This window comes from Salvia miltiorrhiza, chromosome 2 (assembly GCF_028751815.1).
Source record: "Salvia miltiorrhiza cultivar Shanhuang (shh) chromosome 2, IMPLAD_Smil_shh, whole genome shotgun sequence".
NCBI lineage: Eukaryota > Viridiplantae > Streptophyta > Magnoliopsida > Lamiales > Lamiaceae > Salvia > Salvia miltiorrhiza.
The window spans coordinates 6,042,935-6,105,018 of NC_080388.1; the positions used below are offsets into that span (position 1 = coordinate 6,042,935).

General features: G+C 38.1%; 2 protein-coding genes and 1 long non-coding RNA gene across 7 annotated transcripts; 1 reads left to right on the top strand and 2 right to left on the bottom strand.

Moving 5' to 3' along the window:
* Positions 1-43,700: 43,700 nt before the first annotated feature.
* Positions 43,701-50,504, bottom strand: LOC131012830 (uncharacterized). 5 transcript variants are annotated; one of them, XM_057940820.1, is made up of 7 exons: positions 50,378-50,504; positions 49,465-50,288; positions 49,071-49,202; positions 48,728-48,854; positions 48,240-48,312; positions 47,589-47,656; positions 43,701-44,394 (listed from the first exon to the last, which is right to left on the bottom strand). In XM_057940820.1, exons 1-7 carry the CDS (start codon positions 50,402-50,404, stop codon positions 43,951-43,953), a joined length of 1,695 nt encoding a protein of 564 aa, XP_057796803.1. In that variant the 5' UTR covers positions 50,405-50,504; the 3' UTR covers positions 43,701-43,950. The 5 variants fall into 5 exon arrangements, with proteins under 5 accessions (XP_057796803.1, XP_057796802.1, XP_057796804.1 ...); XM_057940819.1 differs by having other exon boundaries at positions 48,234-48,312; XM_057940821.1 differs by lacking the exon at positions 48,240-48,312.
* A 275-nt stretch (positions 50,505-50,779) lies between these two features.
* LOC131007899 (uncharacterized) lies at positions 50,780-55,080 on the bottom strand. The gene is made up of 4 exons (XM_057934812.1): positions 54,985-55,080; positions 53,906-54,834; positions 52,578-53,798; positions 50,780-52,479 (listed from the first exon to the last, which is right to left on the bottom strand). The coding sequence occupies exons 1-4, from the start codon at positions 54,996-54,998 to the stop codon at positions 50,780-50,782; spliced, it is 3,864 nt and encodes a 1,287-aa protein (XP_057790795.1). The 5' UTR covers positions 54,999-55,080.
* Positions 55,081-58,344: 3,264 nt separating this feature from the next.
* LOC131012832 (uncharacterized) lies at positions 58,345-59,877 on the top strand. The gene is made up of 2 exons (XR_009097481.1): positions 58,345-58,421; positions 58,517-59,877. It is a non-coding gene; the product is annotated as an uncharacterized LOC131012832 (long non-coding RNA).
* Positions 59,878-62,084: the final 2,207 nt, after the last annotated feature.

Here is a 62,084-nt window from a genome sequence, read left to right on the forward strand (position 1 = left end):
ATTTCCAACTCATTATTCCTATTTTCTTAATAGGACAGTCAGTCTCTGATAATTCGGTATCCGGTAATTCTATTCCCGGTAGTTGGAAATAAAATAAAATCTCAGCTCAATTCAATCAGCATCTCTATCTCAACTCATTTCTCAAATCTCATCACTCCAACTCTATCATCGGTTTAGTCACTCGTATCTCTATTTAAAAGACAAACTGTCTTATCTGGTCATTAAAAAAAAATTAGTCTCGTATTTCGACATCTCAGTACTCTTATTAGTGTTAAGACACTATTTCTCAATAAGGAAAAGTACGGGGTGTTACACCTGATGCTATGCTGGATTGGAAGATCCAACAATTGAGGAACAAGTCGATTCCTTTGGTGAAAATCCAATGGAGACATCACAGTCAAGAAGAATCAACATGGGAACTGGAAGAGAAGATGAAAGAGAAGTACCCAGAGCTTTTTCCTGAAGAGGAATAACTCAAATTTCGGGACGAAATTTTTTTTAAGGGGGGTGGGATGTAGCACCCCGTACTTTTCCTTATTGAGAAATAGTGTCTTAACACTAATAAGAGTATTGAGATGTCGAAATACGAGACTAATTTTTTTTAATGACCAGATAAGACAGTTTGTCTTTTAAATAGAGATACGAGTGACTAAACCGATGATAGAGTTGGAATGATGAGATTTGAGAAATGAGTTGAGATAGAGATGCTGATTGAATTGAGCTGAGATTTTATTTTATTTCCAACTACCGGGAATAGAATTTCCGGATACCGAATTATCAGAGACTGACTGTCCTATTAAGAAAATAGGAATAATGAGTTGGAAATAGAGTCGAGGAAGAAAGAGTGAGAAACTTTGATAAATAGAGTCGGTCTGAGAGACGTCTAGCTTATTTGAGTCTGCCGACTGCTTTGATGTGATGTTATGTGAATTTACGTGACTGAGTGATTATGTGATTTTTTGTGACGTGTGTCATTGTGACCAAGTTGTTATGATTTTTATTTGAGACCTTAGCATTTGGAATTTTTATTAAGTTTCCAAAGACAATGCAGTTTATTTTTACCGAGAAATTGAATGATGACGGTTTATGGAAATTTTCCGAGCATAATATTTTTATATTATTATTCCTACGAAGAGGAATATTATAATTGAATGAGTGCACTAATATTGGTGCTAGAATTATTATTTTTGGGTCACATGAACAATTATACTATGGTACTTTATTAATGAGTAATATTTCCATAGTTTTTGTGATTATTATTTAATCACCCTTCTCACACTTTATTTTAATTTCTCTACCATATGATTAATTCCCACATTTTGCCAAGTGTAGAGATTAATTGAGAGAGTAGAGATTTAGAGAGTAGAGATTCGAGAGAGTGTAGAGATTAGAGATTAGAGAGAGAGAGATCAAGGCATTAATTGCCAATATTCTTTAAGATTGCAAAATCTCTATAAGATCATCTAAGATCAATTCCAATCTAGCTAATATTTTTCTCTCTCACTCACTCACTCCATTCGACCAACACCCTCTCTCCCCTTCATCTCTCTACTTTCCACCATTGTCAACCATAGATGAGACCTCCGAAGCTTCACCAAAATATGTCAAACACATAAATCACCAACAAAATTCCACCTAAACACCTCCTATCAACTTGAATTCAAGGAAATCATTGAAGGTTGCTTCCAAGGCTAGTGAGAGAAAGTTTGATTGTTGGTGAAAAACTTGAGTAAGTGATCTCCATATTCATAGATATAACTTGTATGATGATATATATGAGTATATTTGAAGGATTGAAGCAAGAAATCACCCCCTCTCTTATTCTTCATAATTTTCGAAAAAATGGATGTTCTACCCTTCAAAAAATTTTCTTTTTCTTTCCTTGATTTGAGGTGAGAAAAGTGATTTATATGGTGCTTGGTGAAGATTGATGTGTGTTGTGAAAGTGTATGCTTTGAGATGTAAAAATTTGATGAGATTAGTTTACCCCAAATTGGGAACTTTTGTGTTGATGGTTTAAATGATGAATTGATGATGTATATGAGTCCATGAGATGTATATGATGATGATTGATGGAGTAAATTGAGCATATGAAGTGAATTGATGATTTTGATATGAGTTAGTTTACTAAAATTAGGGCTATGTGTATCTATGCTCTAATTTGTAAATTGATGGAATATATGTGAGTCTAAATGACTAAAATTGATAGATATATGATGAGATTAAAGATCCATGTGTGTTTATAAAATTTCAAAGAGTTTAGTTTGATAAAAATTGGGACTTTCTTGTCTATGTGTCTAATAAGTGTTTTGGCTTAAGATATGTGTAATTGAGCATGATATTTGTGTTTTAATATGTTTGATTAAGTCTATTGTAAGCTAAGTAAAATTTTGACTTAAGTTAGTTTATGAGAGTTTTTGAGTTCTCATAATTTGAGAGGCCATTGATTGATAACATGAGGTCTAATTTGCTTTATGACCATTATGTGAAAGTTGTCATGTTTTTGTTGAGAGTTTATGTGGATATATGAGTTTTTATTAGAGTTTAGTTGGCATGATTATAGGGGATCTATATGTGTAAAATGAGTTACATGATGTATGAAGTCATTAATGAATGATTGAATGATATTGAGCATGAAATTGAAAAGAGGATTGAATTGATACGTTTGTAGAAACGTTTTCCTTGAGATTTGAGTTTATGATGTAAGAGGAGATTTGAGATTGAGTATGATGAGTTTTATAATGTGCTTGAATGTTTATGAGTGTCATAAGTGCATACAAATGAGCTTTGATTGGTTTTCTTTGAAGGAATGTTGAGTTGAGCATTTAAGAGTTTGAGATGAGTTTTTGGTGATTTTTCGTAGGCTACTGACCTACTGTGATCGACGGTTTGTCGATGTCTAATGGCTTCGCAAATTTTACAGCATGTCCCTACATGAGTCTTGAGCATACCGGTAAAATTTCAAGTCATTTGGACTTGATTTACTATTTGTATAAAATGCGAAACCAAATCTGCACATTTCTACCAGGAATTGCAGAGAACAGGGGACAAAATCAGTCATTTCAGTAGCTTCCTGTGTGATCTAGATTTACAAATTTTTATGGTATCAACCTTACTGTATGGTATAGATATCCACCAAATTTGAGCTCAGTTGGACAACATTTACTATTTTTCAAAAATCAAAGTTTTCGATTGCTCAAAACTGCCGAATATGGTAGATCGTGGTAAAACCGTCATATCTCTCAAACCACTTGGAGTTTTTGACTCTACTTTTTTTTAAATGAAACTAGACTCGAATATCTTTCTTTTGGCATGAGTCTGGAGTCCAGGGGATGTAGGAGTCAGAACGTGTTAAATTTTAAAGTTGAGTCAGGGTGAAAACAGAGCATGTTTTGTTGATGTTTGATTGTATTTTCTTATGTGCCTTATGTGATTGTGTTGCCTAAGTGTTTGAATGAGATTAGACGAGTCTTATATGAGAGATAAATCGAGACTTAGAACCATGATTTTCTTGAAACCTATCCTTAGACTAAAGGATTTGAAATGAGTGAAGAGTTTATGTAGAGTTGATTAAGAGATAGAATATAAGATAGAGCATGAATTAAGACATGAGTTTTTGTCGTTGAGTTCTAATCGAGATTCATTTTATGTCATGAACCTTCGATGATGACGATGATCCCTGAAGACACGAGCAGAGCAAGGATGTAAGTAACTCCGCTTTGACGGGAGTTTTTGAGTAAGGTCTTCAGGTGGGCAATATTTTGAGTATAAATATATTATCCGAGCTTTCTAAAATGATTTGATGATATAATGATGTTATGAGCTTATCAAATAATTTGAGTTAAATGATATTCGAGAACTGTTTGACTTGCCAATTTTTGATGTTGAGCTTGTGTGTTACCCTCTACTGATGAGTTGAGATGAGACGATCGGGTCCTAGGCGGTGGATAGCTATCCTGCCAGGGCTAGTGTACACTGAGGTGACTGTGAGCCGTTGAGCGAATCGGCCGGTCACGGTACTTGAGAGGGAGGCCTACTTCTCAGTACCTTTGATGATGATGAGTTGTAGATGTGGTACATACATGTTGAGATCTTTGACTGCAGTCGTTTACTTATGATGTCATGATTATGAAAACTGCATGCACAGATTCATTTAATACTAACTTATTTCTGTGTATTGCTGAGATGTGGCAAGCTTCAAACTTATAGCTCTAAGAGCACCTTTCTTGAATTTCGGCGTTTGCCCACTGAGTATTATGTACTCACGCCCTGCATGTATTTCTAAATGTGCAGGCTAAGCGAGGAGTGAGATTGGTCTGGTGCTGGTGGGGGATCGTTAGATGCCGTATTTACTTTATCGTATTTCCTTTTATCGATAAAGTCTCGATGTGAAGTTACTTTGAATATGAATCAAGTAATATACTCACGGTTATGTGTCTTCATACACATAATCGGTTCGCCTTTTGCTGCGATACTCTGCATATTATGATTCCTTACGAAAAATGAGTGATACCCGTTTTGTTTTTGTTCGTGAAATTCCTGATAATTAAAAAGTTATAACGACGTTGACGATTTTACCCTTGGGTTCATTTATGATGATTTTTCCTTAGCATTCTTTGATGCGAGCTTCCGCTTGATGTTCGACCTATTCTTCTTATCTTTATTCTTTTAAAAATAGTCGTATCGATACTCGTACCCCACTATCACTAGTGTCGGGAATCGGGCTGCGACACCCAGCCACCAGAAACCCCAATTCTGCCACATCTCCTTCATCTCCGGTGGCCCATTCCTCATCGCCGGAAGCTTCAGCCCCCTCATCCACCTACATGATTCCAATTCAGGGAAGTTTCTTTCTTTTTGCTTTTCATTTTTGAAGCTTCTATTTTCTTTTAGTTTTCTGTTGGTATTTCCTTTTGGTCTGTCATACTCTCACACAATGAGGACATTGTGTTGTCCAAGTGTGGGGGGTGTCTTTGTTCTTTGTTTTGTTTGTTTTTGCCTTGTTGCTCTGTTGGTTTTCGAGTCAAGTTCGAGTTCTTTGGCAATATTATGATGGATGATGTGAAGAGTTGAGATTAGGATATTGGATTTGGTATGATAGGCTGTTGCTCTTGTGATGGAATTGTGCATATGTTCGTAGGTGTTCTTGTATGAGAAAAACGTGCAAAATTTGATCAAAATTACTTGAAGCCTACTAAATTGTAAGGATTGAGCCTTAATGAGCACACATGAACAGCTCTTATTGTTTCTTTGATGAGTGATTGATTCGAACTCTTATGCTGAATTTCTGGTTTGCCCTGTTGCCATAGTCAAGACTGAGTTTGAGAACTTAATGCATGAAAATGATTAAGGCATTTAGGAATAACCATTGTTTGGCCTGACTATATTATCCGAACCTTCACTATTCCCTTAGTGAGCCCGTTTGTGCCTAAATTGCTCCTGTTTTGTTTGATTAAAAGCCACATATATTGAGCCTTAGCCTATTTTAGCCTGCTTTTGTCCCTTGAAAACATGTGAATGCACTAGATTATGACGAGATGAGAAATGAGTGCTCCTATCATGTTAGTGTGTTGATTGATGATTCATTGATTCTATGGGCATTTTGTTGAAAAAAAAAACTAAAAAAAAAAGAAAAGAGAAAAGAGAAAAGAAAAAGAACAGAAAAGAGAAAGGAAAAAAGTGTGCAAAAGTGCAAAGGAAATAAAGGGCTTATGGTGTATACATTCATTCATTTTTATGCCCTATATGTTATATGTTGGAGTTGAGCACACCTTTTTGAGGATTTTGGATATCGTTGGGAGCTACTTTAGAACTTCATTGCTGGTGTGTTTGCATGTTTTCAGTCACATTTTGAGCCCCTTTGATCCCTTTTTCTTGTTTATCCCACCTATACATACCCAAGCCCCATTACAACCAAAATGCAAGACCTTTTGATTTGTGCATTGGTTCCATATTTTGGTGGACATAGTGACATAAGGGCAAGCTGTGTTTGAAGGCATGAAGTTGTGAATTGTGTGAATCTATTATGTCCATATTTGTCTTTTGAGATAAATTGAGTGAACTTGGTGAGGCAGGATTGAATTTGCTAGGGCTGGGAATCGGGTCGGGATCGGGTACCCGACCCCGATTAAGCCAGAAAACCGCTACCCGATCCCGACCCCAAAAATTAATCGGGTACCCTAATACCCGACTCGGGTACCCGAGTCGGGTATTCGGGTACCCTAAATTACCCGGTCAAAATTATAGTTTTCAGGTCAAATTGTGAAATCAGGTATTTTCGGGTATTAGGGTACCCGAATACCCGAAAATACCCGATTTTATTAAATAAAAAAAACGAAAATGTAACTTGCGTACGAACTACGAAAGTGTAACTGAGCACAAAAAAAATGAAGAAGAAGAAGAAGAAGAAGAAACGGCGTCTGCTGGGAGCTCGGAGGCGGCGCGGCTGCTGGTCGACGACTCGCGACGCGACAGCGGCAGGCTGCAGCTGCGTGGCTGGCAAGCGGGTGGGACTCGGACCCTGCTGGGGACGACTCGCGAGAGGCCGCCGCTGGGTCGTGGCAGCCGACAGGTGGCGGGTGGGACGACAGAGGCCGGCACCGGCGCGCCGCGCGAGGAGGCTGGAGGATTAGGGCGGCCGGGAGTTCAGCAGCTGCAGGCCGTTCGGAACTTGGAAGTTTCAAGTTTGGAACAGAGGGAGGCGGGCAGCACGCAGCAGGGAACAAACTAGGGCTAGAGAAGTGTTTTGAAATTGAGTAAATTAATTAAATAATTTAATATATATTTAATAAAAAAATCGGGTAATTCGGGTATACCCGATGGTGATGCACAGAATCACCAACACCTAAACTAGAAACTAGAAAGCAATAAACGGCACACGGATTTACGTGGTTCGGCCATCAAAGACCTACATCCACGGGAGGTTCTTCGTTGGTTTTCACTATATCTCCAGAAAGTTACATTTTACAAGTGAAGTGCTAGGATGAATTGATCCCCCCTGTTTTCCAATAGATGTGCTATTTATAGTTTGTGAGCAAACCCTAATTCTAAAATCCCACTCATCTAGTCAATTGGGCCCAAAACTCAGTACAACGGTCTTATTCCCGAAGTTCAACTATCATACGTAGCTGCGCGGGAAGGCATCCTGGCTGCGTGGCTACGCGGGCAAGCTTCTTGGCTGCGCGGGAAGGTTTCGTGGCTGCGTGGCTGCGCGGGAAGGTTTCGTGGCTGCGTGGCTGCGCGGGAAGGCTCCTTGGCTGCGCAGGAAGGCACCGTGGCTGCGCGGGCAAGCTTCTTGGCTGCGCAGGAGGGCACCTTAGCTGCGTGGGACAGTTCCTTGGCCGCGCGGCTGCACGGGAAAGCTACTTGGCTGCGCGGGAAGGTTTCTTTGTGCAATCATTTTTCACTCCATCTACTTAGGTGGATTTCTTACTCTTTTATCTAAGATATTCGATCGTACCTGCGTTGTTAGTTTCTGTAATAATAATAACAATAATCATAACAAGGTAAAATAAGCTTGGATTACTAAGCACAGCGCTGATGAGTATTCCAGTCCTCATCAGCTACTCCCCCCTGGTCTAGTTGAACAGCGTTCTTTTTGTTCAACTAGTGGTGTGTGGTGTGAAGCCAACTCTGTGTTGCTTTCCCGTGTCAATTAGGCATATATAATTCCCTGCAACTTATTAGATAAAAATTGTCAATCTTTACAAAACAATGGTGACAAAGTATTTCAGCGCTGTAAATGAACTAAGATAAAAAAGATAGTAATGTTTCCTTTTGATTCGTCGAGCATCATTAAAGATGATAAAGGGCTTAGATAACCTGTGCTGAGAAGACTCAAGTGATCTGCGCTGAGATAACAGAGGTAGCTGCACTGAGAAGACCGTGCTGACTGCGCTGCACTGACTGCGCTAACAACCCCGCGCTGACTGCACTGAGATAGCAACAGGGGAGCGAGGCGGCGCTAGCTGCACTGCCGAGCAGAGAGGTGGCGCTGACTGCGCTGCCGAGCAGAGAGGCGGCGCTGCGTCGAGACACATGGCTGTACTAAGATAGCAACAAGGGAGCGAGGCGGCGCTAGTTGCGCTGCCGAGCAGAGAGGTGGCGCTGACTGCACTACCGAGCGGAGAGGCGGCGCTGCGTCGAGGCACATGGCTGCGCTGCCGAGCAGAGAGGCGGCACTGGCTGTGCTGCCGAGCAGAGAGGCGGCGCTGCGTCGAGGCATATGGTGTGGATAGACTTCTATAGTAAAAATGTAAAATGCATGTAAAATGTAAAATGGATTATACTCAAGATGGTACACCCCCGCCGAAGCGGCCCTCAAGATGGTACACCCCCGCCGAAGCGGCCCTCAAGATGGTACGCCCCCGCCGAAGCGGCCCTCAAGATGGTACGCCCCCGCCGAAGCGGCCCTCAAGATGGTACGCCCCCGCCGAAGCGGCCCTCAAGATGGTAAAGATGGTACACCCCTGTCTAACTTTCGCGGCTTACGATATTCCTGCGCGGAGCATAGACAATCAAAGAACCCTGTCTAACTTTCGCGGCTTACGATATTCCTGCGCGGATCATAGACATTCTGAACTGACAACGGCCCGGACATTCTGCGCTGAATACTACTGAGATAGCTGAGATAGCTGCTCTGAGATAACTGCACTGAGGTGGCTGCCTTGAGGTAGCTGAGATAACTAGATAGCTGCTCTGAGATAGCTGCGCAGAGGTAGCTGAGATAAATGTCCTGAGTGCACTGAGAAGATCCAGATTCCACTTAAGGCTTTCCCCTCCGTAGCATGGCTGAATTGCCACTAACGCTCATTTTTTGTAGGTCTTCCAATCATATCGGGTGTTCAAAGGAATGGTGTTTATTTCTCTAGTCACTCCCCAATACCTTCATGTTCCCTGCAGAAGTATGTCTCGCAACTGCACTGCAGTCGGCTTCCATGTTGACCCTGAAGATGGGAATCAATTTTAGTTTCTCCCCGAAGACCACCGCCTCTTTGCCTTCAAAGGCCCTCGCCTGCGCTGCCCTCTGAGATTACCACCTTGTGCTGCCCTCAAAGGCCCTCGCCTGCGCTGCCCTCCGAGATTACCACCTTGTGCTGCCCTCAAAGGCCCCCACCTGCGCTGCACTCTTCAACGCTGTCATCTTTGTCAATCCGCATCAAGGGCTATATCAAGAGAGTCCGAACTGCGCTATATCCCATCTCACGTCGAAGAAGCTTCACGTGATTCAAAACGCGATGCACATGTCGCATGATCCTCGCATTCATCAACGAACAATCACAATTAGTTCTCCCACTTCATAACATATTCTCATATGAATAAGAAATAAATTTTAAATCATCATTTATTTGGTCCTGTCCAGATTTAAGAGTTGAATTCTACCACAACAAGATATCAGCAATAATACTAATTACATTTCTTTTACCCCATCCATAAGCCACTTTCACAAAAATGTGCTGCAAATTTAATTGAATCCCAAGTTAAGAAATTACAATTCCATCGACTTACTAAGTACCCAAAATAAAGTGAGAGATAGTCGCACAATCCCAAATTCAGTTATTGAAATTTAAATGCAATATCCAATGAATAATCCCAATAAAATTGAACACAACATCAACCCCAAAATAAAAATAACAGATTACTCGTCACTATGATAGATTGATAGAGTCACTCTGAACATGCCAATTGGTTTGACCCACGCTGCCCTGCATTCAAAACGACTGCGCTGCCCTTCTGTGTATCTTCGAACTTGCGCTTCCCTTCACTCAAAACAGCTGCACTGCCCTTCTAATCTCACTTTCTTCGTGAGGATTTTGTCTGCGCTGAAGTTGTGTTTTTTACCCAGAGAAACATCTGCTGCCAGAGCACTTGCATCGACTACCTGCGCTGTCTCTGTATCTTCGCCGAGAACTTGGTCAGGGCGGCTACGCCAATCATTTGAACTTGATCGGGGTGCCAAAGGAGAGGGGAGAACCCGAGCTGATTGCGCAGCTTAATAACAAAGGAGAGGGAGACCCGGAGCTGGCTGCGCAGCTTAAAGACGGAGGAGAGGGAGACCCGGAGCTGGCTGCGCAGCTTAATGACAGAGGAGATGTCTTCGTGCCGAACCCTGCTTTGTTCCCGAGCTGTGAATCAGCGCAGTTGTGAACCCCTAACCACGAACTTGATGGACATTGAGCAAATCGTCGACGACTTGGATGACCGGTTGGCGTTTCCAGTTGATAATTCCCTTAAGCAATCAAGCTGTACTCGATAGAGTGGTATTAACATGCCCTTACAAAAAATCAAACAAAAGCACAGGAAGTCATAAGCAAAGTAAGCGAATGAAATTCGGGGACTGCTCTGGTCATGGCATGAATCAAGAAAATCTCAAATGAAAGTGAAAATCTTCCCTGTCAAATTTTAACAGAAATAAGTCGGGAACGATGCGGATAAAAGAAATCTCAACAGATCATGCATAAAAGACATCCCAATGTTCTTGTGCGATGCTACATCAGCGCAGTAGCGAACTGACGAAGTGCCCACTTGTGTTCTTCGAACCTGCGCTGCCCTCTTGATACTCCAATTTCTCTTGGAGACCACCGCCTGTGCTGCCTTTGAAGAACTCCGCCTTGCGCTGCCTTTGAAGATTACCACCCTGCCTGTTAATTCCCCGATTCCCTTGTCTTGGCCTGTGGGCTGCGCAGCTCCAGTTGGTCTCGCCTGCGAAGGCAAAAGACACACATTTGCAGGAATTTCGTGAAAAATGATCCTGCGCTGGAAATACATAGAGAGATATAGCAGCGCTGCCCTAAGACATCTTATATTTAGTTCATTCTTTCAACCTGTGAGGATCACACATTGATCTTATTAATCCCATTAATCATACATATCACATGGTTTAGAGTTGAAATTTAATCCAAGAATATTGAATATAAAATATATGAAGCTTGAGACATCAAGCTCTTCTCTTGTCGAATCTCCTTGGCTATTAAGACAGCGCTAAGCGGGCCTGCATATGCTTGTTGAACGACATCTCTGCTCCAAAATTAGAAACAACGGTGACAGCGCTGCCCTTCGAGCTGCTTTACTTGAGTGGCCGTGACTCTTTCAATTATGACTTTCGACATCCATGCTGGAAAGTTTTCTTCAGTACCGACCATGTCCGCGCCGAATCAATGCTGAAAAACTTAGCTCGAAGTCAAAATAACAGACAACATGTTCACAGAAAAATGGATCGACTGAAAACACCCATTCTAATCTAATAATCCTAGCAAATTGAAAGCAAGAAAGCAGCAAAATTAGTCCCAATATTAATCCCCAAAATTAGAGTAGAATCATAGTACTATCTGATAATGCTGTAAGACTCTCAATCAAAGTTAATCCAATTTTGTAATATTCGAGTTAGAGTAAAGGAATCAAAGACTTAGCTTCATTCTTTTTTCCCGCAATTCGGAATTGATAACAAGTAGTGATTAATATAAACTTTTCGAGCAAGCCTCTCTGGAAGCAAAGTGTCATTCTCAATCCTTGAGTAACATTTCAGTGCTGAATGGTTAGCTGCGCTGCCTCGGTATCTTCACCAGGAGCTTGGTCAGGACGATAGAGCTGGTTGCGCAGCTGCGCTCCCTCGGTATCTTTGCCGGGAATTCGATTAGGATGGCCGAGCTGGCAGCGCAGGATCTCCACGAGCAGCAGAGGGTGTCCACCGAGGCAGCACATAGGGCTGTAATCTTTGAGAAGTTTTTGCAACCATCTTGATACTCATTCGTTGTTGGCTCTGTTTTACCCATCTATGAGTCCATAATGGGGCTTTGAGACTCATTCCCCAACAGCGCAGCTCCGGTGAAAATCGGCGTTGTTGAACCTTGATACCCTGCATTTGAGCGGGGATATTCTCCCTCCCTTGGATGCCACTACATCCCTTCGTCCCTCGTCTAGACAGTTGGCGTGCATTTAGCAGCAACCGTTGGTACGAATACTCCATCAGTGACTTAATGAAAAACACAGCAGAGAATAAGAGAAACATAAGTAATTGTCAAGATTTGCTGGAACTTGTTCAAAATCTCTAGGAAATTCACGAATAAGAGAATTGGGGGTTTTGGTGATTTCAGACGAGACTTAGCTTTTATTTTTGTTTCTTCGATAAGGCCCTCTTCTCCCCCAAATTGAGAGATCGAGCTGGAAAATGTGGCTGAAGGCGGCCGGAGGCCGGTGATACGCGCGGCGGCGTGCTGCCCAAAATTTGACCGGAAGATTGAGACAGGTGTTTCCCTTTTCCTCCGATAATTAACTTGGGAGCGGCCCCCTTTCTGTTTTTGGAGGAGAGCATAATAGAGATAGATTCAGGAGAGATGGAGAGATATTGGGAATTTGGGGGTGACCCAAATCCAGATCGAAGCTCAAGCGCTTGATTCGATGATTGTTGCTTCATGAATGTGACTGGTTTTTGCTGCGATTGGGGTCTTCGATCGGAGGTTAAAGTCATGGAAGAAGGGCGGCGGCTTCAATCGAAACCTGCGCTGACTTGGTCTGGTTTCTTCCCGGCGATGAAAGCTTCGGTGCAGGGTTCTGGTAGTGCATCTGTTTGGCGAAGCCGGAGACAAGCGGGATTTGAAGCCAGGGCCATAAATCCCCCGGCCGGCGATACGGTGGTATGCGCAGCTCCTGCGCGGCGGTGGTGGGCGGTCAGTGTTGAAGCTTCGATTTCAGCCATGCCTGTCCCCGTCGGAAGTTGGGGCTGCGGCGGTGGAGAAACTTTGAAGAAAGAGGCGCGACTCCAAGAATTGGGGATCTTTCCTGATTTTTTTTTTTCGATGGATATTTTTTTCTCATTTTTGCTCCCCAATCAAAATTTAGCTATGAACAGTAACCCCGATCTGGCCCTTCGTGGCCGGCCTTGTGATTTCCTCGATCCACCAGATTGGATTTAGAAGAAGAAAAATCTGCCTTCCCTGATCTGGATACAAGAAATTGGCAGAACAGATCGTCAGCCAAAATAAATCCCAATTTTCCCCTTCTTCGGTCTTAGTATTTTTTGATTGGAGATGATTTGTTGCGGTTGTTGCCAATTTGCTGTGGTGATGAATCTTTTTAGGTTGTTGCCGATTTGCTCCCCTTCTTCTCTTTTTGAATTTTTTTTTTTTTTTTTTTGACAGATTGGATCGGATCCGACTTCGATGAACAGTATCTTCTCCGATGAACAGTACTTCTTCCGGTGAACAGTATCCTCGAATTCCCATTTTTAGAGGCTCGTCGGAACTCACGACGTAGCCCCCATTTCCCACATACGGCGCCAGTTGGTGATGCACAGAATCACCAACACCTAAACTAGAAACTAGAAAGCAATAAACGGCACACGGATTTACGTGGTTCGGCCATCAAAGACCAACATCCACGGGAGGTTCTTCGTTGGTTTTCACTATATCTCCAGAAAGTTACATTTTACAAGTGAAGTGCTAGGATGAATTGATCCTCCTGTTTTCCAATAGATGTGCTATTTATAGTTTGTGAGCAAACCCTAATTCTAAAAGCCCACTCATCTAGTCAATTGGGCCCAAAACTCAGTACAACGGTCTTATTCTCGAATTTCAACTATCATACGTAGCTGCGCGGGAAGGCATCCTGGCTGCGTGGCTACGCGGGCAAGCTTCTTGGCTGCGCGGGAAGGTTTCGTGGCTGCGTGGCTGCGCGGGAAGGTTTCGTGGATGCGTGGCTGCGCGGGAAGGCTCCTTGGCTGCGCAGGAAGGCACCGTGGCTGCGCGGGCAAGCTTCTTGGCTGCGCAGGAAGGCACCTTAGCTGCGTAGGACAGTTCCTTGGCCGCGCGGCTGCACGGGAAAGCTACTTGGCTGCGCGGGAAGGTTTCTTTGTGCAATCATTTTTCACTCCATCTACTTAGGTGGATTTCTTACTCTTTTATCTAAGATATTCGATCGTACCTGCGTTGTTAGTTTCTGTAATAATAATAACAATAATCATAACAAGGTAAAATAAGCTTGGATTACTAAGCACAGCGCTGATGAGTATTCCAGTCCTCATCACCCGATACCCGATTTTTTAACACCCTAAATACCCGAACCCGAACCCGACCCCTAATTTTTCGGGTATAGGGTACCCGATACCCGATTTTTTCGGGTCGGGTATCGGGTACCCGATTACCCGATCCCGAAATTCCCACCCCTAGAATTTGCACAATTTTGACTTGAATGAAGAACATGGCATAATTTTCTGAGCAAGAGCATGGTTAGTGGTTTGTGGATGATTGTATCTTGATCAAGACTTTGAGTATTATTTATCATAGTGTTGCCAAAGCTTTGTTTTTACTGTTTTGAGTCTTCTTTTGTTCCTTCCCTGTCGTTTTGTTCTTTTTGGTGCTCGAGGGCGAGCTTTGTTTAAGTGTGGGGGGATTTGATTGGGCGTATTTATACGCATTTATTTGGGGGGATTTTTCTATGTTTTCTGTGTTTAATTTGTATTAGATATCATCTTTAGGATATGATTCTGGTCTTATATGAATTTTGATGGTATTTGATAGGTTTTGGAGAAAAAGATTGATTGCATGGATTGAAGGTCAAATGGGCGAGAGTGGATGAGATGTGATTTAGTGAGCTGCCAGCTTGATTTATTTCTCATGGGCTGCTGATTGCTAAATGGGCCATGCGCGTTTTATTTCTTTAGTTAGTTAGGTTTTGGTTTAATTAGCTATGGCCTTATTCACGCCACTTTAATTTGATTAGAATTAGGTTTAGTCTTTTTTAACTTATATATATTAGTATTAGTTAAGTTTTATTTGGAACATCAACAAGTCAGCCATAACTTTTCGGGAAGAACAGTAGAGTGTGGACGCATACTTTGGAGTTTAATTCAAGTTTCTTTTATTTCTTTCATTATTCTTTGCAATTTATTTATTTATTTCTTGTGTTAGTTAATTATGTTTTCTAGCTAAATTCGTTTATTTCGGCAACGATTAGGGAAGCACTAGCGAAATTATTCTGTGAGATCTAATTGTTCTTATACTTTATTTTATGCTTGCATATGCGATTCTCCATGTTTAATGATATTAATTATTTTAATCCATTAGATAGTTGCAAATATTTATTGGGTTAGAACTAATTATATAGCCAATTGAATCGGCCATCCGTAATTGTGGTTTAGGTTTGATTAGTGGTAAATTGACACATCAGGGTCAAGGGAAAAGCAGTCTTAATTCAATAATCCTGCGTCAGAGTTTATTGGTTTTGAATCGGGTTTCTCTAGATATTAATGATGTCAGATCATTAAACCTATAGAGCGTCTCTTACGGTTGTCAGTCGATTAGGGTAGTAATTAGTGAAGCGTCTTCCTGGTTACCGAATAATTAAGGAGAAATAAGATCACGTCAGAAGCATCTTCGGTGGTTATAACTGGTTTGTTTGCATGATTTAAAGTTATTTTTGCATCGATGATCGGAATAATTGAGCTAGGGTGGACTTAATTGATTGCTGGAATTCTTTTATTAATTGTTGGAATTTTTATTCATCTTTTGGTTAATTGGAAAAATTAGTTTATTTGGATTTTATTTATTTAATTTTAAGTTTAGTATTTTCTATATTTTCTTCTCAAAATTTCGTGGTTACTTTGCAGGCTTTAATTGGAGAAATTCTCGCCAGTCCTTTGGGAGACGATCTTGCTTACTGCTGTCTGCGCAGTGTGGGCATACCGGCTGACTGTCGGATATTTTTGGTGTAAAACGACGCACCACTCTCAACGGCTCTTTTCGAATATTGGAAAATAGTCCATGAGCTGCTAAAACTGTTCAAATAGAGCTTCCACTTGAAATCTTCGAAGTCACACTATACTTCACATTATACATGAGAGAACATCTCTCATTTTTCAATGTGGGACAATAACCTTATACCAAGTGTTATTTACTAACTCAACATCCAAACTTTGATATATAATATCTCACTCACCGGAAATTGGTTTTGAAACTTCAAGTAAACCACATTCATCTACTCGAGATGCAGATTAACATCCAATAATTATTTCAATTAAATAATAAATATTTAATTAACTAATTAATTTCAGATATGGTCAAGACCATATTTCCAACATGAATGGAACCTTACTGGCCAACTTTTCGTGTTCTTGAGCCGTGAGATAGGCTACAAACCCGTTGAAACTTCTTGTGTAACTTCTAACTAAGGATTCACCTGAAAACCTATCAGCAGAAAACATACATCATTGATAGATATCTGTTGGGTCCCGGAGGGAGGGGGGAATACACATGTTGGCTATTTTTGCGGAAACAAACAAACCATCTTCAGTTGTAAAGTGGTTGTAGACTGATACTGAAGTGACTTCAGTATTTTGATTTCAGTCAAACACAGAGCTTTAACTAATATCCACGTAAGGCTTCAGTCTAGAGTTTGTAAAATAGAGTAGAGTTACAAATATTACTGACTATCAGTTGATTGATCAGTTAGACTAATAAGTTAGACTAATAACTCGGCAGCGGAATTTTAAACTTAGTTCAAATAACCTTTAGAAAGTTTGTCACTTAATAAAATCCTTAGTTTCTCTTTTCAGTTAGGCAAGTTCAATTGTAAAACAGATTTGGCGAAGATAAAGAATAACTTAAAGCAAATAAAGAACACAAGGATTTTTACGTGGTTCGGAAACCAAAAGTTCTTACGTCCACGGCTAGTCGATCAAACTGACAAACACTCTGGGCTTATGCTTACGGGTGCACAGCAAACCTTAGACTGAAAATATAATTTCCAGTATCAACATGCTGGGTTGGATTTCTCGCTCTCTCTTAGCACGCTAAGACACAAATGCCTTTTTCCAGCGGGTGGCTAAGATCTCTGGAATCAAAACACTGGTCTGAACTCCTCTCAACTCAAACTCTCTTTTCTCTCGGTTGAAAAAGGGTTCGAAGTACCAACTAGATTACAAAGAACAGACTCTCTGTAATCGGGAACTTATCTTCTTCAATTCAAACTTTTGAAGGCAGTGAAAGGTTGAGTTGCAATTTTGGCAGAGTTCAGCTTGTGCATTTGAATCGGTGAAGATTGTGGTGTTCCTCGAGCTCTATTTATAGGCGAAGTCTTGAATAGATCCGTTGGCAAGATTGTCACAACCCGACCTAATCTAGTGAATAGTTAAGTCGGGAAAAAGTGTGACTGAAAACAAAGTAAGAAAATGACAAAGAAAATAGATCTCAATAAAAATCACTAACCTGCTTAAACAATAATTTACCAATATGTTTGGTAATCATAAACAATCACTTTTAAAACTCACGAGTAGACAACTTACAATAACATAACGACAAGTTTTATGGGTGACATAATTTTCGAAGCTATTGGTTTAAAATCTGTACAACACATCAATAAAGTAAAGTACATTAAGTGTTGCAGCGGAAATAACTCAAGTGGATTACATGTATGAGGACATGAAATCCTGAGCCTAATTTAGTACTTATGTTTCAAAGCTTCGCTCTGCCGACATCCATCTGCATCACAACTTAACCTGCACATTTAGAAAACATATGCAGGGCTGAGTACTCAAAAGCACTCAATGGTCACATGCCGAAATAACTTTAAAGCTTGCTCTTAGAGCTATATATTGAACTTGTCATCTCAAGCATCACACAGAAGTTTTATTTAAATAACCTGTGCACGCCAAAACTGTAAAACTTCTATATATATATATATATATATATCATCATAACATCATATACGTCTGCAGACAATTAACATGTATGTACCATAACTACGCATCATGTAATCTTGTGTTGAGAAGTAGGCCTCCTTCTCAAACACAGTGATCGGCCCGAAGGCTCCCGATCACAGTGACCGGCCAACCCGCTCGATGACTCACGGTCACAACTATGTGCACAAACCCTTACTGACATCTCGCTTCAGCATAGGGCCGATATCAAACCCTTACTGACATCTCGCTTCAGCATAGGGCTGATATCGTCTATCTCTCGTAGATGGTAACATACAAGCTCATAAAATAATTCTGGCAAGTCAATAACTTTAATATAACATCATTCATATAATAACATAATTAAATAGTGTGCACTTCACATTTTGAGTTTAGAAAGCCCACCTGATACGCTTAACGATGTACAAACTCTTGCTCACTTATCTAGCATTGCTACTGTCACCTTCATAATAGCAAGATTCTAAAATAAGATTGAATAACTAGATAAGAAGAAATAACTATAAATAGCATCCCAATGATCTGCTAGGGTTGCATCAACTAAACTAACCAATATACTAACTCTATGAACTTTAAGAAAGTATAAACTAATATTCTTATCTTATGGGAATTCCTCTACTTGAGAAAGTTTAGAAGTAAACAAATCCATTCCATAGAGATCAGTTTACAACTAACCATACATGTAAAACACAAAATCCCTAAGTAATTAATCATATAAGTATAATTATGTCCATCACTATCATATCAACAAGCTTTAGTAATCAATAATCCTCAATTAGAGTTTAGTAGTTTAGGATCTCAATTAACTACTAATCACAAGTTTAAGAAACATACACATTTGAATCCTAACTTTGAAAAATCATATAAAATCAAGCACTTCAAAGAAAAATATAAACTTCACTTTTTTTAGAAAGCTATTAACGTCTATATTTCTCAGAAATTTACAAAAACACAATATCTCAAGTGTATAAGAAGTTATATCATCAAAGACAGAATCTGCCACTGAACTCTGCTGCTCCGCGCAATACATTTCAGAAAATAGTTTGACATATCTATTGGTCTCGGATTTAGCTGAAGTTTTGCAGAGATCTAATACTCATAATGAAGTTATCACTGTAAAAATTTCAAGTTATTTGGACTATGAGATCATCATCAAAATCATTCCGCAAGACACTATTCTGTTAAGTCAAAAACTGACAGCAATGTATTTAAATAAATCTCATAGTTGAAATTTGAACTTTGAAAGATTAACTGTGAGAATTTCAAAGTTAATATCATAGCCGCGACGCACCTAGTCAGTCCAATTCAAATAATATAAAGGCCTAAATGTATTTGAAAATAATTTATTGCTTAGAGACTCATTAAAATCAAAAGCCCCAACATGAGTTTAAATTAAATAAATCATAGTCCAACTAAACAAAATTCAGCCCATTACTGAATTAAAGGCTTAGCCCATAACTGGAACCCAATTCCTTTCTCCCTAAAATTCACGTTCCATCACTCTTTTCTTTTCACATTCTCTTTCTCAAATTCACGCTTCATCGCTCTGTTCTCTCTTTCTCTCCCTGAATCTGCAGTCGCAGCTGCCGCCTTCTTGTCCGGCGAATTCGCTGTCGGCCGCCGCCGACTCCTATCGGCGTCTCCCTCTCTGTCTTTCTCCTCTCTCTCTATTCTCACCCAATTTTAGAAAAGCATTTTCTTTCCCAAATCAAAATACAAAAATCTAAAACATCTCCCTCCCTCTCAACTCCGGCGAGCAGCCGCCATGACCACCGCCGGCGTTGTCGCGCCTCCTCCCTCATCTATTTTCCTCCTACCCTTCCCCTGTCCTCGCCGCACCAGCCACAGCCGTGCCTTCTCCGGCGACCCTTCGTCGCCTGCCAGTACCACCGCCCCGTCCCTTCCTCCTTCTCGCCGACAACAGTAGCAGCTGCCATCGCCGTCCAGCCACCTCCCTCCTCTGTCCTGACCGAAGGCCGCCATCGAACAGCCGACACAACCCCCTTCTTTCTATTGGGAAAAGTGGTGAATAAATATTCAAGAGTGTCAAAATAAATGACACTTGCACAGCGGAACCAGGATAATTCTTTTCCCTCTTGCTGGATTACAAAATGGGATCCAAACCAAGAAAAATATTTGGTGCAAAATATAAGAAAATATGAGACAAGAATTTTTACGTGAAAAACCCAAATTGGGAAAAACCACGAGACCGTAGTCTAGAAATCTTCCACTATGTATATAGTAGGCTTACAAAATTCTCCCTACACAAAATAGGGGAAACACAAATCTCAAGTTTAATAACTTGGAAAACACAAGAGGACTGAGCTACTATTTTAAGAAAGATGAAAAATCCTATGATTTTTCCTCACAATTTTCTTCTCTCAAAATGCACTCACCAAACTCTCTCTTATTTTGCCTCACACCTCTCGCACTTCTGCACTTTGCACACTTTCATTCTTCTGCAGAATGAGCTCAATTTATAGAGGAATTGAGCTGCAAATGTCTTCCCCTATAGCCGCAATTGTAGAATGCTGTAATAGGAGGAGGCTGGTAAATCTTGCAATTTGCTGCATTGCCGAGGATTAAGGTGGGCTGCAGCTATTTTTTTCTTGCTGTCAATTTTCTTCAAATCAACTATTGGGAACTATTACAATAAATGCAATATTTCATCTCCACAGCCATTGTCAAATTTTGTTGGCTTGTGGGACCATTCCACATGAAGTGGAAATAGTTCAACAATTCTCCCCCTCCACGTCATGTGGATATTCAACCAGACCTGCTTCACGTTTGCAGATTTCAAACTTATCTCGAGGTAAGGACTTGGTAAACATATCAGCACCATTCTCATCGGTGTGGACTTTCTCGAGCTGCATTAGTTTTCTTTCAAGTGCATCTCGAATCCAGTGATATCTCACATCAATATGTTTCGATCTCGAGTGAAAACTCGAATTCTTACTCAAGTGAATTGCGCTTTGACTATCGCAGTAAAGCACATACTTCTCTTGCTTCAAGCCCAACTCTTGTAGAAACTTCTTCAACCACAACACCTCTTTGCAAGCTTCTGTCACAGCAATGTACTCAGCTTCCGTTGTGGATAATGCCACACATTTTTGAAGTTTCGATTGCCACGAGATAGCTCCCCCTGCAAGTCTCATCAGGTATCCAGATGTGGATTTCCTGGAATCTATGTCACCAGCCATGTCTGCATCCACATATCCTTCAAGTAGAATATGGTTATCACCAAACTTCAGACAAAGTTTAGAAGTACCTCTCAGGTACCGAAATATCCATTTCACTGCTGTCCAGTGCTCTTTTCCTGGGTTTGAGAGAAATCGACTAACCACACCAACTGCGTGAGCGACGTCAGGTCTAGTGCATATCATAGCATACATTAGACTCCCCACCGCAGAAGCATATGGAATCTTTTGCAGTTCTTCCTTTTCTGTCTCACTTGTCGGGCATTGTGCTGAGCTTAGCTTCATATGACCCGCAAGTGGAGTGGCGACTGGCTTCGACTTGCTCATTCTAAATCTTTCAAGAACTTTCTCAATATATTGTTCTTGAGATAACCAGAGCTCCTTGCTCTTCCTGTCCCTGAAGATCTTCATTCCAAGGATCTGCTTAGGCGCGCCTAAGTCTTTCATCGCAAAAGACTTGCTTAGCTCTTTCTTCAGCTTATCAATCTTGCTGGCATCATGGCCTACAATTAACATATCGTTAATGTAGACTGACAATATGATAAAATCACCTCCTGTGAACTTCTTGAAGAAAACACAGTGATCTGAGGTGGTCCTGTTGTAGCCATGGGTTGACATGAAGGACTCAAACTTCATGTACCATAGTCTGGGAGCTTGTTTCAGGCCGTACAAGCTCTTCTTCAACCTGCATACAAGGTTCTCTTTTCCTTTAACTTTGAAACCTTCAGGTTGGTCCATGTAGATTTCTTTGTCTAAATCTCCATGTAGAAATACAGTCTTCACATCAAGTTGCTCGATCTCCAGGTCCAAACTGGTAGCTATCGCGAGCACCACTCTGATTGAAGACATCTTCACCACTGGTGAGAAAATCTCTTCAAAATCAACACCCTTTTCTGACTGAGACCCTTCACAACCACTCTCGCCTTGTACCTTGGTTGTGAGCTATTTTCCTCAGCCTTTAATCTGTAGACCCACTTGTTTTTCAGCGATCTCTTACCGGCTGGCAACTTCACTAAGTCATAGGTGTGATTTTCAACTAAGGAATTCATCTCCTCCTTCATGGCTTCTAACCTCTTCTCTTTTTGGTCATGCGCCATGGCTTCTACAAAACTCTGTGGCTCTCCTCCATCAGTGAGCATTACATACTCATGTGGGCTATATCTGGTAGAAGGTTGTCTTTCTCTGGTAGACCTTCTGACTGGAGGGACATCATCTTGTACAGGTGGAGTCTGATCGTCACCTGCTTCGTCATCAACCGGATCACTATGCTCCGATTGGGTATCTCCCCTGTAATTTTGGAGTGTCGGTGAAGGAACTGGATCTAAGTTGACAGGAACTTTTGAATTAGATTCAGGTTTTTCCTTCGCATCATCAGGAACTTGATCTTCAAGGAATACAACATCCCTGCTTCTGATGACTTTCCTGTTAACTGGGTCCCATAATCTATAACCAAACTCTTCATGAGCGTATCCCAAGAAGATACCTGGTTTGGTTTTATCATCAAGCTTGGATCTCTCATCTTTTGGAATGTGAACAAAAGCCCTGCAGCTAAACACTCTCAAGTGTTTGTAAGACATGTCTTTCCCTGACCAAACTCTATCTGGAATGTCACCACCCAGAGGAGTTGATGGAGAAAGGTTGATCAAGTCAACTGTGGTCCTCATAGCTTTACCCCAAAAGGATTTTGGCAGTTTGGAGTGCGACAGCATGCATTTGATTCTCTCACAAATTGTTCTGATCATCCTTTCTGCCACGCCATTGTGTTGAGGGGTCTTTGGGACACTTTTCTCAAGCTTGATACCATGGTTGCTGCAGTGTTGCTCAAACGGGCCTTGGTACTCACCGCCGTTGTCTGCACGAACACACTTCAGTTTCCTTCCCGTTTGTCTCTCGACTTTTGCTTAAAATTCTTAAAGACCTCCAACGTTTGGTTTTTGGTTTTCAAGGCAAAACACCAGACCTTCCTCGAAAAATCGTCAATGAAAGTGATGAAATATAGTGCGCCACCAAGAGTTCTGTCTTTCATGTAGCACAAATCTGTGTGCACCAAATCAAGAGGTTGAGCTCTTCTTGAGGGAGAGAAGCTCTTGAATGCAACTCTGTGTTGTTTTTTGGCCAAACAATCAACACAGGTTTCCAAGTGCATTCCTTTAACCTCAGGGATGAGGCTTCTTCTAGCCAAGATCTCCAGACCTTTCTGGCTCAGATGCCCAAGCCTCTTATGCCATATCTCAATGGAGGAATTTTTGACGACTGCATTCACCTCTCCATTGGACAACGTTGCATGCATCATGTAGAGAGAATTTTGCTTTCTACCCTTTGCTGCAATTAGAGAGCCTTTGATTAGCTTCCATTTTCCTTCGCCGAAATGGTTGATGTAGCCATCATCGTCGAGCTTGCCAGTGGAAATAATATTGAGTCTGATATCAGGAACATGTCGGACATCTTTTAAGATAAGCTTACATCCAGTGTCAGTAAGCAGGACAATGTCTCCTATACCAGCAACTTCTGTCACACCATGATTGGCCATTCAGACTTTGTCAAAGCTGCCACAGGTGTAGGATGCAAACATATCACGATGTGGTGTAATGTGATATGATGCACCCGAATTAATGATCCAGTCTGTTTGTTGGCGTGACGAACTCACAAGAGCATCATCGCAAACTACGACAACATCGCCATCAGTTGCAACTGCTGTTGTGTCTTTCTCAGTTTTTTCATTATTTCTACGCGCTTGATCTCTTTTCTTCTTTCTGCAGTCTCTCTCATAGTGGTTTGGACCACCGCAATAATGGCATTTGAAGTCTTTTCTGGGTTTAGACTTCCCTCTGGATTTATCTCTCGAGTATTGAGAGCCTTTACTTTTACTTCTCCCTCGATCTCTGTTTTCAGCAATCATCGCCTTTGTCTCATAAGAACGTTCTTGATCTTTTCTTCTGGATTCTTCATTAAGAAGACAATCTTTGACCATCTGCAAGGTCAGTGCTCCACCTGGAGCCGAGTTGCTGATTGACACTACAAGAGTGTCCCAACTGTCCGGCAACAAACTGAGTAGCAATAAAGCTACGACTTCATCATCAAGAGAAATCTTCATGTTGGTGGATTGGTTGATAAGACCCTGGTATGCATTGAGGTGCTCCGTCATGTTGGCACCCTCCGCATATCGCAAGCGAACGATTTTTCTGATGATGGAAGCTTTGTTTAAAGCATTTTTCCTTTCAAACATAGCTTCCATTTTCTTCCAAAGAACGTCAGCTTTTTCCTCATTACCAAAATGATGAAAAATACTGTGTTCAATGAAGAGCCGGACGTAACCAACTTTTTTTCTATGCATGATGAGCCATTCATCATCACTCATATCCTTTGGTTTGTCATCATCTCCATGTAAGGGCAAATAGAGATCCTTACAATAGAGAAGATCTAACATGCTTGGCTTCCAAATTGAGTAATTTGATCCGCTCAATTTGAACATACCACCAAGCGACGACGATTCCTCCATTTTTAATCCGCCTCAGAACCAAGGTGGCTCTGATACCACTTGTTGGGAAAAGTGGTGAATAAATATTCAAGAGTGTCAAAATAAATGACACTTGCACAGCGGAACCAGGATAATTCTTTTCCCTCTTGCTGGATTACAAAATGGGATCCAAACCAAGAAAAATATTTGGTGCAAAATATAAGAAAATATGAGACAAGAATTTTTACGTGGAAAACCCAAATTGGGAAAAACCACGAGACCGTAGTCTAGAAATCTTCCACTATGTATATAGTAGGCTTACAAAATTCTCCCTACACAAAATAGGGGAAACACAAATCTCAAGTTTAATAACTTGGAAAACACAAGAGGACTGAGCTACTATTTTAAGAAAGATGAAAAATCCTATGATTTTTCCTCACAATTTTCTTCTCTCAAAATGCACTCACCAAACTCTCTCTTGTTTTGCCTCACACCTCTCGCACTTCTGCACTTTGCACACTTTCATTCTTCTGCAGAATGAGCTCAATTTATAGAGGAATTGAGCTGCAAATGTCTTCCCCTATAGCCGCAATTGTAGAATGCTGTAATAGGAGGAGGCTGGTAAATCTTGCAATTTGCTGCATTGCCGAGGATTAAGGTGGGCTGCAGCTATTTTTTTCTTGCTGTCAATTTTCTTCAAATCAACTATTGGGAACTATTACAATAAATGCAATATTTCATCTCCACAGCCATTGTCAAATTTTGTTGGCTTGTGGGACCATTCCACATGAAGTGGAAATAGTTCAACGATTCTCCCCCTCCACGTCATGTGGATATTCAACCAGACCTGCTTCACGTTTGCAGATTTCAAACTTATCTCGAGGTAAGGACTTGGTAAACATATCAGCACCATTCTCATCGGTGTGGACTTTCTCGAGCTGCATTAGTTTTCTTTCAAGTGCATCTCGAATCCAGTGATATCTCACATCAATATGTTTCGATCTCGAGTGAAAACTCGAATTCTTACTCAAGTGAATTGCGCTTTGACTATCGCAGTAAAGCACATACTTCTCTTGCTTCAAGCCCAACTCTTGTAGAAACTTCTTCAACCACAACACCTCTTTGCAAGCTTCTGTCACAGCAATGTACTCAGCTTCCGTTGTGGATAATGCCACACATTTTTGAAGTTTCGATTGCCACGAGATAGCTCCCCCTGCAAGTCTCATCAGGTATCCAGATGTGGATTTCCTGGAATCTATGTCACCAGCCATGTCTGCATCCACATATCCTTCAAGTAGAATATGGTTATCACCAAACTTCAGACAAAGTTTAGAAGTACCTCTCAGGTACCGAAATATCCATTTCACTGCTGTCCAGTGCTCTTTTCCTGGGTTTGAGAGAAATCGACTAACCACACCAACTGCGTGAGCGACGTCAGGTCTAGTGCATATCATAGCATACATTAGACTCCCCACCGCAGAAGCATATGGAATCTTTTGCAGTTCTTCCTTTTCTGTCTCACTTGTCGGGCATTGTGCTGAGCTTAGCTTCATATGACCCGCAAGTGGAGTGGCGACTGGCTTCGACTTGCTCATTCTAAATCTTTCAAGAACTTTTTCAATATATTGTTCTTGAGATAACCAGAGCTCCTTGCTCTTCCTGTCCCTGAAGATCTTCATTCCAAGGATCTGCTTAGCCGCGCCTAAGTCTTTCATCGCAAAAGACTTGCTTAGCTCTTTCTTCAGCTTATCAATCTTGCTGGCATCATGGCCTACAATTAACATATCGTCAACGTAGACTGACAATATGATAAATTCACCTCCTGTGAACTTCTTGAAGAAAACACAGTGATCTGAGGTGGTCCTGTTGTAGCCATGGGTTGACATGAAGGACTCAAACTTTATGTACCATAGTCTGGGAGCTTGTTTCAGGCCGTACAAGCTCTTCTTCAACCTGCATACAAGGTTCTCTTTTCCTTTGACTTTGAAACCTTCAGGTTGGTCCATGTAGATTTCTCACTACTACAGAAAAGCTAATAGACAATGGGCATTGCCTATTGTCTTTTAGAGAAAATGTCTGTTGTTGTAGGTGGTAGTGTTGTAGGTGCCTGGAAAAAGGTGCTCATAGACCACAGGCATTGCCTGTTGTCATAGATGTTTATGACAACAGACATTGTCTATGGTCTTTGAGAGCATAGAGTCTGTTGTTATATCATTAGTATCACAATAGTTTTTTAGTAGTGTCGTAGGTGCCGATTGTCTATGGTATTTTGTGTATACCACACTAGCTTTTGTCTGTTGTCGTAGTGAAAAAACATCAATTTTGTTTCTCACATACCACTTCAATTTTTGAGCAGTGTCGTAGGTCCAGAAGAAATCATGCCCTTTTGTAATCTATTAAATCTTGTATTTGTAAGATTTTTTTTTCTAAAAGTTCATTATTAATTTATTTAAAAGAACAAGAAAATCATTTTTCATTTATAACATAATCATGACAAAATTTCAATATACAACTTAAGATTCAACTAAATCAATTCTAGCATATCCATTACAAAATACGTTAAATCCTAATAATAATTATAACTAAAACGAGTTAATATTTGTAAATCTACTACCAAATAAGTTCAATCCTAACATTCAAATGAGTTAACATTTATTGCTCATTCGTTCCTTCAAAATGTGATGCATCAACCAATATGTCCAATGTTGTCTTCTTTGTCTTCACCATATACCCTTCACACAATCATAATCACAATCAAAATCATCATAAACAAATTAACCATATATTGTCATTTCATCAAAACACAAATAATTACATTACAATAATACATGTGTCCCTACTCATCAACAACAATTAACAAAATATAATTATCGTACGTTGAGTCCAAAAAAGATTTTCCTCTACCACACAAACTGTAACTTGTTGAACTAAGAGCTTTTAATACTTAATCACCTAAATCATCAATATGAAAATCAACATAAGCAACATATTTATCAATTGTTACAAAATTCTTAAAAAACATTAAAACCTCAAGCTTGTCCTCCTTAGCCCTATGATCCAAAGGTAGCTAAAACAAATTCAGGAAATAAAAGAAAATTCAAACCTCAAGCTTGTCTTCCTTAGCCCGATCCAAGGGTAGCAGACGAAACTCTTCGGTCAGTTGGAAGCACGGACAAATATTTTCAGGCAAAATCAAGTGCAACTTTAGTGCAAGACTGCAGAAAATAAAACATGAAACAGACACCATGTCAGGAAGTTCCAGTATAGGAACATTTCACCAAACATCTAAGAATTACACTTCTGCACATGCACACACTATAAGAATTACAACATAAAATCCTATGTACAGACTGCATATCTACATAAAAAACTAAGAAAGCGTCACATAAACTAAATTTTGTAAGATTAAGAGATGCAATCATGCAATGAGTGTTTCAACTTTGAACCCAAGTAGGAAACTAAAGTTTTATGAGCACCACACTAAAGATGTGCCATAATATAGACAATCTCCAACCTAAACAGCTCATCAATGAAAGGAAAGATATGGGAGCTACAATAATAACAAGAAACTATAGTAAAAATCATTGGCCAAATTCTTTTGCCTCCTTTCATATTTTCCCAACTCATCCTTCTTTTTTCTCTATCAATATCCCTTACTCCCCAATTATTTGCTCTATTGGCATTCCTCTTTCTTCATAATATTGTGCAATAATATGAAATTTTACGAGTTCACTATTCAAGAATTGCCACGGATTCAATGAACGAGAGGGTAAAAAAGATTAAAAAAGTAAAAAGATTTACTAGGCATAGAGAATGGAAAATCAGAATACTAAAAAAGATTTTGATTCTAGAATGCTAAACCAATAATACATTCATTTAAACAATATATAAAAGCATAATAAGTATGATCAATTGTAAAATTTGAAATGTAATTTGACCAACTATTAATTTCTAAAATCAATAGTAATCACCAAAGAAATACTTACATAGATCGTGAACTCAAATTTTTTAAATTAAAAATACACCTTTTAATTATTTTTTAAATAAAGTAAATTTTTCTCTAAAGCTAGTCAATCAATTATAAAGCCAATACAATATCACTAAATCATCTCATCCTTAAACTGATGAACTACTGTACCAAGTACAAGTCCAACTTCAAACAATAGCATTTAATATAAACCGACACAAACAAGCAATTGCATCTATCTGTGAAATTATCACATCTGAAGAGTGTATTAAGGTGGGATATACTCTATGCTACAAAATGCAACTTCTAAGGTATACCATCTATTTAGCATCATATCCAAAGAAACAGAGCAGTATATAAACACAAAAGTTAAATACGCCTAATTCAGAAAACCAACTTTTTTAAATTTCCTTTTGAAATCTCAAGATCAAACTGATTCCAACTATTCAGCATGAGTTAACACAGAACAAACTTGGAGGCCCTCCTTGTCAATTCCAGCTAAAGTCAAACTATGGGATCTATGATAATCATCAATCGATTCATAGCCAAGCCAATGCACAACACCATTCAATAAAACTTGACACCACATGAATTCGAGAATACTAAGCTTGATATCGAATCCCCATACCTTTCTCCACCTCCCCGTCCTGAGCGAGAATATCTCGGCTTGCGCCAGGACGCCGAAGCCGCAGTCGTCGGGCTTCCGGCAGTAGACGAGGCACACGACCTTGTACACCCGTTCGCGACTCTGAACCCTAGCACGATGATGTAGGGCCCCCTTCGGATTGGTGATGGCCTGCGGCAAGGTCACGCAATTTCTAACGTAAGGGTTCCATAGAATGACGGGCCGCGAAGGATATAGGAAGAAATCGTCAGTTAAGCAGACGAGGCCGTCGCATGAGCGATGAGCCCATGATCCTGAAATACCCAATTTGGTATTTCAACGGAAATTCGAGCTCTGAGCAGGAATTGATGTCGAAGGCTCCATTTTTAGCGGCGAATTCAAGCAGATGACAGTGCTCGTGCTTATCGTAGTGGCGGAGGGAGCGGTTTTTTGCATTGGAGAGGTGTACGAAACTGAAATTGGGGCTTGTGATGAGGGATTTGATCAAAAATTTGATGAGGATTTCGATCCAGAGATCCACCAGAAAATAGTCTGTTCATTTGCTGATGGAGGTAAAAATCCTACCACACAAAATCTGTCATGACATAGCTTGCGAGAGAGATTTCAGAATTTTGAGCGAGGGATATTTTGGTGTTGGGAAAAAAACTAATTTAATTAAGTATAAGATTTTCTAATGGTGTCGAGTTATTGGAAGCAATTATTATTTTTATTTTTTAATTAATTTATTATTTTTTAAAAAACATCATACCTATAACCATGAACTATTAGAATCAGTGTTATAGATCATTTTTAACCTCTCATCTATAACAACAGTCACATAAGTCTAGTGTCTATTAGCATATTTTTATGCTAAAAGACCACAGACAAACATAAGACCACAGACAAAATATATAAGACCAGAGACTTTGACAAAATACAGTGTCGTATGTGTGATGTCGTATCCAATTTTTGTTGTAGTGTCTTTGTCTAAATCTTCATGTAGAAATACAGTCTTCACATCAAGTTGCTCGATCTCCAAGTCCGAACTGGTAGCAATCGCGAGCACCACTCTGATTGAAGACATCTTCACCACTGGTGAGAAAATCTCTTCAAAATCAACACCCTTTTTCTGACTGAGACCCTTCACAACCACTCTCGCCTTGTACCTTGGTTGTGAGCTATTTTCCTCAGCCTTTAATCTGTAGACCCACTTGTTTTTCAGCGATCTCTTACCGGCTGGCAACTTCACTAAGTCATAGGTGTGATTTTCAACTAAGGAATTCATCACCTCCTTCATGGCTTCTAACCCCTTCTCCTTTTGGTCATGCGCCATGGCTTCTACAAAACTCTGTGGCTCTCCTCCATCAGTGAGCATTACATACTCATGTGGGCTATATCTGGTAGAAGGTTGTCTTTCTCTGGTAGACCTTCTGACTGGAGGGACATCATCTTGTACAGGTGGAGTCTGATCGTCACCTGCTTCGTCATCAACCGGATCACTATGCTCCGATTGGGTATCTCCCCCGTAATTCTGGAGTGTCGGTGAAGGAACTGGATCTAAGTTGACAGGAACTTCTGAATTAGATTCAGGCTTTTCCTTCGCATCATCAGGAACTTGATCTTCAAGGAATACAACATCCCTCTTTCTGATGACTTTCCTGTTAACTGGGTCCCATAATCTATAACCAAACTCTTCATGAGCGTATCCCAAGAAGATACCTGGTTTGGTTTTATCATCAAGCTTGGATCTCTCATCTTTTGGAATGTGAACAAAAGCCCTGCAGCCAAACACTCTCAAGTGTTTGTAAGACATGTCTTTCCCTGACCAAACTCTATCTGGAATGTCACCACCCAGAGGAGTTGATGGAGAAAGGTTGATCAAGTCAATTGTGGTCCTCATAGCTTTACCCCAAAAGGATTTTGGCAGTTTGGAGTGCGACAGCATGCATTTGATTCTCTCACAAATTGTTCTGTTCATCCTTTCTGCCACGCCATTGTGTTGAGGGGTCTTTGGGACACTTTTCTCAAGCTTGATACCATGGTTGCTGCAGTGTTGCTCAAACGGGCCTTGGTACTCACCGCCGTTGTCTGCACGAACACACTTCAGTTTCCTTCCTGTTTGTCTCTCAACTTTTGCTTAAAATTCTTAAAGACCTCCAACGTTTGGTTTTTGGTTTTCAAGGCAAAACACCAGACTTTCCTCGAAAAATCGTCAATGAAAGTGATGAAATATAGTGCGCCACCAAGAGTTATGTCTTTCATGTAGCACAAATCTGTGTGCACCAAATCAAGAGGTTGAGCTCTTCTTGAGGGAGAGAAGCTCTTGAATGCAACTCTGTGTTGTTTTTCGGCCAAACAATCAACACAGGTTTCCAAGTGCATTCCTTTAACCTCAGGGATGAGGCTTCTTCTAGCCAAGATCTCCAGACCTTTCTGGCTCAGATGCCCAAGCCTCTTATGCCATATCTCAATGGAGGAATTTTTGACGACTGCATTCACCTCTCCATTGGACAACGTTGCATGCATCATGTAGAGAGAATTTTGCTTTCTACCCTTTGCTGCAATTAGAGAGCCTTTGATTAGCTTCCATTTTCCTTCGCCGAAATGGTTGATGTAGCCATCATCGTCGAGCTTGCCAGTGGAAATAATATTGAGTCTGATATCAGGAACATGTCGGACATCTTTTAAGATAAGCTTACATCCAGTGTCAGTAAGCAGGACAATGTCTCCTATACCAGCAACTTCTGTCACACCATGATTGGCCATTCTGACTTTGTCAAAGCTGCCACAGGTGTAGGATGCAAACATATCACGATGTGGTGTAATGTGATATGATGCACCCGAATTAATGATCCAGTCTGTTTGTTGGCGTGACGAACTCACAAGAGCATCATCGCAAACTACGACAACATCGCCATCAGTTGCAACTGCTGTTGTGTCTTTCTCAGTTTTTTCATTATTTCTACGCGCTTGATCTCTTTTCTTATTTCTGCAGTCTCTCTCATAGTGGTTTGGACCACCGCAATAATGGCATTTGAAGTCTTTTCTGGGTTTAGACTTCCCCCTGGATTTATCTCTCGAGTATTGAGAGCCTTTACTTTTACTTCTCCCTCGATCTCCGTTTTCAACAATCATCGCCTTTGTCTCATAAGAACGTTCTTGATCTTTTCTTCTAGATTCTTCATTAAGAAGACAATCTTTGACCATCTGCAAGGTCAGTGCTCCACCTGGAGCCGAGTTGCTGATTGACACTACAAGAGTGTCCCAACTGTCCGGCAACGAACTGAGTAGCAATAAAGCAACGACTTCATCATCAAGAGAAATCTTCATGTAGGTGGATTGGTTGATAAGACCCTGGTATGCATTGAGGTGCTCCGTCATGTTGGCACCCTCCGCATATCGCAAGCGAACGATTTTTCTGATGATGGAAGCTTTGTTTAAAGCATTTTTCCTTTCAAACATAGCTTCCATTTTCTTCCAAAGAACGTCAGCTTTTTCCTCATTACCAAAATGATGAAAAATACTGTGTTCAATGAAGCGCCGGACGTAACCAACTGTTTTTCTGTGCATGAGGAGCCATTCATCATCACTCATATCCTTTGGTTTGTCATCATCTCCATGTAAGGGCAAATAGAGATCCTTACAATAGAGAAGATCTAACATGCTTGGCTTCCAAATTGAGTAATTTGATCCGCTCAATTTGAACATACCACCAAGCGACGACGATTCCTCCATTTTTAATCCGCCTCAGAACCAAGGTGGCTCTGATACCACTTGTTGGGAAAAGTGGTGAATAAATATTCAAGAGTGTCAAAATAAATGACACTTGCACAGCGGAACCAGGATAATTCTTTTCCCTCTTGCTGGATTACAAAATGGGATCCAAACCAAGAAAAATATTTGGTGCAAAATATAAGAAAATATGAGACAAGAATTTTTACGTGGAAAACCCAAATTGGGAAAAACCACGAAACCGTAGTCTAGAAATCTTCCACTATGTATATAGTAGGCTTACAAAATTCTCCCTACACAAAATAGGGGAAACACAAATCTCAAGTTTAATAACTTGGAAAACACAAGAGGACTGAGCTACTATTTTAAGAAAGATGAAAAATCCTATGATTTTTCCTCACAATTTTCTTCTCTCAAAATGCACTCACCAAACTCTCTCTTGTTTTGCCTCACACCTCTCGCACTTCTGCACTTTGCACACTTTCATTCTTCTGCAGAATGAGCTCAATTTATAGAGGAATTGAGCTGCAAATGTCTTCCCCTATAGCCGCAATTGTAGAATGCTGTAATAGGAGGAGGCTGGTAAATCTTGCAATTTGCTGCATTGCCGAGGATTAAGGTGGGCTGCAGCTATTTTTTTCTTGCTGTCAATTTTCTTCAAATCAACTATTGGGAACTATTACAATAAATGCAATATTTCATCTCCACAGCCATTGTCAAATTTTGTTGGCTTGTGGGACCATTCCACATGAAGTGGAAATAGTTCAACAATTCTCCCCCTCCACGTCATGTGGATATTCAACCAGACCTGCTTCACGTTTGCAGATTTCAAACTTATCTCGAGGTAAGGACTTGGTAAACATATCAGCACCATTCTCATCGGTGTGGACTTTCTCGAGCTGCATTAGTTTTCTTTCAAGTGCATCTCGAATCCAGTGATATCTCACATCAATATGTTTCGATCTCGAGTGAAAACTCGAATTCTTACTCAAGTGAATTGCGCTTTGACTATCGCAGTAAAGCACATACTTCTCTTGCTTCAAGCCCAACTCTTGTAGAAACTTCTTCAACCACAACACCTCTTTGCAAGCTTCTGTCACAGCAATGTACTCAGCTTCCGTTGTGGATAATGCCACACATTTTTGAAGTTTCGATTGCCACGAGATAGCTCCCCCTGCAAGTCTCATCAGGTATCCAGATGTGGATTTCCTGGAATCTATGTCACCAGCCATGTCTGCATCCACATATCCTTCAAGTAGAATATGGTTATCACCAAACTTCAGACAAAGTTTAGAAGTACCTCTCAGGTACCGAAATATCCATTTCACTGCTGTCCAGTGCTCTTTTCCTGGGTTTGAGAGAAATCGACTAACCACACCAACTGCGTGAGCGACGTCAGGTCTAGTGCATATCATAGCATACATTAGACTCCCCACCGCAGAAGCATATGGAATCTTTTGCAGTTCTTCCTTTTCTGTCTCACTTGTCGGGCATTGTGCTGAGCTTAGCTTCATATGACCCGCAAGTGGAGTGGCGACTGGCTTCGACTTGCTCATTCTAAATCTTTCAAGAACTTTCTCAATATATTGTTCTTGAGATAACCAGAGCTCCTTGCTCTTCCTGTCCCTGAAGATCTTCATTCCAAGGATCTGCTTAGGCGCGCCTAAGTCTTTCATCGCAAAAGACTTGCTTAGCTCTTTCTTCAGCTTATCAATCTTGCTGGCATCATGGCCTACAGTTAACATATCGTCAACGTAGACTGACAATATGATAAAATCACCTCCTGTGAACTTCTTGAAGAAAACACAGTGATCTGAGGTGGTCCTGTTGTAGCCATGGGTTGACATGAAGGACTCAAACTTCATGTACCATAGTCTGGGAGCTTGTTTCAGGCCGTACAAGCTCTTCTTCAACCTGCATACAAGGTTCTCTTTTCCTTTGACTTTGAAACCTTCAGGTTGGTCCATGTAGATTTCTTTGTCTAAATCTTCATGTAGAAATACAGTCTTCACATCAAGTTGCTCGATCTCCAGGTCCGAACTGGTAGCAATCGCGAGCACCACTCTGATTGAAGACATCTTCACCACTGGTGAGAAAATCTCTTCAAAATCAACACCCTTTTTCTGACTGAGACCCTTCACAACCACTCTCGCCTTGTACCTTGGTTGTGAGCTATTTTCCTCAGCCTTTAATCTGTAGACCCACTTGTTTTTCAGCGATCTCTTACCGGCTGGCAACTTCACTAAGTCATAGGTGTGATTTTCAACTAAGGAATTCATCTCCTCCTTCATGGCTTCTAACCTCTTCTCTTTTTGGTCATGCGCCATGGCTTCTACAAAACTCTGTGGCTCTCCTCCATCAGTGAGCATTACATACTCATGTGGGCTATATCTGGTAGAAGGTTGTCTTTCTCTGGTAGACCTTCTGACTGGAGGGACATCATCTTGTACAGGTGGAGTCTGATCGTCACCTGCTTCGTCATCAACCGGATCACTATGCTCCGATTGGGTATCTCCCCCGTAATTCTGGAGTGTCGATGAAGGAACTGGATCTAAGTTGACAGGAAATTCTGAATTAGATTCAGGCTTTTCCTTCGCATCATCAGGAACTTGATCTTCATGGAATACAACATCCCTGCTTCTGATGACTTTCCTGTTAACTGGGTCCCATAATCTATAACCAAACTCTTCATGAGCGTATCCCAAGAAGATACATGGTTTGGTTTTATCATCAAGCTTGGATCTCTCATCTTTTGGAATGTGAACAAAAGCCCTGCAGCCAAACACTCTCAAGTGTTTGTAAGACACGTCTTTCCCTGACCAAACTCTATCTGGAATGTCACCACCCAGAGGAGTTGATGGAGAAAGGTTGATCAAGTCAACTGCGGTCCTCATAGCTTTACCCCAAAAGGATTTTGGCAGTTTGGAGTGCGACAGCATGCATTTGATTCTCTCACAAATTGTTATGTTCATCCTTTCTGCCACGCCATTGTGTTGAGGGGTCTTTGGGACACTTTTCTCAAGCTTGATACCACGGTTCCTGCAGTGTTGCTCAAACGGGCCTTGGTACTCACCGCCGTTGTCTGCACGAACACACTTCAGTTTCCTTCCCGTTTGTCTCTCGACTTTTGCTTCAAAATTCTTAAAGACCTCCAACGTTTGGTTTTTGGTTTTCAAGGCAAAACACCAGACTTTCCTCGAAAAATCGTCAATGAAAGTGATGAAATATAGTGCACCACCAAGAGTTCTGTCTTTCATGTAGCACAAATCTGTGTGCACCAAATCAAGAGGTTGAGCTCTTCTTGAGGGAGAGAAGCTCTTGAATGCAACTCTGTGTTGTTTTTCGGCCAAACAATCAACACAGGTTTCCAAGTGCATTCCTTTAACCTCAGGGATGAGGCTTCTTCTAGCCAAGATCTCCAGAACTTTTTGGCTCAGATGCCCAAGCCTCTTATGCCATATCTCAATGGAGGAATTTTTGACGACTGCATTCACCTCTCCATTGGGCAACGTTGCATGCATCATGTAGAGAGAATTTTGCTTTCTACCCTTTGCTGCAATTAGAGAGCCTTTGATTAGCTTCCATTTTCCTTCGCCGAAATGGTTGATGTAGCCATCATCGTCGAGCTTGCCAGTGGAAATAATATTGAGTCTGATATCAGGAACATGTCGGACATCTTTTAAGATAAGCTTACATCCAGTGTCAGTAAGCAGGACAATGTCTCCTATACCAGCAACTTCTGTCACACCATGATTGGCCATTCTGACTTTGCCAAAGCTGCCACCGGTGTAGGATGCAAACATATCACGATGTGGTGTAATGTGATATGATGCACCCGAATCAATGATCCAGTCTGTTTGTTGGCATGACGAACTCACAAGAGCATCATCGCAAACTACGACAACATCGCCATCAGTTGCAACTGCTGTTGTGTCTTTCTCTGTTTTTTCATTATATCCACGCGCTTGATCTCTTTTCTTCTTTCTGCAGTCTCTCTCATAGTGGTTTGGACCACCGCAATAATGGCATTTGAAGTCTTTTCTGGGTTTAGACTTTCCCCTGGATTTATCTCTCGAGTATTGAGAGCCTTTACTTTTACTTCTCCCTCGATCTCCGTTTTCAGCAATCATCGCCTTTGTCTTAGAAGAACGTTCTTGATCTTTTCTTCTGGATTCTTCATTAAGAAGACAATCTTTGACCATCTGCAAGGTCAGTGCTCCACCTGGAGCCGAGTTGCTGATTGACACTACAAGAGTGTCCCAACTGTCCGGCAACGAACTGAGTAGCAATAAAGCTACGACTTCATCATCAAGAGAAATCTTCATGTTGGTGGATTGGTTGATAAGACCCTGGTATGCATTGAGGTGCTCCGTCATGTTGGCACCCTCCGCATATCGCAAGCGAACGATTTTTCTGATGATGGAAGCTTTGTTTAAAGCATTTTTCCTTTCAAACATAGCTTCCATTTTCTTCCAAAGAACGTCAGCTTTTTCCTCATTACCAAAATGATGAAAAATACTGTGTTCAATGAAGCGCCGGACGAAACCAACTATTTTTCTGTGCATGATGAGCCATTCATCATCACTCATATCCTTTGGTTTGTCATCATCTCCATGTAAGGGCAAATAGAGATCCTTACAATAGAGAAGATCTAACATGCTTGGCTTCCAAATTGAGTAATTTGATCCCTCAATTTGAACATACCACCTAGCGACGACGATTCCTCCATTTTTAATCCGCCTCAGAACCAAGGTGGCTCTGATACCACTTGTTGGGAAAAGTGGTGAATAAATATTCAAGAGTGTCATAATAAATGACGCTTGCACAGCGGAACCAGGATAATTCTTTTCCCTCTTGCTGGATTACAAAATGGGATCCAAACCAAGAAAAATATTTGGTGCAAAATATAAGAAAATATGAGACAAGAATTTTTACGTGGAAAACCCAAATTGGGAAAAACCACGAGACCGTAGTCTAGAAATCTTCCACTATGTATATAGTAGGCTTACAAAATTCTCCCTACACAAAATAGGGGAAACACAAATCTCAAGTTTAATAACTTGGAAAACACAAGAGGACTGAGCTACTATTTTAAGAAAGATGAAAAATCCTATGATTTTTCCTCACAATTTTCTTCTCTCAAAATGCACTCACCAAACTCTCTCTTGTTTTGCCTCACACCTCTCGCACTTCTGCACTTTGCACACTTTCATTCTTCTGCAGAATGAGCTCAATTTATAGAGGAATTGAGCTGCAAATGTCTTCCCCTATAGCCGCAATTGTAGAATGCTGTAATAGGAGGAGGCTGGTAAATCTTGCAATTTGCTGCATTGCCGAGGATTAAGGTGGGCTGCAGCTATTTTTTTCTTGCTGCCAATTTTCTTCAAATCAACTATTGGGAACTATTACAATAAATGCAATATTTCATCTCCACAGCCATTGTCAAATTTTGTTGGCTTGTGGGACCATTCCACATGAAGTGGAAATAGTTCAACACTTTCTTTCTTAATCTCTAAGCCACAATTTCTTTCAGTTTCTATTTCTATTTCCTTTTCTGTGTGATCTGTGATATGAAGTTTCATATGATTTCTTATGAAAAATTTCAGATAATTGATTCCTTATGAAAGTTTTGTTACAAAAATGCTTCTGGGTTGAAATAAAACTATGGAAATTTGCAGAAATAATAAAATTACCAGTGTGAGCTTTGCATATGAAAATAAAGTTGGGCAAGGAATGGAGGGCAGACTGAGAAGTTTTGCTTGCCGTTTGGGTCAAAAATTTTTAGAAGAATGAAACGGCAAAATGAAATGACAGAACTATGAGGTGACTACTTATTATAAATTGATTGAATTTCGTGCTGTGCAAGAGTACGTATTGCACAAGCACAATTAAAATACTAACACGTGGCTGGAAGCTAAAAAATTACAGAGCTACGTGGTTGGCTGAAAACATTTAAATCATCTCTTGAAGAATAAAATTCAATTGGCAATTATTCACTACATGGGCTTGTGTTATTAGTGATAAATGGGCTTAAAACAATATATATAAAATCTTAGCCCAACCCATAAGAATTACAGAACTGCTTTACTCATAGCTCGAAATTAAAATAAGGTCTAATGCAAAAAGTCTATATAAATATTTATTCCATGGCCCAATATAGATAGGCTGCAAATGATTTATTCAGGCCCAAATTCATCTTAAAAGAATATTTCTCAATAACTTTATAATTTAAAATTTAAATGCTGAAATTTTAGAGAATTAAAAATAAATAATTTGGATTCAAAATTCTATTTCCATAAAATAAACTCTAGTTCTAAAATAAATCGCTAACTATCTTAACTTTCTTATTTAACTTAATGATGCAACCCTTATAATAAAGAATACTAGAGAAAATAGCGGGGTATTACAAAGATGGTCTTCAAGAATTCGTCCATTGTGAGAGTAATTTAAATATGTCTGAAGCTTCAATCTTCGAGGTTCCTTATTTGGTGAGAAACGACGTCTCGGGTACAGGAGGTCAGGCGCCTCTGAAAAGTTTGCACCAAAAAGGAATGCTCTGCAGATAAAGGACGATCTTCAATATCTCTGCATTTAATACGGCTGTACTTGAAAGTACGTGGCTTCCTTTTAACTTAGGAGTTTCAGTCCGATGAAGAATATAAACTGATACTTGACTTGAGTATTAGTCCGCTAAATCCACGTGGCCAACATTAATAGATCGGTCATAACTAATTCTTTAGTGAGAACCTCGTTCAGTCAAAACATCAGTATTTGACTTGACATTTTCACAACTATCTTCAGTTGAGGTCTTCAGTCTTCAGTCATCTGGTCTTCAGTCTTCAGAACACTACTTAAACTAGAGAACATGAACTCACACTTGAGTTCGAAAAATTCTAGTCTATAGAAAGAAAACCTAAAGGTTTTGGTATCATTAAAACTAGGGCTAGGATATTTCATTAAGTTCCCAACAATTTCTCCTTTTTGATGATGCCAAAACCATACAATCAGTTCTAAGACAAGAAGCGATTGAAAACAAAAAGGCAAGATACAAAATAGGGTGAATACTATTCCCCCTTAACAAATTATCCTAAAATCTTGCACACAGAAGGAAAACATAACAGTTAAAGAACAAGAAGAAGACATAACTGAAATAAGTAATCAGAGCCTGGACAAAAAGACATTGTCTTCAGGTTGAGATCAAGAGAAGGAACATTCTCATTTCAAAATAACTGATGAGATGTCAGTTTTTGGTACATACAGAGTAAGCTTCGGTGCTTTCTTGGCTCTTGGCTCTTGCTCTCGAGGCTTGTCCTCTGCTCTGGGTCTCTTCCTGTATGAGTTCGAGGATTTTTAAGGACAGTAACTTAGATTGATTTGGAAATTATGACAATAACTTTCGAACTTGTAAAAATATGACACTAATTTTTTTTTAGAGTAAAATAGGACACTAATTAATAAGTGTTGCATCCGCAGGACATTTTTCGGCCAATTATCGGCCGAGAAATGTCCTATTTTTACGACGCTTATTAATTAGTGTCCTATTTTACTCTAAAAAAAATTAGTGTCCTATTTTTACAAGTCCGAAAAATTTTGTCCTAATTTCCAAATCAGCATAAGTTATTGTTCTAAAAAATCCCCTGACTCCTTCCTGTATTCCCTTGACTGAGACGGAGCAAGAAGCTTTTCTTTGGCAGCTTCAAATGATCCAACAGAAGGTTCAGAACCCCAATACTCTTCCCCCTTTTTGGCATCATCACCGGGGAGAGAGCCAGGTTTTTCCTGAAGGTACTTCAGCAGTGACGAAGGTGAGCCACTGGTACCTCGCCAAAATTTCATCGGCTTCCATGTACCCTGTTTTTTATTGGAAGGAGGGTACATCTAAAGATTGTTTATAGCGAACTTCTTTGCCGCTGCAATCCACTGATGCCATTGTATCTATGATTCTGAAAGAAAAGATCAAACAAGATTTCTCACAGATGATTGTTGTGGAGATTAGGGTTAGATAGCAGGTGAGAGAAAAGAAAATGGCTAAGTGTGGAAGAAAATAAATCTTATAGTGATGTGAGCGGTCGTGGGAGATGAACAGTGACTTTTAGGGATTTGAAAAGACACCGGCGGATGAAATCCGTGCGCCAAGGTGTATTTAATGATATTTAAAATCCGCATTAAATGTCCGTCAGTTGAATTCCTTAAAATAAGGGATTTATGCAATAAAGTGTAGTTTTGATGTTGTTTCAGTCCTGATGTTCCTTTCCCATATTTCGACTGAAATTGGCTTTCTAGTCTTTTCAAGAGGATATACTGATTGGGTGCCTGATTTGCTCGTCTGAAGCTCTGTGGAGAAGGAACATTCTTGTTTACCATTAGGTTTCTTTTCTCAACTTCTTCCTTGTCATAATTCCTTGATTCTTCTGGCGTATCGAATGTTTCAGTTACATTCTGAATCATGACTCATTTCCCTTATCAGTAGAGATCAACTTTCCTCCAATACTTTCCACTAGGGTTGTTGATGGAAAGTTGTCCATTAATGGAGATTTCTTCATACAGTTCTTGACTGTTTGCTCTAATTTGTAGTTGAGCCTCTTGATTTCATGAGAGGCCCTCTCACATTCTACTGTTGATTTCTTGAGCTCTGCTTTCAGCTGGTGATTTTCTATAATCAGTTCGGCAAGACAATTTTCATCTGGATAGTAGATGACTGTTTCTTTCTTGAATTATTCTTAGCAATCGATGATCAATCATGAGCTGATCATACTCATCAACTTCATTGGTTGAGCTGCCTCAAGATTCTGAGATATCTCCTGTAAACAACAAGGAGTTATCGGTATTAAGAGTTCTAGAGTGAGAGTTTACCTCAGGCCCATTCATTCCGTTGTCATAGCTGTTATCTGAATTGTCAGCCACGCTTTCGGCATCTTTGGCCATGAGGGCTTGGCTCGTCGTTTGAGTTGGTGGAGTTGCTGGTTGATGATTCAGTCATTCAATTGTTGATTAAGAAGCTCCAGCATCTCCAGCTACCATAGCTTTCTTCTTCGCGTACTTGCGATCCCTCTTAGCTCTTAGCTCTTTGCGTTCCTCATGCGATAATTCAGGGCAATCAGTTCTGTAGTGCCCTTTCTTCCCGCACCCAAAACATTCCACATCCTTGTCCGTGGAGTGTCTGGATTTGTGCTCTGTTTCTTTTCCCTTTGTGGAACTTCTTGTACTTGCGAAACTTAGATTCCATTTTATTAGATCTTTCAGTCAACAAAGCATATTGACTGAAGAAGTCTTCTGGTTTCAGTTCAGTCGGTTCCTTCGACTGCTTCTTGCTTTCCTTTGATGAAGTTTTTAGTGCAGCTCCTTTTGATCCGAATGGAGTATCTTCATCTTGATCCTCCGGCCTTTTTGGTTTCTCGATTTCTCAGAATGTCAAATTCATTTGCTTTTAAGTCTGAGAAAAGCTTATCAGTTGGGAGCATGTTGAATCCAAGTTTGTTCTGATGAGCAACTGCATAAATTTGCCAGTCACCTCGCGGAAGTGCTCGTAGAATCTTTAAGTTGATTTCTCGTTGTGTATACTTGTCATTTGAGATGGATTGAACCTCGTTCAGTATTTAATTGAATCTGTACTCCATTTCTTCAACTGATTCGTTTTTTAGCATCAGGAATGTGTCGAACTTTTGGCAAGCTATAAATTGCTTATTCTCTTTTATTTCCTCTGATCCGATGCACATCCTTTCGAGAATATCCCACATCTCTTTTGTTGTCTTGCATTTGATAATCTTGGTGACGTGTTTGTCGGGGACTGTTCTGGAGATGATATTCTTGGCAAGATTATCGAGCTCATCTTGCATTCTTTCTTCAGTGGTGAAGTCAGCCTTGGATTTGATCTGGACTTCATCGTATGGATCTCTTGTGGTGTCCAGTGGAGTCCTCTTGACCACTTTCTGTGATGACGATTGGTTCTTTGGTGATGACTTCCCACATTCGACAGTGTTGAGCAGTGAGATAGCTCTCTAGTCTAAACTTCCATATGCCGTATTTTTCAATAATAAACGCTGGGAGTGATGAGGCTCTGTTGTAGTTAGTTTCCATTGTACATGGAAAAGAGATATAATAGGTATAGAACGCAAATAGCACTTAGAAGACGAAAAAGTTCAAAACCCTCGTTTAGAAAATGATCTAGTTCAGTAGAACCGGGTCAAAGCAATTTGTTCTTGCGAACAACTTGCTCTGATACCAATTGTTGGGTCTCGGAGGGTTGACTGAACAGGTGTATGGGGGGCGGGGAAAATTTCACCTGTAGGCTATTTTTGCGGAAAACAAACAAACCAATCTTCAGTTGTAAAGTGGTTGTAGACTGATACTGAAGTGACTTCAGTATTTTGATTTCAGTCAAGCACATGGGCGACGGCACTGGGCGACAGCAACGGCGTCACGGCGTCGTTGGGAGCTTGAGACCTGGGCGACGTCGCGAGTCTCGCGACGACAACTCAACTATAGTGGGCTCAGCGGTGAGGGACGAGGACGTGAACAGAGAGGCTCGGTGCAGAAGGCGGCGCCGGCATGGGCCTCGGGGGCTGCGAGTGTGCGTGGGGATGGCAGAATGAGGTGGGGGCGACGGGAGCTCAGGCCGCTCAGCAAACCCTAGCTCTAAAATGGGTGAGAGAAGGGGGGGCGACGGAATAGAATTAGAATTAGGTTTGAACTTTGAAATCTAAAACAAAACCCTAATGACTAATGTTTAATAATTTAATATTAATTATTTATAAAATATATAATATATTATAATAATTATTAAATAATTCGACAGGTTTGGTCGAACCCGAACCAAAAATTGGCGGTTTGAAAATTTTCAAACCAAACTGCACCATTTTATCTACAAAACCAAATCACCCAATTTGGTTCGGTTCAGTTCAATTCGATTTGAAAAGAACGATTCGATTTTGCTCTGCCCTAAATACAATAGTCAAATCAATTAAACGTGATAATTTAGTTTTCAAATTGGACAGTGTGCATCAAGAATTCACAAACAATTAATCAAACCTCAATTCAAACTCCCTAAACACTATAGATTTGAAAACTAAATTATAACGTTGAATTGATTCAAGCAAATAAAGATAAAAAAACCATCAAATCAAACTACAAATTAGAAAGAAAAGATAAAACTTACAAACCAAGCACAAAACATTCTCCAAGATAAATTTGATAAAGCAATTCTTACAAACCTAAGTGCTTCTCTATTGTTTTTTGTGTAGAGCCAGTGAGAAAGAGCGTAATGACAGATGATAATGCAGGCGTGCCAAGAGAGCCCCAAAATAACATTCAATAGAAAATCCGCAGACTGCCCTTCATGCGACAGCCAAGCAAGGGCAGGCTAGGGGCCAACCACAGCTGGCTAAGGTTGCTGCCTCCTATTCCTATACGCCCAATCCAGCGAACGGGCCCTCTGCCCCTCACAGAACAGCCAAGCGAGAGCAGGCTATGGCACAACCATGGCTGGCTAAGCTTGCTGCCTTCTAAGGGCATATTATTCTTGCGACAGCCAAGCAAGGGCGGGCTAAGGTTGCTGCCTCCTATCTGCCCAATCCAGCCAAGGGGCCCTCTGCCCCTCACACAACAGCCAAGCGAGAGCAGGGTATGGGCCAACCATGGCTGGCTAAGCTTGCAGCCTTCTATGTGCTTATTATTCTTGGCGAAGCTGCAGTCAATGCCGGGTAGCTGCAAGCCATAGCCGATTAGAAATTTTAAATTGTTTTCCGTTGAAACCTGTAACACGACAAATGACAACTTAGTGCAATTTAATCGAATTCATGCTAACAAGACGGAAAACTTAACATGTTACGAGTAAAATAATCACAAAATGCATGGGAAATTACGACCAAACAAGGTTCTCTCTTAGTTAAATTCTTGTCTAATGAGGAGTAAAATATACATCAGCACTGTGCATATTAGAACAAGAATATTTCTAATTGTTAGTCATTATTATTATGGTTATTTCAGGTATTTGGTCCAGCACCGAGTTGATAGCACCGACTTTATAGGGTTAACTCGACTCTCGGCTTGGCAAAACTCAGTTCTGACTTCCAGCTTTGACCTATGCCAGCCCTGATAGCGCGACTCCAGGCTATAGTATAAGGGGGTTTGGGCTAATGGGCTTTAGGGGCTTAGAAAGGCCCAAAGGCCTTAGGCTTATTCTCATAAATAGGGCACTTGTACATGGAATAAGGGGATTCTTTCATTATTATTATTCTTGATTTGTATTTGGGAACTCTTCTCCATCAATAAAATCTCTACCATTTTTACTATTTTATCTATGATTATCTAGCTTTATTATGAGAATTGTTTACGAACTCATCATTGTCAAAGTTAAAGCTCACTAACATGTAGGGGTGAGCAAAAAATCCGAAACCGAATAACCGAACCGATCCAAACCGAAATTTTAAAATATGGTTCGGTTTTTCGGTTCGGTTCGGTTTTTTTTTATACAAAATTTCGGTTTTTCGGTTCGGTTCGGATTTTTTAAAACCGAACAAAACCGAAAACCGAATTATATATATATATATATATATAATATTTTAATTATATACTTAAAATATCTAACAATTTTAATTATTAGGTTGTTATATATACATGTATGTTCTTGAAATGATTAAATGAATGATGGATAATGATAAAATATGTAAAAAAAATTGAGCAGATTTTTTTTTAATTTTACTATTTTTTTTTTCGGATTTTTCGGTTTTGTTTCAGAATTTTCGGTTTTTCGGTTTTTTCGGTTTTTTTTCGGGTTTTTTCGGATTAATTCGGTTTTTCGGTTCGGTTCGGTTTTAGTTATAAAAATTTCGGTTAATTCGGTTCGGGTTGTTCGGTTAATTCGGTTCAGTTCGGTTTTTTTTTCTAACCGAAAAAAAATATGGTTTGGTTTGGTTTTAGTAAAAACCGAACCATATAACCGAATGCTCACCCCTACTAACATGCAAGCTTGCTATCGGACTATTATATCAGAATGGTTCATCATCATTTTAGGAGTATTGGAATCATAATCAAAACACTTAATAAATTTCCCAAACAACATTTCCATTTTTCAAAATTACATGGTTATACTGTCTTCTATAGTTAGGATTTTGTAGATAGATATAAAGGTCCTATTTAGAACAATACATTTTAGACATAATAAATAAATAAATAATTGACAAAATTGATTTTGTTAAAAAATCATCACTACCTAATCTGAGGAGGGCGTATTCGTTCAAGATTTTAATAGATTTCTGCATACTTCTAAAATCTGGGTGTATTCGTCAGACTTTTAAAAGTCTGAAAATCTAGAGGTATTCGTTCAAGACTTTTAAAATTTTATAAAAAATCCAGATGTAATCGTTTCAGACTTTTAAAAATCTATGAAAATCTAGAGGTATTTAAAAATCTATGAATTTTAAAATTGGACTGATTTTCATTGATTTCATACAAAAAATACACATGAACAAATCCAACCTCAGACCACGAGATTTCAGAAATCTTCAAATTTCAGCGCCGGCTGGGTTTCACTGGCCGCGGCTCGAAGAAGCCAGCGATCGCTGGCCCGGTAAAACCTAATGAGTCTTACTTGATACCCAACGGTCGCTGGCAATCTATCTAGATACCATGATTTGTTTGATACCCATATTCAATTATGAAATTTGTTTCTTGCCGACTTAAGTGTACTTTGAAATAAGTAGTATAATTATAAAAATACTTTCACAACATTTTGGCAGCTAATATTAATATCATTAACTAAATGGTGGGAATTATTTATTTTTGGTGTCTGGTCCAGTGTGTACTCATCAACACTATTTAGCATTAAAACAAATCTAGTGTTTATTGACTTCTACAAAAACATAATCACGTTTTTTAATTACCATACTAATCTCTCTATGTGAAACTATCAATATTCAACGAGGCCAGCAGTCGCTGGGTAAAGCGATCACTAGGAGCTGTCCCAGCGCTCAATTAATTCCAACGAGCGCTGGGATGGTAGATTTCAAGTCCGTCAAATTCTTGTTAAAATTAAAATCCCTACAAAATCCGTTCAAAATCTATTTAGAATTCCAAAATACAAGAAGAATCTGTGTGAAATATGTAGATTTTTAAAATCTCTAGATTTTTAAAATCTATTAAAATCCTGTAAGAATACACCCCCCCTAAGTACTTAATCTAGATTCCAAAGCCATTATCATATAGAGCGACTGATAAACTAAAGCAATATATTTGGTTTTTTCTTTTTTGAACAAAGAATTATATAATTTGGTATTTAGGTTAAATGAAATTTCAATTGCTAGTTGGAATCCAAATAACAAACACAAGTGGTCAAAACTGGTCACTATATACTTCATATGGCAGGAGTATTAATGAAATCCAACCAAAATACATAATATTTATATAGTCTAGTTCCAGTAACATTATACAAGAGCAAATACTTGTAATGTACAACCTATTTAAAATGAATAAATTTTATATTATGTATTATAAACCAATTTTTGAAACATCAATTATATCCCAATCTTTTTTAACTTGGAACAAATTTTTTCATCCAAAAGGTTTTAAAGGCTCTTTCACTCAAAGAATTAAGGCCAAGATTTGTAGTTTATTGCATCTTCCTCATATCATATGCTACAAATACAATACTACTTATTTCATGTTGTGACTTAAGATATGCTCTACCTTTAAATTTGAAGTAATTGACAGGGCCTCATCAACCCATATATAAGCATATGTACAACCAATAAAGTTTGCCATCTCAACATCTTCTTATTATTATGTTTACCCTAATATACTTCCAAATTAGCAGCATGGGTTACAAAAGAGATGAACATTTAATTTTCAATGATACTAAAATAATTCCATCATTAGCGGGTTATATTTCCTAGGATCTTGACATAAAACAGTCAATATGTGTTTGTAGGATACGGTTCAGTATTACTCACTGAACAACACATTCCACGTAATGGGAGAGAACCACATTCAGCAAATGGTGCCCCAGGTGCTTTTGTACCTAAAATATGATATAAGAGAATATGATGTGAAATCAGTAACTCATGAGAGAATATAAAATATAGCATGTAGACAAGGTTGGCTAATCACATAATCACACATGATATTCAACTGTTAACCATACTTATTTAGGACTTAATGGAAATATCCGTCAATGGTGGAGCTAATTTATATATGTGGGAAACAACTACTAGTAGCATATTCATTTTAAAGTTAACCAAGAAACTGCAACAATTCTATCACGACTACTGTAATTATTAATTAATGTGCAACAATTCTATTACGACTACTATATAATTATTAATTAATGTTCAATCTACTAGATACTTCAAATATTTTATTTTCAAGTTTAGTACTTTTATTCACTTCATTATCTGCAATTTCCCATCATCATCAAACTTTCACCATGACCATTTCGAGCAGCATAGCTACAATTTCCCCTCATTGTTTCTCAAAATAAACATCTTTCACCATGACTATTTCGCATTGCTGAAATTTCCCCACATTGTTTCTCAAAATAAACATGGTGAGGAACAATGCATGGAGTAACAAATAACAGATTAGGTAAATTATCGAACTTTCACCATGACTAATTCCAACAACATAGCGTGAACAATTTTTTCGCCAATTTGCAACTAACTCCTCAGTGTTAGGATCCTGCAAAATTTGCCAATGAGTTGAGACATGAAATTCCAAATCATTAAAATAAAAAAGAAAAAAGAAAAGAAACAGAAACAAGTATTAAACAAACTGACTTTATCCATAGATAAAATCATAATCAATGAGGCTATATTTCCAACATCAAGTTCCTAAGAACAGTTATTGGTAAGTCAATACATAACTGATTATGAAGGACTAAGGTCCATAGAGTTATGTGTAACAGTGTAAGAAAGAAAACTTCCAATGACAAATCAATGAAGTAGTAGCTTAATGTTTAGATCCAATAAAGTATAACAGAAAGCATATCATTCCCAACTTCAACTAAAAATAATATGCATCAATGTCACAGAATATATATTATTAGATTGGAGCTAAAAAGAATGAAGTAAAAAACAAATGAGAACAAGAATACCATCTCCTCATCCTCATCCTCATCCTCATCCTCATCCTCATCCTCATCCTCATCCTCATCCTCATCCTCATCCTCCTCCTCCTCCAATACCTCCACTGCCTCCTCTGTATCATCAAAGACACGGAATCTGCAGTCTCACATGTGTTTAATTAGTAAAAGGAAGCAAGAAAGCTGCTTTTCATTAAAAAAGTAATCTAAAACACAAATAATTAACATCCTATTTAAGAAACTAACTTTATACAATTATAACACCCATGCATGTATTACCTTCATATTCAAAATTAATCCTTATGCAATACCCTATCAATTGTTGATAATAAGGAAAATGCACGGAAAAACATACCCGTTAACAAACGAATCAATGAGGTTCAAGTTGTAGTCATCAAGACTAAGATCAAGATCAGAATCATAACCATCATTCGCCCATTTGAGTATAGGCTTGGAGTCAGTCTGAATATGATTAAGATAACGGGATCTGCACTCACACATCATGTTATTTCACATGAAATACTGAAACAAAGAGAAAGTTGGCTAGCTTTTCAATTAGAAATAGTGAGAGTCAACATGGTGTTTCAATTTCGAATACTATATATTCAAGAAACTTTATCTAAAATATAACACCAAAAATCATAACGTATTTCGAATTAGCTATGCCCATTTCAAGTGTTCGACAGTAAAAAAATGCATGATATAATTAAGCCACACAAGGGGTTGAAAGAAGAATGTTACATACATACCCATTGATTGGCTTTCCATGGGGCAGCGCAAAGGTGCTCTGAACATAAGAAAAGAAAATGATATTATTCCTACGCTCAATCAAACCCAAATACATACACTCTTTCCCATTCCAATCGTAAACTACTTGATGACATTCATAGGGTATAAGCGATTGGCTACTTGGTCCTTCAAGAAACATGAATCGACCATCTATCATATCTGATATATCATAACAACCACTAAGAACGACATTTTTATGCAAGCACCAAGACCCATCTCTCCATACCCAAAACTGATAATAATCACCGCCAATACGTTTACCGCAACTATAGATACCTCCGCTCCGTGGCCAAACTAAAATAAGCCCTACCGAATCTTCATTATCTAACTTAAATAGCAGAAATTTATCAAGACGATCCTCTGGCTCTGGTGGCTCACGTGGTACAGGCAAGTAAGAGAAGCTTTCCTCGCTAAAATCGAACGATATGACTTTGCTTCCATATAAATCCAGCCAATAACACCTATCGTCAACATACTCACCGCGGCCATATAGAAAACAATCACAATTCGGAATCGTCTTCCAAGAATCATTTTTTACCGAATACAACTCAGTTTTTGTTCTATTTGTTCCATCAGGTTCCCGCATTCGTATCGTAACTCTTAAGAGTTTGTAATCACCAGATTTAGAATCATAGCCGAGAGACAACTGCTGGATGCTAAAATAAGTTATATCTTCTGTGGGAGGAATAAATTGAAACTGTTTGGTTGTGGGGTTGCAAAGAAAAATATGGCCAAAAGCATCGCCCATAACCAACAAACCCCTACAACTGTTACCAAAAGCTGGCTGCCATGGATTCAAAAAAGGAAGGTCGAAACTATCTTCAGGGATTTCAGAAAAATCTGGCGGAGAAAAAGCAGATAAATGATACATACCGGACTTGCCAAGGTGAAATTTCGCATTAAACCGTTTCTGCTCGGAATTACTCATCGTGTTCGTAGTGGACAGAACAGATGTAGAACAAAAAATAGATTGAAACCCTAACGCAGTCATATAGTAGTATTCTTTTTCGTGTCACTCTAATCAATTGGGCTTGGGCTTGGGCTTGGGCTTGGGATGAATATTTCACTACGAAATTTTTTGAAAGGCGAATTTGAGAGGGTGATTTCCGAAATCAAGTTAAGGTAAGAATTTATATGTTTATTCTAGTTATTTAAAATTACTAGAACACCCGCCCGTGCGTTGCACGGCAAGTGCTGCACGTTGAGTGTTATTTTTAAATAATATTTTAAATAAATAAATATGAAAATAAGACATGATATTCATATAAATTAAATTTAATTATAATTAAATGCAAAACAATAACACACATATTGCCATACATTTTGAAAAACTTCCCTATACACAACATTTGTAGTAGTAGTATCATCATTTCTACCATCTTCAGAAAGCAATATTTTAAGTCCTGCTCGACTTCGTACTCTTGACACTGCAACGTACAATTGGCCATGTGTAAAAACTGGTCTTGGCAAGAATAAACCAACATGAGAAAACGATTGCCCTTGACTTTTGTTGATCGTCATTGCATAAGATACAATCAGGGGGAATTGTCGTCGTTCAAACTTAAATGGCAATCTTGGATCAGCAGGAGTCAATGACATTCTTGGAATCAAAATTTTTGTATTTGCATTATCTCCCGTAAGAATTTGTGCTTCCAAAACATGTTGTCCAAGTCTTGTTATTTTCAATCGAGTTCCATTGCACAATCTATTTGCATGATCAATGCTCCTCAACAACATAACCGGAGTTCCAACCTTCAAATATATTTCGTGATTTGGTACTCCTGAACATTTGATGCTATTCAAGAATTCTGGGGTATGCACCTGTTGTACCAAATCAGTGATTGAATCTGATCTTGAAGTTGAGTCTGAGCTTCTATATAAACGTCCTTCACTTTTGTTCAAAGAAATCATGTATTGATTTACAGATTCAACAGCATTAAGAGTAGGAGCAAGTATTGCTCTCTCTTGTAGATAACTTGTATCTACATTATTGGAACAATCTGATGGATAAATGGTGTTAACTATGTGCTCAATTGGATTTCCAGACCATTTTATCAAAAAATCTGTTCGAATATCAATATTGACATTACCATCATTCGCACTTCCAATTGTTCCATCGCCTATACTCGCAATCCATTTAGAGAACTCTTCCAACTCCACAGCTTCAGCACTGGAGCCCATATTTTGAAGCCTCATATTTTTTGTCAACCGTAAAACCTTGCAATATTTCCAGAGATATGAAGAATTTATTGTTGCAAAAACAATATCTTGTCTACTTCCTTTTGGTATAACAGGTAGTATCTGTCTGAAATCACCCCCGAACACAACTGTCTTTCCTCCAAAAGGGGTGGATGCACTTGACGGATTGACAAACCGCATTATATCTCGTAGACTTCGATCCAATGCTTCAAAACAAAACTTGTGCATCATCGGTGCCTCATCCCAAATAATAAGCTTACACTTATCAATCAATTCTGCAAGTGGAGAACCTTGATTTATGTTGCACATGGAATCCTCATTGACATTTATGGGAATTTTGAATCGTGAATGAGCTGTTCTTCCACCAGGCAACAACAGGGACGCAATTCCACTTGAAGCAACATTTAAAACAATTTCTCCCTTTGACCTTAGAGCTGCTGAAAGAGTGTTCCATATGAATGTTTTTCCCGTACCTCCATACCCATATATGAAAAGCATTCCTCCATAATTTGACCGTGTCGCATTAATAACAGTATCATAAACACATCGTTGTTCATCGGTAAGCTTAGAAATCAAAGCTTTGTGTTCATCTGTTAATGCTTTTTGATCATATCTTAGTTCATCACTGATCAATTTATTTTGATCAGATTCGAAGAATTCAGAACTTGGATAAGGAATGCCTTCAAACTCTCGCAAAGTCTTTCCAAAACTACTCAACAGTTTTTCAATTTCCACAAGTGTATAACACTTGATTTGTTCTTCAGTTAGTTGTAGTTCTGCAATTTTTAAAATATATATATAATCCCATAATATAATGTAATTATAAAAAAGAAAACATGTAAAATGATAATATAAAACTCTGTAATGATTTCACCTGGATGATGCAGCATAGTTCTTTGATTGTATAAGATATCATCTGATAAATATATCCAGCATGCATTCCAAACATCTGCTACGCTTCCAAAAGAGTCGGACGACAATAATGTGACGAATAACATTCTTAAAGACTTAGCAGATGCCCAACAACTTGCTTCAACTATACCATCAATGTATTCTCTATCATCATTCAACAATCCCATTGCATAGCAAGCTTCCTTAAATGAACCATATACAATCCCATTAACAGTTCTTATGTCCGCATAACATGTAGGTCCACGTACTATGTTGAGTAAACATCTCAAATAATACATTTCTCCACTCCCAGGAGGTAAATAAACAACTCTTCCAATCGAGTACCTTTCTTTTCTTGGTTCCCATGCATTTATTTTCTTTGCGTGCCAAACAAATTGTGTTGGGAATTCTGCATATGTAAGTTTCCTTGCTTCTGGATATATCTTATTTGCCTCAAACCACTTTAAGAACTTGGTTTGTCCAATTGTAGGTTTACTCAAAACCTCATCTAATGTATCCGACTCTGAAAATATTATGTTTTGCTCATTCGGAAGATGAAAACTCAACCTTTCAACGGGAGGATCTTTGTACTGTATTTCAAATCCAAAGATTCGCCATGCAGCCTCACATGGTGATATGTATCTGCAATCATAATACATATTCACTTCATCCACATTCTTTTCCATATGTCCATCATCCGTGCTCTTATAGAAAGATGCAGTAACACGATCATTTCCTTTGTTGATATACTTGAACAAATATTTGATCGACCGTGACTGATTGCACCATTCAACATTTATATGTGCTCCATACTTCATTAGAAGATAACGATTGTGCGGAACAACATATCTATTGTCCAAAGGCACACCATTCTTCAGAATTGTTCTCCCATTATTTCTACGCCTATATACTGGATAACCATCTTCATCAACACTCGTTGTCTCAACATATTTTTTGGGAAAATATTTTGTGCAACGACCATTTGCCATGCAAGGCGAATTTTTATTTGCTACTCCACATGGACCATGAAGCATGAAATCATGTACAACTGTATAATACTTTGGATCTAAATCCATGTCCGGTATTTCAGCTGAAATAATTTCGTTGATATTATCTGGTGAAAGATTTCTATCTTCATTCCAAAGGAAGAGCAGAATATGTGCATGTGGAAGTCCTCTTTTTTGAAATTCAATAGTGTATACAACTGTGACAATATAAATATAGAAATATAATAAATTAATTTACGAAATCACATAAATATTAATAAAATAATATAATGCATAAAGTAATAATGTAATCTAAATATAATACCTGCTCTCACAATGCCGAATATTTTCTCTTTACGTAGATCATTAATCAAATTATTCAACTTCATTTTGAAAACTCGACAAACAATATCAGGGCGGTCTTCCGGTTTCAATCCTCGTTTTTCAACATATCTAACAATCTCAGGCCACTTTGGATTACATGTAAATGTGATGAATAGATTAGGATATCCAGCCCATTTACATATAGCCATCGCATCTTGATAATTTTGCACCATGTATCGAGCTCCCCCAACAAAACTTGATGGCAATATCACTCTTTTTCCTCTGGTTGCTGGATTTGTTTCACCTCTTATTAGAGCATCTGTGAGGCCTTTATACAAATCAGCCCGCATTTTTTTCTGATTCATGCGTATATACATCAATCTAGATGATTCAATCATAGTGTATGCATCAACCACAAACTGTTGGAATAGACGTTTAGAAGTCAAAATTGTCGTCGCATCAGATTCTCTTTCATGCAACCGGAAAGCAAAGTAATCTTTCATAGTAACATTACTGCGAGCATTATTACCACTTGAACTTCCCGGCACATTTAAAGGAATATCTTCACGAAATCCATCTTCACCATATGGGAATAACAATGGATACTGCAAACCAAGATACGCTGCATGTAATTCATTAATGCGCTTGAGTTCTCCGGTTTGTGTTTCAACAATTAAATCTCTATCCCCCATCGATTCATCAAAATCACCAACTACTAAAGCAGCCACTTCAGATACGGTTGGTAGATTATATGTTCGAGCATCACCGTGTCGTCTACCAATAAGCTTTATCTTGACATCAGATTGACCTTGATCAATAATCTTCTCTTTTGCCATTCTAAATGTCTTCACTAACACATTATTTTCATCCAACATTATCTTCAAATCAGAAACAATTTCAGCATGTAAATTGTTTTTATCACTTTTTTGCCTACACAAATAAAAATAAATAACTTTACATAACTAAAATGAAATAATAATAATAATAATAATAATAATAATAATAATAATAATAATAATAATAATAATAATAATAATAATAATAAAATCATTACATACTTCATGTAAACATTGTAGTTACCTCACAGACTGCATCCTATTAGCAACTTCGTTTTCTGTATCGTAAATATATAGTTGAGCAAACTTTGGTGTAGTACCTTCAGCCGGTATCAAACTGCCCATCAAATGATAAATCTGACCATGCAATCGAAATGTTGGCGGTGAATTGCCAGTATTTAAACTCAAATCAATCTTTCCTCCCATTGACGTAAATGCAAACATACTATTATAAGATCGAATATGATCTCGAAAATGTTTGCTCTTTGCATCTTTTCCATGAAGAAAGTTATGCAACAATGTTGGAGGAGGATTAATTTTCGGAAGTTCTATTTTACCACTACGACAACATAATGAGTATGTTGGATTTTCAGTATCGCAAGACTTCCCTTTTCTTTCATCATACCAAAATAATGCATTGCAAAATTCACACCGACAAACTGGATCACCAAGATCGTAGTATTCTGTTAAATTAAATTTAGAATTAATCATTAAAAATATAAATTATAAGTATACAAATAAAACTAATTGATACCAAAACATTCACTATCAACAAATATTATATAAAATGATAATATGAAAAATTAAGAAAATTTATTTACCTTCTTCCGTAGCAACCAAATCTGACAGATAATCTGTGTCATTTGACTCTTCATTTGTTAAATCAGTGACTTCTGATCTTTCATCATTTCTTTCACTTCGAGTTTGACATTCATTTGTGCTCGTGCTTGCACAATCCATAAATGAAGAAGATTCTTTGGGACATGGTTCGTCATCTGTTAAATCAATTATATCTGGAATCTGACTACTCCCTTCACATGTAGTTTTAGTTTGTTTCCTCCTCTTATTCGTCAGTACAGAAACTCTGATGGGATTTTGTGGTCTAATTCCAACCACTACATTACAATAATGACAAAATATATTACAATTTAAAATAACAATTATAATATGAATAAAATGAACAACTTTTATTTTTAATATCTATTTTGAAAAGAACTATAATTACCGTTAGGTGTATCATAAAGATCGTCTTCACTTTCACACTCAAATTCATCCTCTGATTGACGATATTTTGTTTTTTTTGAAGCATGCTCCATGTTATCTGCAAAAAAAAAAAAGGTTAAGAAAAAAATCAATATTTGGTTTCCTAATTTAAATGTATAAATATATTTAACTATAAAAAAATCTTTGAGCTAAATTATTTTCTTGGCTCAACGGACTTTCTTTTATTTTTAAAATTTAATATTAAAAATGTAACTATTATATAATATAAAAGCAATCAAATATAAGATAATATATAATATATTTGAAAATAAAACATATTTGAATTGGCAATTCAAAAATATATGACTAAATATAAAGTACAAATTTATTACATATTTAATTTACATTTAAATATATATATATATATATATATATATTACATAACGTATAATAATAAATGGACCTAGGAGCTATCTTAAATGGACCGAGAAGCTCTCCTTTTTAATTTTAATTCGGATGATTATTTTATTAAAATATTGAATTGGGCTGAAATCAATGTGCCCATAATATCAGCCCAGTAACTTTACAAATTTTAAATTTTTTCGTTGAGTTTATGGCTTTTATTACATACTCCACGCCGCATAGTTTATTTGTTTAAAATAGCTTATGTACACGCGGCATCAGCCCTTTAGAATGAATATATATATATATATATATATATATATATATATATATATATATATATATATATAATATATAAAAGAGGAGATTTTTCCCCTATTTTTTCTCTCTCTTCTTCCACCAATTTTTTCATTTTTCTCTCTTCCTATCAATTTTTTCTCTTCTCTTTTTTTTTTCTTCTAAATATCATCATATTTGATTAATGAAAAAATATTTAATATTCATCTTAAATTTAAGTTCGTGAAAAAATCTGTAATATGATATAAAAATCATCGAAAATAAATAAATTATGATTTTTTAAAAATATTATTTTATCTCTCCATTAAATTTATTTTTATAATATGAGATCTCCCAATCAAATACACCTATGCATATATTTGTTGATTAAGTAAATTTTAATTCGCACACTAATGTATTCATTGACCAAAAATATGTAAACACCGTTCTTAAATTTGTTGGGCTATAAAATGAGTCCAATATAAAGTTAATAACCATGTTGGTTATCTATGATATGCACAAAAATAAGGTCAACGTGGGACTTATTCTTGTTAAGATGAAAATGGAATTAAAATTGGAGCCCATAATATTGGCCCATTCACTCACCCTAAACCCTAATATTTTTTATACTATAAATATGTGTAGATTGCACCCGAAGCAAATCACATCTTCTCACTCTTTCAACATTCCTGCTCTCCTATCTCTCTAAACATATCACTACCTCTATTTCGATTTTTTCAGAGTTAAGTTGTATTTTTTCTTGTTCTATCTTTGCTTGTGTTTTTAAAATACTTTCACAGATCGAAGCAATCTTTTATTTTTTTTTATTTTTGCGTGATTTATATCATATTTTGTTTAGATTTTTCAATATCTAAACAAAATAATGTTTAAACGCAAATTCACATGATGGTAGATCTATGAATATCTACATAAGAAGTGTAGTGCTTAAAACAAAATTTGTAGAAAATGTACACAGATTCGTGCTTATTTTTTTTTTGTAATTTTTGTGTCTAAGGCATCACTTTTGAATATCTATATATATATATATATATATATCTGCATAAAGATGGTAGATCTATTAATACAGATGATAGATCTATAAAGATCTATGAATATTGTAGATCTGAGATCTATAAAGATCTATGAATATTCATAGATCCGAGTTCTATAAAGATCTATGAATATTCAAAGATTTGATTCTATAATGATCCATGAATATTCGTAGATCTATGATTTCTACACAAAGTGCTTTACAAATTAAAATTTACTAATATGAAATCTAGCCTAAACTGTCAGTCTTTTCTTAAGTATACATAATTATTGTTTGAGTTGCAGAAATAGTTTTGTCCAAAGAAATAAAGTTTTTTGTTCTTTTCCTTTAAGATTATTGGTGTATCATTTGGAGAACTTCTACTTTGTGAGGTTCATCTTATATTTTCATTATATTCTAAATGTAGTTGTACGTTGTTGTATTTGTTTCTAAATGTAGTTGTCCTTTGTTGTATTTGTTTATTTTGGGTGACATAGCTAAATCATTTTGTAATAATACTACACAATTATTTTCCTAAAATTGGGATCTCCACAATTTTTAGTACTTCATCCCTATACATGGAGGCTTTGTTCAGTTTCCATATTGAGGCAAGTTGCATTTCTATCACATGTTAATTATATTTTCTCTTCTGATTTGGACAATTTTTGTATCTAACACAAGTTTAGTTTTATATTTCAGATCCAACACTTCTGTAAGGGCTGATTTGGTATTTTGATCTCGACAGTCAGTGTGGGATTCCATTAGAGAAGGTAAACATTATTATGTGAACCGGTTTAATCATCTTATGTTCTTGAAATACAATTTTTGATCTGACTTTCTAATTGTAAATTTATTTTGTTTCCAGATTCGTATGAATTCTTCCTACTATCATTCAAGAGTGAAAAAGTTAAGTATAATCTCTTATTAGTTTTATATATTTGAACAAAACCTATTTACTCTGCAGTTTATAATATGCAAATAATTGTGCTAATGAATGTTTTAATTTTGACATCAGGCAATCATTCATCAAATATTGAACGGAGCAGCACTGCATCACAGGTAAGTTAACAAATCTATATACTCTAGAGTTTATCGAACATGATGTTTAAAAAATTTGAAAACAGACAACAATATTCATGCAAATTCATATTTATCACATGCTATGAAAATATGAATAATTGAATTAAAACTTACCTGAATAAATATGTTGGATCTTTAGATCATATAATTCGTGTTCCTCTTAATGATTCATGAGAACTGAGTATAACTGCATAATGATCTGTGTAACTGCTTAATTGTGTAACTGCTTAATACTTAACTGCTTAATTGTGTAACTGCTTAATACTTAATGTAATCGTGCATATAATCTTATGTAATTTTATGTTTGTGGGCCTTTATGTGGGCCTATAGCTGTATTATCATGTAAGCATTTGTCATTGGGCTTTTTTTATATATTTTTTGGTATTAGTAGTATTTATTTTATATAATCCTGTGCATGTAGTTGAAATATAATTTCGACATTTATTATTGGGTCTTTTGGTTCCAAATTTTTATTACAATCTTTATTATAGCTTTTATATTGGATAATTTTTTTTTTCTATTTATGTAAACTTATATGGTCTGTAGTTGTATTATATCACGTTTGATATCAAAATATGTAATTACCTATATATACTATTAGTATACTAATATCAAAAAACAAACAACATATTGAAAAAGAACAAATAAAAATTCAAGATTCATAATTCCCAGAAAAAAGAAAAATAGCCCACAAAGCTAAACATACCAGGAAAGTTGAAAATTCGAGAAGGTGGCAGAAAAAACATACGGATAAATGATGAAAAACGACAGAATCTAATCTGAGAGGTATTATAAGATAAGAGAACCGCGTGCAGTTTTCTTATTTTATTTTATTTTATTTTATTTTATTTTTAATTCTTTTTGTGTGTGTGTGTGTGTCTTTGTCTTAGGAGGCACGATATGAATTCAATGCGATTTCTTCCTCATTCAATTTGCTTTCACAAAATCATGAAAAGCAAAGAATATTTAACGTTTGCATTTATTATTTGATACTCCTTTCCTAGAAACGTGGAAGAAGAAATGAAGAAAAAAGTTAGTAGTTTTAATTATTTTTATTACTTGCAATAAATTTCGTCCCACTTTTAGTAACTTACCCGTTTCATTGTAATTTATTTATTTTTTATTTTATTTTTTGTTCGGCCAAAAGTATACATTAGTTTTTCGTTATTCATTCAAAATTTGAAAAAGATCCCATTTTCTGTATGGATTTTTGCCTTATGTAATATTAATTAATAGATAATATATAATAAAATGATTCTGAAATATGAAATACTAACATTAATAAGTTGATATTTGAAAGTTGAAATCCTAAACAACTAAATTTGAAACTGAAATCCTAAAAACGAAATTTAAAATTACAATTCTAAAGTATGAAATTTGAAAGTGCAAATCCTAAAGTACTAATTACTAAAACATCATAAAACTAAATGCTACATTAGGGCTTCTCCTTCTTCATCACAACTCTCTTCCCTCTTTTATTCACGAGTTTTGGGTCAGTTGATGTTTCTTCTTCAAGTTGTCTCTTTGTTGCCTCATTGTCACTGATGTTCACTGATTCATGTACATTGGTAAATGACTCATCCTAAAACACCTAGCGGATGGACTCGAATTTATACGAGGTCGTCCTAGGGTGGTAAGGTGACTCAAGTCGTCTCACAATGAAGACTTAGCAGGGCTCTAATCGTGTTACTCACAAGGAACTGAAAGGAAATCTAAACACTCTAATCAGAAGAATGGGTCTGACACTGTCTCACACTTTAGTACCGAGACGTAAACAGAAAGAAACAATAAACATTAACTAATGCAGAAAACATATAAGGACTAGAACATGGCATTTGAACATTAACGAAATCAACTAGAGTTTTCAACTCCAACACTAAACCAAACGATCATAAACTTGTAAAACATCAAAGATTAATTACTACCTAGACAAGAAACTAAATCAAGCATAAGATTCGAATGCAAAGAAAATCTTAATCTCCATAAAAAGAAATCTCTAAACCTTCACCAACAAGAAGGGAAAAACGTAAACAATAGCAACGAGCTATGAATCACGTAGATTATCTAAACTCAACAACAATAATCTCTAATCATCACATCCATTAAAAGCATAAAACAAAGATTCAATTAACCAAAGGATTCATATAACTAAGAGAATATAGAATCAACAATAATGATCTTCAATCATCACATTCATCAAAGCATAAAACACAAAACTCAATTAACCAAAGGATTCCTATAACCAAGAGAATATAGAATCAACAATAATGATCTTCAATCATCACATTCATCAAAGGCAAGAAAACAAAATATTTAAATAACCAAAGGGTTCAAATAACAAAGAGAATCGAAATGAGTTCTTACAAAACGTAGCAATCCAATGAAATCCAATCCGATGAAATGTTAATTGACATCCAAAGCAATCCAATGAATCCAAAATCAAAAGTAATTGTTTTGAAACTCTAAAGACCTTAGGAAAAGGGTGGAAATCGCCCCTAGAGGCTGCTGGGTTCGAAAGTGATAAAGTAAAACCCTAGAAAGGGGTTTTTAATCGAAAAATCGTACTTTCGGATCTGAACAGAGGCGGCCGCCGCCGTGGGACGGCGGCCGCCGTGGACGGCGCCCGCCGTGCCACGGCGCCGCCGTGTATGCCTTTCGCAGACTGCAATGCGCAGCGTTTTGTTTTGGTCCGTTCTCCCTCGTTTCAAGTCGGATTTTAGATCCGTTTTTGCCTACGAACTCGTATCGAGACGAACTTTGATTCTTCTTCAGACCATTCAACTAAATTCTGACTTTACTTTTGTTCACATATCAATCAATGTGAGCACAAAATCCTGAGACAACAAAATTAGAACAAAAGCTCAAATCATTCAACTCTTAAGTGAAAGAGACCAAAATAAAAGTCAATATAACACGTAAACACCCAGAGATTCATCACAAAATAGGGCTAAACAACCTCCCCACACTTGATCCTTTGCTTGTCCTCAAGCAAAGTCACGACACCAAAAGATAGTTCACAAGAAAACTTCCTCACCATTCACATCTCCAACCAATCTAAGTCTCTTAGCCATTCACATTCCTCACGAGATGTTCATTGTTAAGATTTTAAGAAGCAACAACCACATGATACAATTCAATCCGATCAGACCCAATTCTCCGCTAGAGGTGAATTCCCTAATGTGATTGCCTTTATAATAAAATCCCATTTTCCTTGAAGATGATAAACAATCAAACCAAAAATAATTTTATACATCTTTCTTTTAAAGGTGATGTTATTCCATTCTCAATAGATGGGCCAACTTTCGTGAGATCAACACTTTTGGAGGAAATCCAAAATGTTCTCACGTGGTTTC

Coding starts and splice junctions, on each gene's coding strand:
- LOC131007899 (XM_057934812.1), bottom strand. Junction 53,799..53,905: donor ATTCGGCATTGTGAGAGCAG/GTATTATATTTA, acceptor ATATTGTCACAG/TTGTATACACTATTGAATTT. Junction 52,480..52,577: donor AACTATGCTGCATCATCCAG/GTGAAATCATTA, acceptor TAAAAATTGCAG/AACTACAACTAACTGAAGAA.
- LOC131012830 (XM_057940817.1), bottom strand. CDS start 50,432: ATGAGTAATTCCGAGCAGAAACGGTTTAATGCGAAATTTCACCTTGGC. Junction 48,855..49,070: donor ATTGATTCGTTTGTTAACGG/GTATGTTTTTCC, acceptor GTGAGACTGCAG/ATTCCGTGTCTTTGATGATA. Junction 44,395..47,588: donor TACGTGGAATGTGTTGTTCA/GTGAGTAATACT, acceptor GTCGTGTTACAG/GTTTCAACGGAAAACAATTT.